Source organism: Lactuca sativa, chromosome 2 (assembly GCF_002870075.4).
Source record: "Lactuca sativa cultivar Salinas chromosome 2, Lsat_Salinas_v11, whole genome shotgun sequence".
Taxonomy (NCBI): Eukaryota; Viridiplantae; Streptophyta; class Magnoliopsida; order Asterales; family Asteraceae; genus Lactuca; species Lactuca sativa.
The window spans coordinates 22,692,953-22,765,041 of record NC_056624.2 but is presented as its reverse complement, the minus strand read 5'-3'; the positions used below and the strand labels follow the sequence as shown (position 1 = coordinate 22,765,041).

At 39.7% G+C, this 72,089-nt stretch overlaps 1 pseudogene; it reads right to left on the bottom strand.

Moving 5' to 3' along the window:
- Nucleotides 1-33,302: 33,302 nt before the first annotated feature.
- On the bottom strand, nucleotides 33,303-63,617 carry LOC111917719 (NADPH--cytochrome P450 reductase 1-like; annotated as a pseudogene).
- Between the last annotated feature and the right edge of the window lie 8,472 nt (nucleotides 63,618-72,089).

The window sequence follows — 72,089 nt, the reverse complement described above, 5'->3', positions numbered from 1 at the left end:
CAACCATACACTCACATGCACTCCTCTATTTATATGAACGTCCAGCCATACACATGCGTACAGCCATACACACAAACCACAAATACATACAAAATTACATAAAAATATATTTTCCTAGAAAAGCAAAGTATAAACCATATTTTTGACCCAATAGATTGATAACCCGCATGCACAAGGATTTACCACACTATAAACTGTTTTACCGAGTAGGATACTATAAATGGTTTTCTAAAATGTTTTCGCTTGTTCAAGCTCTTACTTATACTGTTTTATCAAAGTTCATTTTTAAACTGGTTTATGAAAGGTTTCCAAAGAAATTCTAAAGATTTACAAACTTATTTTACCGAAAAATACCAGGTTGTGATTTTCCTAAGTATAAAGGTTTTTCCAAGGTTTTCATCAAAGTTCTCTTTCTTGTCGTATACTTTAACTTTTACCTGTTAGACACCGCTGCTGCACTTTTACCTAGTTTAAACTCCTACTCAATAACGCTTCCACTTCATGATACACTTATACTTCACGATTCGATTATCCCACACTCTACGTTTATACTTCACGAGTCGGTTATTCCACTGTACGCTTATACTTCACAAGTCTGTTATTCCACTGTACGCTTATACTTCACAAGTCGGTTATTCTACTGTACGCTTATACTTCACAAGTCGGTTATTCCACTATACGCTTATACTTCACAAGTCGGTTATTCCACTGTACGCTTATACTTCACAAGTCGGTTATTCCACTGTACGCTTATACTTCACAAGTCGGTTATTCCATACTGTACACTTATACTTCACGATATGATTCCACTTGATACACACTCAAGCGTAGTTAGATGTATGTCTGTGCTTGTATAGATGCATATAAATAATGATTGAAGGACTTAGGAAGGCTTGTCCGCCCTATTTCCTTTTCTTCGTTAAGATGTCGTCTGGTGGGATCGGATGTCCATCCGAAGGTCGTTTGATTCATTAGTTATATATTATGTACACAAGCATAGACATATAGGTTTACTTTAGTCAGTCTAGTTATGAGTCTCTACCTCTAGTTCAACACTGTATTGGAAACACACTACCGACTATTTGGGATGCATCTTCAGGACACGGCCTTCTCCGTCATCTAGTTGGTAACCAGAGTCTCCTGTAGGGAGAGCAGACATTGTGTGTATAGATCTATACGGGTTGACACCCCCGCACCCTGACTGCTAGCTACAGTCCACAACCTACCAAGCCAAGGGGTGACAAATGTCATATTCTCTAGACGCTTGTAGGGCGTCAGGTACTCTAGTGTCGGTTAGTATGGCTACGAGTATCCCAACTTACCATATAATTCATGGCCTTAAGGTAATGGTTTTTCACCAGCAATTTACACTGTATGCTGGAACCCACTCTCGGAGTCACACTGTTTTAGACCTTGCTCGACGTATCATTCAGTTGATACTGTCTGGGGTCTGTGTTCACTGTATTCACTGTTTTAGACCTTGCTAGACGTATCATTCAGTTGATACTGTCTGGGCTCTGTGTTCACTGTTTTAGACGTTACTAGCTGTACCTTTCATTTGGTACCGTCTGGGGTCTGTGTCGCTTTCTGTTAGACTGAGCCATGCATGTCGTTCATTCGATACTCTCCTGGAGTCTATGATTCCTTTTGCCTTAGTCAGCTGTCCTCACTGCTGAGGCATATGTTATTTTCCCTGATATTCTCCGACTTTCTTAAAAAGCAAATCCCTTCTTTTGAAAATGAAAGTGTTTAAGGGAAAACTACTTTTTACCACATAACTCTGACCAGTCTTGGTAGAAGACTGCTTTTTAATTAGAAAATATAGGATTTTCTGGAAAGGACTCTATTTCACTGTATACTTGAAAACTACCACTTATATAAAGTTATTTGATTAAAATGTCACTAAATGCTTATGAACTCGCCAGCATTTGTAAAAATGCTGATACTCGCTTTTCAAATAACTTGTATTCTCAGGTCAGCATTAGACAGGTACATCCTCGGAGCTGTTGATGAAGATAGCTAAGTACCATGCTGTACTTATTATATTTACTTGTATTACTTTTATGTATGGTAATGTAAACCATGTAAAAGTATTACTATTAATGCAATGTTTTGTTGTACTTTGATTACTATAATTCATGTGTTGTGATACTTGACATGACGTCATCCACCCCAGAACGTTTCCGCCATTCCGGTTTTGGGGTGTGACACATATTCATCATCCTCAACCATTTCCATTTGTTGTTGTTTCAGGGTAGAAACTTCCACACGCAACCTATCAACCTTAAAAAATAATAATAATCTACTTTAGTTTATTATAACAATGTATTTTAGTTTATAATTATAAAAATACACTTAACTTTTAATCCATAATTGCAATGTACTTTTGTTTAATATCAATTTAATATATAAAAACAACATACAACTTAACTTTAATCCATAACTTTAAAACCATAATAACAAGGAGATTATGCTAACCTTAAATTCTAGTGAACATAATCGAACTACATCCAATAAGCTTCTTCCACAAATTTCACAAATGTTTGAAACTGCTTTTCGTGATTTAGGTTGTGGATGTTTGTATAGAAATAGAACTCTTGCATTGTTTATAACATATATTTGAAAACAATTGATGTTCAACACTTGTCTGATCTCTTAAACCTTGAAAAGAGCTAAGCCTCGTTCTATTGTAGCAATTAATTGATTAGCCCCTGCTCAAACATAATCACATTATCAAAATAAACCAAAACAAAAACAAAAAATCAACAATCACATAATCAAGAAGCAATAATCACATAAACCATTTTCCAGCCAAGCCTCGTTCCATTCTACAACCAACAATCAAGAAGCAAGTTACAAGAACCGAAAATCAATCTTATGTTGAATTATATTATCATATTGAATCCAAAATCTGAGACGCTTAGACCTAGTCTAAGCTTGCACTCTTCTAGTGAATGCAGACTCAACACAATAAGAAGAGAACAAAAAGAGAAGTTTTTTTTGCTGAACTTGAAGTCCCCTGAATTGTGTTTTGCATTGCTTTAAATAAACCTCAAAGAAACTAATTACACATGAAACGGAAATCCATAAACAAACAAAACAAACAAAGCACTTAGTGAGGACGATAAATGAGTCCTAATACAAAACGAAAACCTAAGTGAAATTCAACAAAAAAAAAACACTTACTTGAAATAGTGATTACAATGGCTATGGCAAGTAGATGACGGCGACAGAGAGGATATGATGGTGACGCAGAGGAGATGACAGCGACGTAACTCCGGCTACGGCAGAAAGAAGAAACTCCAGCAAGAAGACGACAACGAGTGAAAGAGAAGATCGAAGGCGAGGGTGTGAGATTGCTGCTTATCAGTCCCTCTCTCCATCGTGAACCATAATTTTGCGTTATGTTGCTCTCCCTTTGCGTTTTATAACACTATTACCTAGTAGTCCGCCGATTCACGAATGTAAACCTTTGTCATCCCCTACATCACCGTTCAGCCACCGCCTCCGCCACCGGCAATATCCCCGCCAACAACGATCTCTTAACCTCCCCCCCCACCACCACCACATATGTATTCCAACAACATATGAAATCGAATACCTGTTCTTGTTCCATATGAAAATGAGATCGACACTCACCCTCTACCAAGCCACCAAAGATCATCAAGGCCCACATGTTTCTTTATTTTCGTAAATTATATGTTGCCTTCGGTTAATTTTTAGAGAAGAGGGAAATCAAATGAAGGAAAGTAGCGGGATATTAAAAAGATTCAGTGTTGGAGCCCGCTAAATGGAGGCAAAGGCGGAAAAAAAATGAAACCCTAAACTGGAGAAGGCCAAAAAAATGAAAAAAAGGGGTGGGGCAGGACTCGAACTCGGGGCGACACAGCATATAACCAATGACACAACCACTCGGCTGGGAATGCCACATCCTTACCATATTTGTCTACAATTGTTTTTGACCACATCCACTTCCGTTGTTATTATTATTATTATTATTAATTTTTTTTTCAACATCGTCGTCACCGCCGCCGGCTAAACCTCAAACCACCACCAACACCACCACGATGTATTTCATCACTAAATTGTTGAGAACGGCAAAGGGTCTGGACGCTATATGGGTCATCATGGATCGATTGACCAAGAGCGCCCATTTTTCGGCCATTTGGGAGAGTTCATCGGCTGAGAAGTTGGCTGAGGTATATATGTGCGAGATCGTTGCTCGCCATGGGATGTCGGTCTCTATTGTATCAGACAGTGATGTTCGTTTCACCTCCTGCTTCTGGCAGCAGTTCCACCACCTCCCGCTTCTGGCAGCAGTTCCACGAGGAACTGGGCATGCGATTGCATTTTAGTACAGCTTACCACCCACAGATAGACGGCCAGAGCGAGCGGACCATACATACCCTCTAGGATATGTTATGCTCCTGCGTTATTGTCTTTAGGGGAGTTGGGACTCCTACCTAACGCTTGCAGAGTTCTCCTACAACAACAACTTTCATTCCATCATTGGCGCTCTGCCTTATGAGCTGTTGTATGGACGGAGATGCCGCACCCAGTCTGTTGGGGTGAGGTTGGTCATAGAGTGACGGATCGGACGGAGGTAGTTCTACAAACTAACGAGATGATAGAGCAGATCAGGCAGCAGTTACAGACTACTCAGAGTCGGCAGAAGAGTTACGCTGACAGGCGCCAATTTGAGCTGAAGTTTCAGGTGGGTGATATGGTACTCCTGAAGGTCTCACCCTGGAAGGGTGTGATTCGCTTCAGGAAGAGGGGAAAATTGGGTCCCCGATACATTGGACCATTCAGGGTTATCGTCAGGGTTGGCAAGGTGACTTATAGACTGGATCTCCCATTGGAGCTGAGTAAGATTCATAACACTTTCTGTCACACCCCCAAACCTGAACGGCGGAAACGTTCGGGGGCGGATGACTTCATGTGGTAACGTAACAAATGAATACATAGTAAAGAAAACAATACAACCATCATATATATAATTGAAAGTTTACATTTGTCAAAAGTTACATGTTCAAAACCAATTACAACATGATGTCAAAATATGAGATTAGACTGGCACCGCAGCATCCCTTCATCAAAAGCATAATGATACCTGAAATTACTGATTCCCTGGGACATACAAGTAATTTTGAAAGAGTAGATCCGCATTTAAGCTGGTGAGTTTCATAAGTATTTAAGTGACAATGTTTGTATGAAATAAAATGTTTTGTCTTTGTTTGTTTGTGTTTAGAAAATCCTATATTTTCTACTAGTATAAAAGTAGCCTTCACTCAAGACCAATGTTTGTTTCTAAAATGTATGTAAGTGTAAAATAACCAATGTGTTTGAAAACCTCGTAAATCAATGCATTTTTAATACCCCATGTGAGTTTTATAACCATACTATTGACTCGGAATGCCTATACACAACGTTCTTCAGGCGTTGGAATGTTATGACGTTTGTCACCCCAAACGGTGGACTGTAGCTAACAGTCAGGGCGCTGGTTGTCAAGCCCGTATAGATCTATACACAAACACCATGCTCCCCCTCCAAGGGATTCTGGTATATAATACAGGACTTGAAATGTGTACTCGAATGTACATGAAGTTCGTGTCTCACAAAAACCATGGTATAAAAACAGTTCTACTTGTTAAAATGTTACGGTTGTTCTTGTATACGAAAGTGACTTCTTGAAATTCATGTTTCTAGTACATAAGAGTTAGAAATTTGTTCGTAAAACTATACCTATTATAGTTTTCTAAAAGTGTGTCTCGTTTGTTTAGAAATACCTAGAAAAGGAATCATTTGTTATGAAAGCATAGATTTTTTGTGTAGAGTCTAAGATAGACAAGTATACATATAATCTAAGAAAAGTTTAATTTATACATGCATTACAACAATTTATATTTCAAAAGATAGAATGCTATTGTAACATATGTTATATATATGAAAGTTCTCTATAAAGTGTATAAATCACATGTGATTTGGATATATAAAAGCATATAAAATAATTCTTTATGTAACACACGATAATACTCGTGTGTTTACTTGTATTCCCCCCCCCCCCCCCTTGAGAGCATATAAAAGCATTTAGAATATTTAAAAAGGTTGATTAAGGGGTATGAACTCACTTGAAAGATTGAAGATAGCGAGATGAAAAACCGGGTAGAGTTTCATCTCGGGAAACGGATTTTTCTCGGGATTCTCAGGAATCTCGGGAGTAAAATCGACCCTCGGGACTTGAGCAAAAAGACCAGAGCTTCGGGTTTGAACGGGCACGGAAAACGAGGCAAGATCGTGAGAGAAAGGAGAGAAATGAGCAAGTTTTTCGGAAGCCTTCGCATGCTATTTATAGGGGGTCTGAGAAGCCTCGGTACGCGGGGCGTACGCTAGTACGCAGCGCGTACTCGTACGTCATTCATGACCGAGTCCTCGACTGCCTCGGCTTCGGATGGGACGGATCGGATGGGGCGGGTCGGATGGGACGGCGGGTCGGATAGCTTCGCATAGGGGCGACGTGGACGGACCGAGACCAAGGCCCTCGGGTACGTAGGGTGTACAGGGTTACGCGGCGCGTACCTCGGATGAGGACGCTGACTCCTCTTCGGATATTCCCGATTTTTGAATTAAATAAATATATAATTTATTTAATAAACTTCAAAAAATCATATCTTCTTCATACGAGCTCCGTTTTCGATGGTCTTTATATCCACGCGTAGGTGAGACTACGCTCTACAACTTTCGTTTAGATTCCGTTGGCAAATTCCGAAATTATTTTTATTATTTATTTATTAAAATGACGTGATTAAGGAATTTCTTTAAAAATTCATAACTTCTTTATCTGACGTCGGTTTTTGCCAGACTTTTTACCGCTGAAATACCATTGTCAAGACCTTCGATTCTCGTTTAGGTCATTCCGGCCAAAAGTCGCTCGATCTTCGATTCGAGTTTTTAGTTGTCTGTTGCTAAGCCGAACTTGGAAAAATCATAACTTCAATATACGAAGTCGGATTTGGGCGTTCTTTTTACGTACGATCATGGTTTAAAGACATTTAAACATAGAAGGAATTTAAATAGAACTTTTTGGACATTTTATTATCAAAGTTAATTTTATTAACTCAAAAGTGGTTACAATACTTGACTTTTTAGGTGATTACAAAGAATTGAAATATCGAGTTGTCACATCATCCCCCCGTTGGAGGGAATTTCGTCCCGAAATTTAAAGTAGTAAAGATACTAGTGAACATGAAAGAGATGAGGGTACTTTTGTTTCATCTGGTCTTCGCGTTCCCATGTGAATTCAGGTCCCCGCTTGGCGTTCCAGCGAACCTTCACGATGGGTATGCGACTTTGTTTTGTTTGTTTGACCTCTCGGTCCATGATTTCTATTGGTTCTTCCACAAAGTTGAGGCTCTCGTTGATCTCGATCTCGTCGAGTGGAATAACAAGAATCTCATCGGACAGACACTTTTTCAAGTTTGAGACGTGGAAGGTTGGATGTATGTTACTAAGTTCACGCGGTAGGTTAAGCTTGTAAGCCAAAGGGCCGATTCTGGCAAGAATCTCGAAAGGCCCTATGTATCTTGGATTTAGTTTCCCACGCTTTCCAAAGCGTATTAAACCTTTCCACGGTGAGACCTTTAATAAGACGTGGTCTCCTACCTGGAATTCCAAAGGTTTCCTCCTTTGGTCAGCGTAGATTTTCTGTCGGTCTCTAGAGGCTTTCAATCGTTCACGAATCTGAACGATCTTCTCAGTCGTTTCTCGTATGATTTCCGGACCGGTGAGAGTGCTTTCAGTAACTCTTACTCTAGTTAATTGGGTATCGCCAACTTCAGTCCAGCACAGAGGGGATCTGCGCTTTCGACCATAGAGGGCTTCAAACGGAGCAACCTTTATGCTTGTATGATAACTATTGTTGTATGAAAATTCGACAAGGGGTAAATGGATATCCCATGCCCTTCCAAAGTCAATCACACAGGCTCTCAGCATATCTTCTAAAGTTTGTATAGTTCTCTCACTTTGCCCGTCTGTTTGTGGGTGGTAGGCTGTACTCATGTCTAGCCTAGTCCCCAGGGAACTTTGTAGTGACTGCCAGAATCTTGAAGTGAATCTACTATCTCTATCGGAGATAATGGATATCGGAACACCATGCAGTCGCACTACTTCCCTCAAGTAAGTTCTTGTAAGCTTTTCCATTTTGTCAGTCTCGTTGATGGGTAGGAGGTGTGCGGATTTGGTCAATCTGTCGACGATGACGCATATGGTATCGAGTCCACCCGTCGTCTTGGGTAACTTGGTTATGAAGTCCATAGTAATCCGCTCCCATTTCCATTCTGGTATCTCTGGTTGTTGTAGTAATCCTGACGGTTTCTGATACTCGACCTTAACCTTAGCGCAAGTAAGGCATTTACTTACGAAGGTAGCAATTTCTGCTTTCATGTTAGGCCACCAGTATAGTCTCTTAAGATCCAGATACATTTTATCTGAACCCGGGTGAACGGAATATCTTGAGTTGTGAGCTTCGGTCATGACTACGTTTCTGAAACCACCATGTTTCGGGGTCCAGATTCGGTCCATGAAATAGTAGGCTCTGCCACCCTTGACTTCTAGATTCTTTTCCATTCCTCGCAGGGATTCACCCGCCACATTTTCAGGTTGCAAAGCTTCCATTTGTGCCTCTTTAATTTGTGTGGATAAGTGGGAATGGATAGTCATAGTCAGAGATTTGACCCTTCGACCAGTGTATTCCTTTCGACTGAGGGCGTCAGCTAGCACGTTGGCCTTGCCAGGATGATAACGAATTTCACATTCGTAGTCATTCAGTAACTCAACCCATCGTCGTTGTCGCATGTTGAGTTCCTTCTGATCGAAAATGTGTTGAAGGCTCTTGTGATCGGTGAAAATAGTACTCTTTGTTCCGTATAAGTAGTGTCTCCAGATCTTCAGAGCAAATACCACTGCTACTAACTTAAGATCGTGTGTCGTATAGTTCACTTCGTGTGTCTTAAGCTGTCGGGAGGCATAAGCAATAACCTTCCCTCTCTGCATAAGAACACAACCAAGTCCTTGATTTGACGCATCGCAATACACTACGAAGTCTTCTATCCCTTCGGGGAGGGATAGTATCGGTGCGGTGCACAAGGCCCGTTTTAGTGTCTGGAATGCCTTCTCTTGTTTCGCTTCCCAGTCAAAGGCCACACCTTTCTGGGTTAATGTAGTAAGAGGTTTCACAATGCTAGAGAAGTTCTTTATGAATCTGCGATAGTAGCCAGCGAGACCTAGAAATTGATGAATTTCTGTAGGTGTCTTTGGTGCCGACCAGTTCTCAATGGCCTTAATTTTGGAGGGGTCCACGTGTATACCTTTCTCGCTAACAACGTGGCCTAAAAATTCCACTCTTCGAATCCAAAATTTGCATTTAGAGAACTTCGCATAGAGTTTCTCCGTTCGCAGTGTTTCTAGGACTTTTCGTAGGTGCTGACTATGCTCTTCCTCACTTCGGGAGTAGATAAGTATATCATCGATAAAGACGATGACGAACTGATCCAAGTAAGGACGGCATACCCTATTTATTAGGTCCATAAATACTGCTGGTGCATTGGTTAATCCGAATGGCATCACTACAAATTCGTAGTGTCCATAACGAGTTCGGAAAGCTATCTTTGGAATATCCCCCTCTAGAACTCGTAATTGGTGGTATCCGGATCGTAGGTCTATCTTTGAGAAGTAGTTTGCTCCTTGAAGTTGATCGAATAAGTCGTCAATACTGGGTAAAGGATAACAGTTCTTGACAGTAAGTTTGTTCAGCTCTCTGTAGTCGATGCACATACGAAAGGATCCGTCTTTCTTCTTTACAAACAAGACCGGTGCTCCCCAAGGTGAGAAACTTGGTCTTATGAATCCTTTTTGAAGGAGTTCATTAAGTTGACTGGAAAGTTCCTGCATCTCTGCTGGTGCGAGACGATAAGGCGACTTCGCTACTGGGGTAGCCCCTGGAACTAAGTCGATTCTGAACTCGACTTGGCGTTGCGGTGGTAATCCTGGTAGTTCTTCTGGAAAGATATTGGGAAAGTCACGTACTACCGAGATGTTCTTGATGTCCTTCAGTTCTTGACTTGTATCAACGATGTGCGCTAGGAATGCTTGACAATACTTCCGCAAGCACTTTCGAGCTTGGATGCACGAAATGATGCGAAGGTTTGTACTTGATTTGTCGCCGTAGATAACTAATGTTTCGTTGTTAGGGAGATTAAGACGGACTACTTTCTCAAAGCACATGATGTCGGCGCGAAGAAGACTCAACCAATCCATGCCGACTATGACGTCGAAACTTTTAATTTGGACCGACATGAGATTGATTGGAAAAGGATGGCCGTCTAAAGTTAACGTACAGCCCATGTATATGCAGTTAGTGTTTTTGGTTTTTCCATTGGCCATCTCTACAGTGAATGAATTTTCTAACTTGCTAGGTTTAGGTTTAAGTAAATGAATAAAGTTTTCACTAACGAAGCTTCTCTCCGCTCCACTATCGAATAATATGCATGCATATGAATTATCGAGAAGGAACGTACCAGCAACTATAGTTGGGTCAGCTACTGCTTCGTCGTGGCCTATAGCCAAAACTCGTCCCACACCGCCAGTGCCTGCTGCCTTAGGATAGTTCCTCTTGTAGTGGCCCATCTCGCTACAACCCTAGCAAGTCTGCCCTACACCCGCACTAGGAACTTGAGTGATCGGCTTTGCGGGGTCTTTGCAGAAACGGGTTGTGTGTCCCTTTCTGTTGCAGTTGGTGCACTGCATTTCCCGACAAGGCCCATGGTGGTGGTAAGTGCATTTGGTGCACTTTGGACGGTTACCTACATAAGGCTTTGTTGGGTAGGTATTTGTAGGAGCTGTAGTAGGTACAATGGCAGCATTCACTAAAACCAGTTGTTTCTTTGCGGGCTCTTGGGAAGACCCGCCCTTCCCTTTATTCCACACTCTCTTCCTGCTATAGTTGTTGTTGTTGTTGTTGTTGTTGTAGTTGTTGTTGTTGTTGTTGTTTCCTTTCTGTGGTTTTGGTGCAGAAGTGGTTGAGTTCTGATGACCTCCGTAGTCAATCAGAGATTGTGCCAGTTCCTTAGCACTTTCAAAGGTGTCAGGTTTGGAAGCTAACACACTTGATCGTATTTAAGGCGTCAGTCCCCAGATGTACCTTTCTATTTTCTTGCTCTCGGGAGCAATCATATCTGGACAAAGGATTGCCAGCTCGCAGAATCTGTTGGTATAAGTAGCGATGTCGGTACCAACCATTCCGAGAGTCCATAGTTCGTGTTCGAGCTTTTGAATCTCTCCCCGTGGGCAGTATTCTCTCATCATCATGGCTTTCAGGCTCTCCCAGCTTATGGAGTTTGCCACTATTAGGGTAAGTACTTTAACGTGACCAATCCACCAAGTTAAAGCTTTATCAATAAGGGTGAAAGTTGCAAATTTGACTTTGCTGTGCTCGGGACAGGAGCAGATTTCAAAGACTGCCTCCATCCTTTCAATCCACTGCCTCAGGGCCATCACACCACCAGTTCCATAAAACATCCGGGGCTTGGCATTAGTGAAGTCCTTATAGGTGCATTCTCGAGGTGGTCCATGACTCTCGCCATGGTTGGATGGGTGTGTGCCAGATCCCGAGCCATTAGTACTCGAGTTATTGATCTGTGACATGGCAGCTGCCACCGCTACGGTGACTGCTGCTTGGAACATAACAACATCAAATTGAGGTGGTGCAGGTGGTGGTGGTACAAGTGTTTCCGCACCGTTCTTTCGCCTTGGGTTCCTACGCGGAGGCATCCTTCAACTATAGGTTGAAAAGGTAAAGATAAGAATTGCATAGAATAGAAAATGTATGTGTCTCATGAACTAAATCGCTATAGTTCAACAACAGATGATAGTATAAGTCTTAAAATAGAAGAATGAAAGTTATATGTAAGACTGAAAATATGAAACAAGTATTTGGTTTCTCAAAGACCTTTCAAGGTTTGAACGAAATACTTAACGTAGTAATAATAGTGTCACTTATATTAATATAAAAGTTGTTACAACGATCATGAAAATTTGACCCCTATAAGGGTCTTCGATTACAAAGTTCGATAAATTTAAAGACTTTTAGCCGATGTCCTAAGCTATAACAAAATTTGAGTTTTTGACAAGCACTACTTGCGACGCAGGTTGCGCTTGGAGCTTGAATCTGCATCTGATTGCTTCGACTCCATTAGACGCCTATCAAAAGCGGCTTGTTGTTCCCTCAGTTCAGCGAGGGCTGCAATCATTTGCGCTTGAAATGCTTCGGTTTGGAGTTGAGCATTGTCTTGTATCTTGTCCAGCCTACGGATGTCAGAAGTGTGAACCTTCACTTCCACGTTGACATCCCGGAGTCGGCTAGCTTGAACTCCGGACTGATAGGACTGATTGGCTAAGTTACCCACCATTACCGGGAGTGCTTGATCAGCCGAACCTCCACCGCGGACATCATAGAAGTCCCGACACATGCCGTAGGGAGGGCGTATGCCTTGTTTGTGGCTCCAATGATGGAGGTGACTTCCCCAGACGGGAGTCGGTCCTTGAAAGTTCCTTATGAAGACGGGAGGTTGAATGGGTGGTGGATCGATCACTTCTGGCTCTGAGTAGGTACCGGAGTCATCACCCACTTCTATGGGTTCCTCGTCCTCTTCGGGATCATCTTCGATCCATCCTCCGCTGCCTTGGTTGGGAAAGTAGGGGTCGTAAGGGTGGTGAAATACAGCCATTTGACTGTACGAGAAATAGGGTTATAAGAATGGGATAAAGTTGAAACATGCAAAACATGTAAGTTAAACTAGTTTAGATAGCAAATACTCCTATAGTATTTAAATTCTTGTGTTTGATTCTAGTAATGGTTTGGTAAGTTTTGATTTGTTGCTTACTATGATCATTCGTCGATATACGTTGGTCCAATCTCGGGCAAATATAGTTGATCACGCTATATTTGTCCAAAATCAGATTACATATATCGAGTCTCAATCGTAGTGTCAACTTGTCTAAATACTTGTTGTATAGTTAGATATTATGAAAATAATTTGTTGTATGCATGTAATTGTACTTAAATGACTAGCAATTTAAGTTAAACGCAACGCTGCTTAAGCGTAAACAGAAAAATTGTTTTGTCAGAGAGTATTAGTCCCTTAAGCATTTATAGTTTGTATATCTTATGTGGTTCGATATACTTAGTTCACTATAAACATTGCTTTGATACCAATCTGTCACACCCCCAAACCTAAACGGCGGAAACGTTCGGGGGCGGATGACTTCATGTGGTAACGTAACAAATGAATACATAGTAAAGAAAGCAATACAACCATCATATATATAATTGAAAGTTTACATTTGTCAAAAGTTACATGTTCAAAACCAATTACATTATGCTGTCAAAATATGAGATTAAACTGGCGCCGCAGCATCCCTTCATCAAAAGCATAATGATACCTGAAATTACTGATTCCCGAGGACATACAAGTAATTTTGAAAGAGTAGATCAACATTTAAGCTGGTGAGTTTGATAAGTATTTAAGTGACAATGTTTGTATGAAATGAAATGTTTTGTCTTTGTTTGTTTGTGTTTATAAAATCCTATATTTTCTACTAGTATAAAAGTAGCCTTCACTCAAGACCAATGTTTGTTTCTAAAATGTATGTAAGTGTAAAATAACCAATGTGTTTGAAAACCTCGTAAATCAATGCATTTTTAATACCCCATGTGAGTTTTATAACCATATTATTGACTCGGAATGCGTATACACAACGTTCTTCAGGCATTGGAATGTTATGACGTTTGTCACCCCAAATGGTGGACTGTAGCTAACAGTCAGGGCGCGGGTTGTCAAGCCCGTATAGATCTATACACAAACACCATGCTCCCCCTCCAAGGGATTCTGGTATATAATACAGGACTTGAAATGTGTACTCGAACGTACATGAAGTTCGTGTCTCACAAAAACCGTGGTATAAAAACAGATCTACTTGTTAAAATGTTACGGTTGTTCTTGTATACGAAAGTGACTTCTTGAAATTCATGTTTCTAGTACATAAGAGTTAGAAATTTGTTCGTAAAACTATACCTATTATAGTTTTCTAAAAGTGTGTCTCGTTTGTTTAGAAATACCAAGAAAAGGAATCATTTGTTATGAAAGCATAGATTTTTGGTGTAGAGTCTAAGATAGACAAGTATACATATAATCTAAGAAAAGTTTAGTTTATACATGTATTACAACAATTTATATTTCAAAAGATAGAATGCTATTGTAACATATGTTATATATATGAAAGTTCTCTATAAAGTTTATAAATCACATGTCATTTGGATATATAAAAGCATATAAAATAATTCTTTATGTAACACACGATAATACTCGTGTGTTTACTTGTATTCCCCCCCTTGAGAGCATATAAAAGCATTTAGAATATTTAAAAAGGTTGATTAAGGGGTATGAACTCACTTGAAAGTTTGAAGATAGCGAGATGGAAAACCAGGCAGAGTTTCGTCTTGGGAAACAGATTTTTCTCGGGATTCTCGGGAATCTCGGGAGTAAAATCGACCCTCGGGACTTGAGCTAAAAGACCAAAGCTTCGGGTTTGAACGGGCACGGAAAACGAGGCAAGATCGTGAGAGAAAGGAGAGAAATGAGCAAGTTTTTCGGAAGCCTTCACATGCTATTTATAGGGGGTCTGAGAAGCCTCGGTACGCGGGGCGTACGCTAGTACGCAACGCGTACTTGTACGTCATGCATGACCGAGTCCTCGATTGCCTCGGCTTCGGATGGGACGGATCGGATGGGGCGGGTCGGATGAGACGGCGGGTCGGATAGCTTTGCATAGGGGCGATGTGGACAGACCGAGACCAAGGCCCTCGGGTACGTAGGGCGTACAGGGTTACGCGGCGCGTACCTCGGATGAGGACGCTGACTCCTCTTCGGATATTAGGGATTTTTGAATTAAATAAATATATAATTTATTTAATAAACTTCAAAAAATCATATCTTCTTCATACGAACTCCGTTTTCGATGGTCTTTATGTCCACACGTAGGTGAGACTACGCTCTACAACTTTCGTTTAGATTCCGTTGGCAATTCCGAAATTATTTTTATTAATTATTTATTAAAATGACGTGATTAAGGAATTTCTTTAAAAATTCATAACTTCTTTGTCTGACGTCGGTTTTTGCCAGACTTTTTATCGCTGAAATACCATTATCAAGACCTTCGATTCTCGTTTAGGTCATTCCGGCCAAAAGTCGCTCGATCTCCGATTCGAGTGTTTAGTTGTTTGTTGCTAAGCCGAACTTGGAAAAATCATAACTTCAATATACGAAGTCGGATTTGGGCGTTCTTTTTACGTACGATCATGGTTTAAAGACATTTAAACATAGAAGGAATTTAAATAGAACTTTTTGGACATTTTATTATCAAAGTTAATTTTATTAACTCAAAAGTGGTTACAATACTTGACTTTTTAGGTCATTACAAAGAATTGAAATATCGGGTTGTCACATCATCCCCCCGTTGGAGGGAATTTCGTCCCGAAATTTAAAGTAGTAAAGATACTAGTGAACATGAAAGAGATGAGGGTAGTTTTGTTTCATTTGGTCTTCGCATTCCCATGTGAATTCAGGTCCCCGCTTGGCGTTCCAGCGAACCTTCATGATGGGTATGCGACTTTGTTTTGTTTGTTTGACCTCTCGGTCCATGATTTCTACTGGTTCTTCCACAAAGTTGAGGCTCTCGTTGATCTCGATCTCATCGAGTGGAATAACAAGAGTCTCATCGGACAGACACTTTTTCAAGTTTGACACGTGGAAGGTTGGATGTATGTTACTAAGTTCACGCGGTAGGTTAAGCTTGTAAGCCAAAGGGCCGATTCTGGCAAGAATCTCGAAAGGCCCTATGTATCTTGGATTTAGTTTCCGACGCTTTCCAAAGCGTATTAAACCCTTCCACGGTGAGACCTTTAATAAGACGTGGTCTCTTACCTGGAATTCCAAAGGTTTCCTCCTTTGGTCAGCGTAGCTTTTCTGTCGGTCTCTAGAGGCTTTCAATTGTTCACGAATCTGAACGATCTTCTCAGTCGTTTCTTGTATGATTTCCGGACCGGTGAGAGTGCTTTCAGGAACTCTTCCTCTAGTTAATTGGGTATCGCCAACTTCAGTCCAGCACAGAGGGGATCTGCACTTTCGACCATTGAGGGCTTCAAACGGAGCAACCTTTATGCTTGTATGATAACTATTGTTGTATGAAAATTCGACAAGTGGTAAATGGATATCCCATGCCCTTCCAAAGTCAATCACACAGGCTCTCAGCATATCTTCTAAAGTTTGTATCGTTCTCTCACTTTGCCCGTCTGTTTGTGGGTGGTAGGTTGTACTCATGTCTAGCCTAGTCCCCAGGGAACTTTGTAGTGTCTGCCAGAATCTTGAAGTGAATCTACTATCTCTATCAGAGATAATGGATATCGGAACACCATGCAGTCGCACTACTTCCCTCAAGTAAGTTCTTGTAAGCTTTTCCATTTTCTCAGTCTCCTTGATGGGTAGGAAGTGTGCGGATTTGGTCAATTTGTTGACGATGACCCATATGGTATCGAGTCCACCCGTCGTCTTGGGTAACTTGGTTATGAAGTCCATAGTAATCCACTCCCATTTCCATTCTGGTATCTCTGGTTGTTGTAGTAATCCTGACGGTTTCTGATACTTGACCTTAACCTTAGCGCAAGTAAGGCATTTACTTACGAAGGTAGCAATTTCTGCTTTCATGTTAGGCCACCAGTATAGTCTCTTAAGATCCAGATACATTTTATCTGAACCCGGGTGAACGGAATATCTTGAGCTGTGAGCTTCGGTCATGACTACGTTTCTGAAACCACCATGTTTCGGGGTCCAGATTCGGTCCATGAGATAGTAGGCTCCGCCACCCTTGACTTCTAGATTCTTTTCCATTCCTCGCAGGGATTCACCCGCCACATTTTCAGGTTGCAAAGCTTCCATTTGTGCCTCCTTAATTTGTGTGGATAAGTGGGAATGGATAGTCATAGTCAGAGATTTGACCCTTCGACCAGTGTATTCCTTTCGACTGAGGGCGTCAGGTAGCACGTTTGCCTTGCCAGGATGATAACGAATTTCGCATTCGTAGTCATTTAGTAACTCAACCCATCATCGTTGTCGCATGTTGAGTTCCTTCTGATCGAAAATGTGTTGAAGGCTCTTGTGATCGGTGAAAATAGTACTCTTTGTTCCGTATAAGTAGTGTCTCCAGATCTTCAGAGCAAATACCACTGCTACTAACTCAAGATCGTGTGTCGTATAGTTCACTTCGTGTGTCTTAAGCTGTCGGGAGGCATAAGCAATAACCTTCCCTATCTGCATAAGAACACAACCAAGTCCTTGATTTGACGCATCGCAATACACTACAAAGTCTTCTATCCCTTCGGGGAGGGATAGCATCGGTGCGGTGCACAGGGCCCATTTTAGTGTCTGGAATGCCTTCTCTTGTTTCGCTTCCCAGTCAAAGGCCACGCCTTTCTGGGTTAATGTAGTAAGAGGTTTCACAATGCTAGAGAAGTTCTTTATGAATCTGCGATAGTAGCCAGGGAGACCTAGAAATTGACGAATTTCTGTAGGTGTCTTTGGTGCCGACCAGTTCTCAAGGGCCTTAATTTTGGAGGGGTCCACGTGTATACCTTTCTCGCTAACAACGAGGCCTAAAAATTCGACTCTTCGAATCCAAAATTCGCATTTAGAGAATTTCGCATAGAGTTTCTTCATTCGCAGTGTTTCTAGGACTTTTCGTAGGTGCTGACTATGCTCTTCCTCACTTCGGGAGTAGATAAGTATATCATCGATAAAGACGATGACGAACTGATCCAAGTAAGGACGGCATACCCTATTCATTAGGTCCATAAATACTGCTGGTGCATTGGTTAATCCGAATGGCATCACTACAAATTCGTAGTGTCCATAACGAGTTCGGAAAGCTGTCTTTGGAATATCCCCCTCTAGAACTCGTAATTGGTGGTATCCGAATCGTAGGTGTATCTTTGAGAAGTAGTTTGCTCCTTGAAGTTGATCGAATAGGTCGTCAATACGAGGTAGAGGATAACGGTTCTTGACAGTAAGTTTGTTCAGCTCTCTGTAGTCGATGCACATACGAAAGGATCCGTCTTTCTTCTTTACAAACAAGACCGGTGCTCCCCAAGGTGAGAAACTTGGTCTTATGAATCCTTTTTGAAGGAGTTCATTAAGTTGACTGGAAAGTTCCTGTATCTCTGCTGGTGCAAGACGATAAGGCGACTTCGCTACTGGGGTAGCCCCTGGAACTAAGTCGATTCTGAACTCGACTTGGCGTTGCGGTGGTAATCCTGGTAGTTCTTCTAGAAAGATATCGGGAAAGTCACGTACTACCGAGATGTTCTTGATGTCCTTCAGTTCTTGACTTGTATCAACGATGTGCGCTAGGAATGCTCGACAATCCTTCCGCATGCACTTTCGAGCTTGGATGCACGAAATGATGCGAAGGTTTGTACTTGATTTGTCGCCGTAGATAAATAATGTTTCGTTGTTAGGGAGATTAAGACGGACTGCTTTCTCAAAGCACATGATTTCGGCGCGAAGAAGACTCAACCAATCCATGCCGACTATGACGTCAAAACTTTTAATTTGGACCGGCATGAGATTGATTGGAAAAGGATGGCCGTCTAAAGTTAACGTATAGCCCATGTATATGCAGTTAGTGTTTTCAGTTTTTCCATTGGCCATCTCTACAGTGAATGATTTTTCTAACTTGCTAGGTTTAGGTTTAAGTAAATGAATAAAGTTTTCACTCACGAAGCTTCTCTCCGCTCCACTATCGAATAATATGCATGCATATGAATTATCGAGAAGGAACGTACCAGCAACTATAGTTGGGCCAGCTACTGCTTCGTCGTGGCCTATAGCCAAAACTCGTCCCACACCGCCGGTGCCTGCTGCCTTAGGACAGTTCCTCTTGTAGTGGCCCACCTCGCCACAACCCTAGCAAGTCTGCCCTACACCCGTACTGGGAACTTGAGTGATCGGCTTTGCGGGGTCTTTGCAGAAACGGGTTGTGTGTCCCTTTCTGTTGCAGTTGGTGCACTGCATTTACCGACAAGGTCCATGGTGGTGGTAAGTGCATTTAGTGCACTTTGGACGATTACCTACATAAGGCTTTGTTGGGTAGGTATTTGTAGGAGCTGTAGTAGGTACAATGGCAACATTCACTGAAACCAGTTATTTCTTTGCGGGCTCTTGGGAAGACCCGCCCTTCCCTTTATTCCACACTCTCTTCCTGCTATTGTTGTTGTTGTTGTTGTTGTAGTTGTTGTTGTTGTTGTTTCCTTTCTGTGGTTCTGGTGCAGAAGTGGTTGAGTTCTGATGACCTCCGTAGTCAATCAGAGATTGTGCCAGTTCCTTAGCACTTTCAAAGGTGTCAGGTTTGGAAGCTAACACGCTTGATCGTATTTGGGGTGTCAGTCCCCAGATGTACCTTTCTATTTTCTTGCTCTCGGGAGCAATCATATCTGGACAAAGGATTGCCAGCTCGCAGAATCTGTTGGTATAAGTAGCGATGTCGGTACCAACCATTCCGAGAGTCCATAGTTCATGTTCGAGCTTTTGAATCTCTCCCCGTGGGCAGTATTCTCTCATCATCATGGCTTTCAGGCTCTCCTAGCTTATGGAGTTTGCCACTATTAGGGTAAGTACTTTAACGTGACCATTCCACCAAGTTAAAGCTGTATCAATAAGGGTGAAAGTTGCAAATTTGACTTTGCTGTGCTCGGGACAGGAGCATATTTCAAAGACTGCCTCCATCCATTCAATCCACTGCCTCAGGGCCATCACACCACCCGTTCCATAAAACATCCGGGGCTTGGCATTAGTGAAGTCCTTATAGGTGCATTCTAGAGGTGGTCAATGACTCTCGCCATGGTTGGATGGGTGTGTGCCAGATCCCGAGCCATTAGTACTCGAGTTATTGATCTGTGACATGGCAGCTGTCACCGCTGCGGTGACTGCTGCTTGGAACATAACATCATCAAATTGAGGTGGTGGAGGTGGTGGTGGTACAGGTGTTTCCCCACCGTTCATTCGCCTTGGGTTCCTACGCGGAGGCATCCTTCAACTATAGGTTGAAAAGGTAAAGATAAGAATTCCATAGAATAGAAAATGTATGTGTCTCATGAACTAAATCGCTATAGTTCAACAACAGATGATAGTATAAGTCTTAAAATAGAAGAATGAAAGTTATTTGTAAGACTGAAAATATGAAACAAGTATTTGGTTTCTCAAAGACCTTTCAAGGTTTGAACGAAATACTTAAAGTAGTAATAATAGTGTCACTTATATTAATATAAAAGTTGTTACAACGATCATGAAAATTTCACCCCTATAAAGGTCTCTGATTACAAAGTTCGAGAAATTTAAAGACTTTTAGCCGATGTCCTAAGCTATAACAAAATTTGAGTCTTTGACAAGCACTACTTGCGACGCAGGTTGCGCTTGGAGCTTGACTCAACATCTGATTGCTTCGACTCCATTAGACGCCTATCAAAAACGGCTTGTTGTTCCCTCAGTTCAGCGAGGGCTGCAATCATTTTCGCTTGAAATGCTTCGGTTTGGAGTTGAGCATTGTCTTGTATCTTGTCCAGCCTACGGATGTCAGAAGTGTGAACCTTCACTTCCACGTTGACATCCCGGAGTCGGCTAGCTTGAACTCCGGACTGATAGGACTGATTGGCTAACTTACCCACCATTACAGGGAGTGCTCGATCAGCCAAACCTCCACCGCGGACATCATAGAAGTCCCGACACATGCCGTAGGGAGGGCGTATGCCTTGTTGTTGGCTCCAATGATGGAGGTGACTTCCCCAGATGGGAGTCGGTCCTTGAAAGTTCCTTACGAAGACGGGAGGTTGAATGGGTGGTGGATCGATCACTTCTGGCTCTGATTCGGTACCGGAGTCATCACCCACTTCTATGGGTTCCTCGTCCTCTTCGGGATCATCTTCGATCCATCCTCCGCTGCCTTGGTTGGGAAAGTAGGGGTCGTAAGGGTGGTGAAATCCAGCCATTTGACTGTACGAGAAATAGGGTTATAAGAATGGGATAAAGTTGAAACATGCAAAACATGTAAGTTAAACTAGTTTAGATAGAAAATACTCCTATAGTATTTAAATTCTTGTGTTTGATTCTAGTAATGGTTTGGTAAGTTTTGATTTGTTGCTTACTATGATCATTCGTCGATATACGTTGGTCCAATCTCGGGCAAATATAGTTGATCACGCTATATTTGTCCAAAATCAGATTACATATATCGAGTCTCAATCGTAGTGTCAACTTGTCTAAATACTTGTTGTATAGTTAGATATTATGAAAATAATTTGTTGTATGCATGTAATTGTACTAAAATGACTATCAATTTAAGTTAAACGCAACGCTGCTTAAGCGTAAACAGAAAAATTGTTTTGTCAGAGAGTATTAGTCCCTTAAGCATTTATAGTTTGTATATCTTATGTGGTTCGATATACTTAGTTCACTATAAACATTGCTCTGATACCATTCTGCCACACCCCCAAACCTGAACGGCGGAAACGTTCGGAGGCGGATGACTTCATGTGGTAACGTAACAAATGAATACATAGTAAAGAAAGAAATACAACCATCATATATGTAATTGAAAGTTTACATTTGTCAAAAGTTACATGCTCAAAACCAATTACAATATGATGTCAAAATATGAGATTAAACTGGCGCCGCAGCGTCCCTTCATCAAAAGCATAATGATACCTGAAATTACTGATTCCCTGGGACATACAAGTAATATTGAAAGAGTAGATCAGCATTTAAGCTGGTGAGTTTCATAAGTATTTAAGTGACAATGTTTGTATGAAATGAAATGTTTTGTCTTTGTTTGTTTGTGTTTAGAAAATCCTATATTTTCTACTAATATAAAAGTAGCCTTCACTCAAGACCAATGTTTGTTTCTAAAATGTATGTAAGTGTAAAATAACCAATGTGTTTGAAAACCTCGTAAATCAATGCATTTTTAATACCCCATGTGAGTTTTATAATCATACTATTGACTCGGAATGCCTATACACAACGTTCTTCAGGCGTTGGAATGTTACGACGTTTGTCACCCCAAACGGTGGACTGTAGCTAACAGTCAGGGCGCGGGTTGTCAAGCCCGTATAGATCTATACACAAACACCATGCTCCCCCTCCAAGGGATTCTGGTATATAATACAGGACTTGAAATGTGTACTCGAATGTACATGAAGTTCGTGTCTCACAAAAACCATGGTATAAAAACAGTTCTACTTGTTAAAATGTTACGGTTGTTCTTGTATACGAAAGTGACTTCTTGAAATTCATGTTTCTAGTACATAAGAGTTAGAAATTTGTTCGTAAAACTATACCTATTATAGTTTTCTAAAAGTGTGTCTCGTTTGTTTAGAAATACCTAGAAAAGGAATCATTTGTTATGAAAGCATAGATTTTTGGTGTAGAGTCTAAGATAGACAAGTATACATATAATCTAAGAAAAGTTTAGTTTATACATGCATTACAACAATTTATATTTCAAAAGATAGAATGCTATTGTAACATATGTTATATATATGAAAGTTCTCTATAAAGTGTATAAATCACATGTGATTTGGATATATAAAAGCATATAAAATAATTCTTTATGTAACACACGATAATACTCGTGTGTTTACTTGTATTCCCCCCCCCCCCCCCCCTTGAGAGCATATAAAAGCATTTAGAATATTTAAAAAGGTTGATTAAGGGGTATGAACTCACTTGAAAGTTTGAAGATAGCGAGATGAAAAACCGGGTAGAGTTTCATCTCGGGAAACGGATTTTTCTCGGGATTCTCGGGAATCTCGGGAGTAAAATCGACCCTCGGGACTTGAGCAAAAAGACCAGAGCTTCGGGTTTGAACGAGCACGGAAAACGAGGCAAGATCATGAGAGAAAGGAGAGAAATGAGCAAGTTTTTCGGAAGCCTTCGCATGCTATTTATAGGGGTCTGAGAAGCCTCGGTATGCAGGGCGTATGCTAGTACGCAGCGCATACTCGTACGTCATGCATGACCGAGTCCTCGACTGCCTCGACTTTGGATGGGACGGATCAGATGGAGCGGATCGGATGGGACGGCGGGTCGGATAGCTTCGCATAGGGGCGACGTGGACGGACCGAGACCAAGGCCCTCGGGTACGCAGGGCGTACAGGGTTACACGGCGCGTACCTCGGATGAGGACGCTGCCTCCTTTTCGGATATTCCGGATTTTTGAATTAAATAAATATATAATTTATTTAATAAACTTCAAAAAATCATATGTTCTTCATACGAACTCCGTTTTCGATGGTCTTTATATCCACGCGTAGGTGAGACTACGCTCTACAACTTTCGTTTAGATTCCGTTGGAAAATTCCGAAATTATTTTTATTATTTATTTATTAAAATGACGTGATTAAGGAATTTCTTTAAAAATTCATAACTTCTTTATCTGACGTCGGTTTTTGCCAGACTTTTTACCATTGTCGAGACCTTCGATTCTCGTTTAGGTCATTCCGGCCAAAAGTCACTCGATCTCCGATTCGAGTTTTTAGTTGTCTGTTGCTAAGCCGAACTTGGAAAAATCATAACTTCAATATACGAAGTCGGATTTGGGCGTTCTTTTTACGTACAATCACGGTTTAAAGACATTTAAACATAGAAGGAATTTAAATAGAACTTTTTGGACATTTTATTATCAAAGTTAATTTTATTAACTCAAAATTGGTTACAATACTTGACTTTTTAGGTCATTACAAAGAATTGAAATATCGGGTTGTCACACTTTCAGTGTTTCACAGTTATGGAAGTGCATACTGGATGAACAGGCGGTCGTGTCATTAGAAGATATCCAGGTCAATGTGCGCCTAAATTACGTGGAGAGACCAGTGGCTATTCTATAAAGGAAGGTGAAGGTTCTACGGAACAAGGAAGTACCTTTGGTAAAGGTACAATGGGAGCATCAGAAGGGATCCCTGTGGACTTGGGAGCCAGAGGCTGAGATGCAGGAGCATTATCCGGAGTTGTTCACTGCAGCGGACTTCGAAGACGAAGTCTAGTTCAAGTGGGGGAGAATTTTAACACCCCGACTCCCAGCTATGAATTTTATAGCTTTTTATTCATTTTTAAAGGTCTACTCGACGATTTGGATGCCCCCAACTCATCGTGTACGAGCGGATCTGGCCGCTTGAATTAAGTGACCTACTCGACGAGTCGGTGGACCCAACTCGATGAGTAAGAGCCGAAAATATGAAACCCTAATTTCTAGGGTTTTGCACCCTATTTAGCTATAACACAACATGCAAGAGTATAGGGCACCAAACTTCGTTTTTTACGCTTCTTTTTCTTGACACCTCCATTATACATGATCATTTATATTTTCACCAACTAATAGCTATTAATATCGTTCATAAAGTTGTGTGCACCTACAGGATCCATTACAAGTTAGTGAAAAGTATAAGCATTACAATGTTAAACTGTGAAATGAGTACCTGATACGGAAGGTGCACATGACTTAATGAACGATATTAATATGATGATGATGATGATGATGATGATGATGCTGATGGTGATGGTGATGGTGATGGTGATGCTGATGGTGATGGTCATGGTGATGGTCATGGTCATGGTCATGATAATGATGGTGATGGTGATGGTGATGGTGATGGTGATGGTGATGGTGATGATGATAATGATGGTGATGGTGATGGTGATTGTGGTGGTGATGCTAATGGTGATGGTGATGGTGACGGTGACGGTGATAATGATGATGATGATGATGATGATGATGATGATGATGAAGATGATGATGATGATGATGATGATATTAATAGCTACAAGCTGGTGAAAAGTATAGGCATTACAATGTTAAACTGTGAAACGAGTATTTGATGTTGAAGGTGCACACGACTTTATGAACGATATTAATAGCTATAAGTTGGTGAAAATATAGATAATCATGTATAATAGAGGTGTGAAAAAAAAAGTGGAAAAAAACGAAGTTGGGTGCCCGAAAAATCGAAAATAAGAAAAATATGAAGCTAATTAGCTACGGAATTCTAACGGAAATCATATTCCGTAGCTAATCCGTAGCTAATTGCCTACAGATTAGCTACGAAATAGGATTTCCGTTAGAATTCTGTAGCTAATCCGTAGCTAATTAGCTACAAAATTTTCTTATTTTCGAATTTTCGGGCACCAAGCCTCGTTTTTTTCTCTTCATTTTTTTCACACCTCTACTATAAATGATTATCTATATTTTCACCAACTTATAACTATTAATATCTTTCATAAAGTCGTGTGCACATACGAGATCCATTACTCGTTTAATGGTTTAACACTATAATGCTAATGAATGCATTCACATACAAATACTCACAAACACGTATACATACACATATACACGTACGCATATACCACAACTCATTCATGTATATAAATATACTTATACAAACATAAACCCACCACAATTTGGTGAAAAGTATAAGCATTACAATGTTAAACTGTGAAACGAGTACTTGATCCCGAAGGTGCACACGACTTTATGAATGATATTAATAGCTATAGGTTGGTGAAAATAAGGATAATCATGTATAATAGAGGTGTGAAAAAAACGAACCGACAAAAACAACGTTTGGTGCCCGAACAATTGAAAATAAGAAAAATTGGTAACTAATGTGTAGCTAATTAGCTACGAATTTTTCTTATTTTCGATTTTTCGGGCACCAAACTTTGTTTTTTTCGCTTCATTTTTTTCACACTTCTATTGTACATGATTATCTATATTTTCACCAACTTATAGCGATTAATATCGTTCATAAAGTTGTGTGCACCTTTGGGATCTCTTACTCATTTAATGGTTTAGTATTGTAATACTTATTAATATTTGCGATTTTGGATATGCATACATGTAGAAACATACACATAAATAAACATAAACATACACATAGACATAGACATTCAAATACGCACACATACACATATGTACTTACATACACATTCAAATACACACACATGCATACACATACACATACATATACACATACACATAAACACACACATAAATAAACATAAACATAAACATACACATAGACATAGACATTCAAATACGCACACATACACATATGTACTTACATACACATTCAAATACACACACATGCATACACATACACATACATATACACATACACATAAACACACACATACATATTCAAATACACACATACACATACATATACATACACACGTACACATACAAACATACATTTACATACACACCCACATTCACGTACATACACATACATACATACATACATACATAAATACATACATACACATACAAATATACATATTTCCCTTTATTATAATCATTCTTCATTATTTATAAATTAAACATAGATTATTTCACCTCATTGATGTGTTAAACATAGTTTGTTTCATTTAATCGTTTGCTTGTATGTTAAACACATCTGTTGCAATTATTGTATATTATTATGATGCTTATAAATATTATTATTATTAGTATTATTAGGATGAGTTTTAATTGTTCGTGTCTTAAATATGTAACAAAAATGATCCAAAAAAATTAATTTAAGAGTTGAATAATGAAAAATAATAATAATAGAGTAATAATAATTATAATGGAAATTATAAATCCGTCGATATTTCATAGCTATTCTTTATCTATTTTTATCTGTTGCTAGCCCATAGCTATTATGTAGCAAATTAGCTACGGAATAGCTACGGATCAGTATACGTAGCTATATTAGGGCGTCCCATTCTGTAGCTAATTTGTAGCTAATTTGTAGCTAATTAGTTACGGAAATTTTCCGTAGCTATTTTCTGTAGGAAAACCCACTATTTTCTAGTAGTGGGTGGGATCTCGCTTAGGGAGGTGAATTAAAGGTGCGGACAAGATTTTAGGATTTTCGGATCATTGGAAAGGAAGATTTCAGGATTGCGGCCATTTAGTGATTTACACAGCCACCTAAACTATGGCCATGAGTTTACAAGGGTCTTGTAATCGAGCATACTTCAACCAACTTCAACCAACTTTGAAGACCCAACCAACTTGACCAGTCTATTTATTGAATTTACACGGGTCGTGTATAATGGGTTTTAGCCATAAGAACATTCCTATGTGCACATACAAACCCTAATGCTTGGATCTAGGTTTCTCTAATTGAACATGCATTGAATCCAAGACTTCTAATGATAATTCTAGTATAATAACATAAGAAAACAGATCTTGAAGATTACCTTAAGTTTCTTGCTTGAATCTTCTTGTCCTTGGAGCTTAGAGTCACAATTGTCACTCCTCTAATGGCTTACAAATACCAACTAGCAAGAGGATGATTAGAGAGAGAGGGGAGGGAGCTAGAAATCGGCCATGGTTCTTCCAAAGGCAAGAGTGCCGATTTCATTAACCCCTTGGGTCTATTTATACTTGTAAGGCTCCTAGGGTTTCACCTCTTAAACCCTAATTGGATAACTTAGGCCCTAAGCAATCCAATACCCTAATGATAAGCCTTGGACGATTTTAAGGTCTATCCAAAGCCCTCAAAACTGTCCCCCCCTTATCCTGAAGGGATTATAGCCCAAAGTACAACTATCATACAATTGACAGTTTATGCCCTTCTATTTAATTAATCTCTTTAAGTCACCAAATTAATTCTAATTAATTTATGACTTATATTAATCAAATAATAATATTATTATTCCATATATTATTCTCATAATATATTAATAATATTTCTTCTCTCATTATAAATCATCCTGTCAAGTTGCTATGGTGAAGGCAACCCAAAAGGACCATGCACAACCGGGTCAAATACTTGCCTAATATAGTTGCAGCCTTAGACACTATTCCAATAGTGTAAACGTCAGTGAAAATTTACACGGTCTGAGTAAACATGGACGTGGGTTTAAAAGCAGTTTCTCATCTTTGCTAAAAGGGGGCAACTGATTTCCTTTTCTTGTCTGTCGAATTTGGGAGCATTTTCGGCGATTTTATGGAAACTTTTAGAGTGGATTAACACTTGCAAACATTTAATTTCGTTTTGTAAGCACTTTAATTTCATTTTCTAGGTTTGTGATCTTGTTTTAGTCATGTGTGGCTAGAACCTTAATTTCTCCAACTTTATTTCTTGACTTCTTAGTTGTTATTTCAATCATGTGACTTGATGTTTTCTTTCTATTTCTATCTAGTGAATTTTATTTTGTTTCAATAGAATGTTTGATTATAATTGTGATTCATATTAGCCATCTGAATTAGGTCTAGGTCATTCAAGTTATATAATTTCAAAATCCATAATTTTTTTGTAAATGAGACTAGGTAAGAAGCACTAAACATATTTCTATTGAATGAATTTTGTTTAAATTTTATTCACACATTCTTACGCTCTCGAGCTTATGAGGAGTATTTAGTGTGGCAGGGAACATTTACATAAATCTCATTGCAACCTTTGGATTTCTATCTAAGAGCTTGTTTAGACTTAAATTAGAAAGTAAGGTTATTTCCAAAGAGCTTGTTTTGAATTTAGCAATGTGGTGATTGGGAAGTGTTAGAGCTTGTTAGCACTTCCAAGCACCAACTTTGATAAAATTGAACAAATATCATCTCATTCATGGAATCACGTTGCTCAATTGTCTTGCAATGAGTTGGAGCCCTCACACATCCAGAATTTGTTCCATTTAATCGATTATTTACTTATTGCTTTATTCTCTTGTTTAAATCATTGCACACAAACCCCCTCTTTCTGTGAATATTATTGTATGTTGCGCAAAAAGGTATAAGCATTTGTTACATGTCTCTGTCTATCAATCATGCTTACATTGTATTACATTTTTAATGCAAAGTAGCAGTGTTTTTGGAGTCATTTGTACCCCTTTATTTGTTGGGCTTGACACGCCTAACAAATTGACATTGTTGCCAGGGACACTATGTTACTAATTGTTTATGCCTAGATCTTTTCGTATAGGTACACCATTGTCAATTGACACAGAGATAGAGAAGATTGCAAAGAGGCTAAGGAAGCAAGCCAAGCTTCGTAAGAGGAAACCAGCTTCCAAGACTTCTTCATCATCTACCCCTCCAGTCACTAACATTTGAGAAGATATACCCCTCTCAAGTGTATCCGCATCCGAAATAGAAATTCCCTCACTCTCACCTCAACCATCCTCACCTAGAAGTACCACTCCACTCTCTTCACCTACAAATAGCATCCCAAACTTCAGACCCTTAGAAACCTCAATTTCTACTCACACAATGGGAGGCAACCATAGAAGTAATCAAGGTCCTCTAAATTCATCACCCGAGCAAACCCTCCGCTAATGGGGGAGGCAAGAGGTTACTCAACAACCTCTTTGCATCACCTATCTAGTGGCTACTAACCTTGAACTAAAATCCAGACCCATTCATCTACTTCAAACCTTTAGAGGCCTTGAAAATGAAGATCCTCACAAATTCCTCACAGTTTTCCATGTTGTGTGTGTCGGCATAAAGCCACACAATATCACAGACATTCAAATCAAGCTTAGGGTATTCCCCTTCGAGGTGCAATATGCAACAAAAACTGGCTCTATGACCTCCCGTTGGGGACGGTCACTACTTTGGTAGATCTTGCATTCCTTTTCTTGGACATATATATCCCAGAAATGAAAGCGTCAGCCCTGCAGAGGCAAATCAGGGGAATCAAGCATCATAAGAGAGAAACCTTCCACACATATTGGGAGAGATTCAAAAATATATGCGCCTGTTGTCCAAAACATGGAGTCACTGAATATCAACTCCTTTAATACTTTATTGAAGGCATGACTCCAATGGAAAGAAGGTTTCTTAATGCATTAAGTTTCGGACCTTTACCTAACAAGACTCCAACTGAAATTCTGCAACTTAATCTAGAACATGACGAAAGACTCTAAGCATTCAAGTCATGATGAACAATTGTACTCGGATGCACCCAAGGTGTAAAGGACGTCCAAACTCCTCAAATTGAAGCTCAATTGTCCAAGTTTAAAAAACTGCTAATGATGCTAGCTAGATACATGAGTGTGCAACCCACACCCTGCCCTTGCAGTATTTGCACTCAAGTGGGGCACCCAACCGACATGCGCCCTTAACTTCAAGAGGAGGATTATGAAGAAGCAAGGGCCTTAGGCGTGTATTCTGGGTCAAACCAAAGAGGATACAGATAGCCATGGGGTGACCAAAGATGGAACCACAATCAAAGTTGGGGAGGAAATCAACATCGAATTTATCAACAAAGACCATTATTTACTCAACATCAACAAAGGCCTCCTTTCAACCTCAAAAATTCAATCCAAGGAAGCCACAACAACCACCTCAAGAAACGAGTTAATCAAGCATGTCTTTAGAGGATATTGTCAAAAGCCTTGGCACTAGCACTCAAAGCTTCTAACAAGAAACCAAGGCTAGCATAAAAAGCTTGGAACAACAAATGGCACAATTTGCTCAATCTTTGAGCAAGATGGAATCACGAGGCAAGCTACCATCTAAAACCCAGAAGAACCAAAAACACAATACATGTGCCATTACCTTAAAAGGTGGAAAAAGCTATGATGGACCGAGAAGGCCACATGAAGAAGAGGAAGAAAAGGAGATTTAAGTGGAGGAAGCTGTCAAAGAGGATGAAAAGAATGATACCTTAAAGCCAAAGAAGTCAATCGACACCGAAGTAAAAGTGACGCCAGTTCCATTCCCTTCAAGGCTAATAAGCACAATAATAGAACGAGAAAATGACAAGATCATGGTAATGTTCCAAAAGGTTGAAATAAAATCCCTCTTTTAGATGCCATCACATAAATTCCTAGATATGTTACGTTCCTTAAGGAACTTTGCACATCTAAAAAAAAGCTCAAAGGAAATCAAACGGTGAAAGTAAGAGAAAACGTGTCCGTCGTATTAAAAACAGCAACCTAAGAAATGCAATAACCTGGGTGTATTCTCGGTTCCTTGTAAAACGGGTAACCTTTTTGTGCCACATTCCATGTTAGATCTTGGGGCATCAATTAATTTCTTACCTTATTTGAGGTACAAAACAATGCGAATTAGACCTTTAACAAAAATCGGAGTCATAATTGAACTTGTCGTTCGGTCTTTAGTTCACCGAAAAGGTGTATTGGAGGATGTGTTAGTGCAAGTCAATGAACTTGTATTGCCCGCTTATTTTTATGTCTTGGATATGGGTGATGACAAGACCCTACAATTGAGTTCCATACTTTTGGGGAGACCCTTCAAGAGTACCGCAAAAACAAATATAGATGTAAAAAACGGGAACTTGTCTATGGAGTTCGATGGTGAAGTGATTAACTTTAATATCTTTGAAGTTATGCATTATCCTAGTGATATTCCTTAAACTGCATAGATGTTATTGATTCATGTACTAATGATTGTTTTGGGTTGTCAAGCCAAGATGTGTTAACCACCATCTTGAGCAAGCATTTTAATGAGACAGGGATCAAGAGCCTAGTTGAGAAGTATACTTTGGAGGATGAGTTGATTAAAGAAATCAACTCTTAGGAAAAAGTGCAGCCTGTGAGAGTTGAACCACCCCGCATGAAGCCTAAAAATTACGATCTGAAACTCCTTCCTTCCATTATACAACCACCGATTCTTGAATTGAAGATTCTTCCTGTCCATCTCAAGTACGTTTATATTGGAGAGGAAGAGACATTACCAGTGACGATTTCAATTAAGTTATCAAAAGAAGAAGACAAAGAGTTTGTTGGATTTTTGAAAAAGTATGAGGAGGCCATTGATTGGACCATTGTAGATATAAAGGGGGTGAGTCCATAATTATGCATGCATAAAATATTTATGGAAGAGGACTTTAAGCCAACCTGCAAATCTCAAAGGAGACTAAATCCACCCATGATGGAGCTCATGAAAGAAGAGATCATGAAGCTCTTGAATGCAGGTGTAATCTGTCCCATTTCTGATAGTAAGTGGATAAGTCCCGTGCAAGTTGCCCCGAAAAAGGTTGGAGTCACAATTGTCAAAAACTCTGAGGGGGATTTGGTACCCACCCATGTGTAAAACAGGTGGAGAGTTTGTATAGATTATAGGAAATTGAATGCTTCCACCCGCAAAGACCATTTCCCCTTACCATTCAACAATCAAATTCTTGAAAGATTGGTCGGGAAGTCCTACTGTTGTTGCCTTGATAGTTTTCTAGTTTTCATCAAATTCTGGCTGCCACGAAAGACCAAGAGAAAACCACATTTACAAGTCCCTTTGGCACCTTTGCGTATAGACGCATGCCCTTTGGTTTGCGCAATGCACCCACAACTTTTCAAAGATGCATGGTGAGTATATTTTGAAAATATGTTGAAATATCACACTACTAGAAAAACAGCCTTTTACGACACCCATTGTGCGTCATAAAATGCTCAGACGACGCGCAAATGCGTGTCAAGAAAGGCCCTGTCATAAAGAGAGACGACGCGCACTTACGACACACATTTATGACGCGCATTTACGACGCTCGGTTATGACACACAATGCGTAGCAAGGAAGGCCCTGTCATAAAGGAAGATGACACGCATTTGCATGTTGTAACCTTACGACGTGCGTGTTTATGACAGACAATGCGTATCAAGGAAGCCGCTGTCAAGAAAGGCCATGTCATAAATGAAGATGACACACATTTTTGTAGCCCCTAGGACTCCGCAGAAAAGTTAGAAAAAATAAATATTTCAAAAATACCCCTAGGACTGTTTTCGTCTTAGAATCTGAATTAAACCACATGTGATGCTTCGATTTCATTGTTTCATGCAACTTCAACATGAATTGTTCTGATGTTGTATGTGTAAAGTTTCACACTTTACAGGAGATTCTTGGGGAAGGAAAGAAGGTTAAGCTTGAACAGAAGGTAATTTCATATCATATGCTTTTGTGTTTTAAGGGTTAAACGAATCATTTCAAGATTTGAAAATTATTAAAAAAAATTTATAATGGTAGAAAATAAATTGATAACCTTCTAAAATCTTGGAAGCTAAATTATATCCAATTAAAACAATGAAAATGTGATTTTGTTTTTGTTTTCAATGTTGTAGTAGTAGGAAGAGATGAAAGTTTGATATAATAAACAAATCACTAAAAGTAGGTAGTTATTTCTTAAAATGTAATTCAACTTTGGCATATTATAGCTTACCTTCTCTCTTGGTGGCAACTGCAATGAGTTCTTTCACGGCTATATCAACAACTTTGGATACACAATCAGAACACTACATGGATTTTTTTTATAAAATGGATTAAATAATCACTTAAATAAAATAATTGAAAGTTTATTGATGGATTCCAAATAAGGCTGTGTGATTATAGATAGAGTTGAATGCTGGAAACGATTGAATCTCAGGGTACTCATTCAAAACTCTAAGATCTGCTCACGATAAAAATCCAAAAAAATAAATTAAAAATTAAAATTAGTATGTGAATTATGATAACTAATTTTAAATTTAATAAAAATAATATGAAGAAGCAACTCACAGAGATGAGAGTACATCCCTTTTCCAGGACCACCAACTGAAAAGGATCCACCTCCTACTATTGTCTTTCGGTCTTTTCAAGCAGATATCCTTCTCTTTATGAGCAATACACAAAACAATACACATCTTGCTGATAATATATGCATGTTCATTGTTATCGATTCCAAAGTCCAAACGGATTATAGATTCCAAATACCAAGGAACTCATCAAAAAGCTTAAAGGGTCAAGAGCTGCAAGTTGGAAGATTAACATTTCGGGAGCTATATCAGTATGTGACAAAGTATATAAAAACTTAAGACATTTTTTTTAATCTTTAAAAAAAAAGTTTTTGAACATATACATACTACTTTGCGATTTCTGCATCCAAAAAACAAAACGGATGATCCAAGTTGGGATCTAGATTCCTTTAGGGCTAATCTTTCTTGAAGGAAACCCCTAAAAGGAGCCAATCCGGTTCCTGGACCAATCATAATAATTGGGATTTTAGGATCAGATGGAAGTCTGAAATTTGATGTACTAACAAAAATAGGTGCCCAACTAGAATCTTCACTTTCTGTCATTGGCACTGCATTCTGAAAAATAAAACCATAAACTTCAAATCTCATGTTTACGCTTTTGGTTGCTATTTATAGGAAGAAAAGAAAAAGTAATTGATAATTGATAATTGATAATTGATAATTGATAATTGATACCTTCATCCATGTGAAACAACCTCCTTTGTGGACACGTCCTGATATGATGGTGTTTTCTCATACACTAATGCACAAGTAACATGAATCCTTTCTGGTGCCATTTTGTAAGATTAATAACATATAAATATTATTACATTCTTGAGTTATTATTTTAATAAATAAAATCAAGATTATGGAAATAAACTTACTTAGGGGAGGAAGAAATTGAGTAGTATCTGGGTTGTAAGCGAGGGGCAACAGATGCAAAGAAAACACCAAGTGGAGGTTTAGCTGAAGGGAAAGCCTCCATGACTTCAAGAAGGCTTCTTTGGCTTGACACTATCCACTGAGCATATTCATCCTAAACAATATTTATCCAACAAATAAATAAATAAATAAATAAATGACACCACTTTTCATATTAAGAAAAAGAAAGCCCACACCTTTCTAGCACAAGATGCAAGGAATTTTAGACTCTCAGCTTCATCAGGATCAGTAGCATGAGTAGCTAGGGCAAGTAAAGCAGACTGAAATAAAAAGCATCAAGAATTTTTTAAGTTTAAATTCAGATAATAATTATTGAAATAATAAATAATACATTGCTAGACCTTAGTGGTGGGGCCGACTTTTTCACCACATTTACAACCACCCCCACCCCCAATCTGTCCCAGCTTCTCGAACCTTAACCTGAAACAAAAAAAAAGATGAATATAACCCTATCATTTTCTCAAGTATTTGACACTACCCCAAGTACAATCTCAATTTTATGAATAAGTTGATGAACAAACACTTCGCTGAACTCAAACTCTTCTTCATGATCATGGGAGCCATGATGACCTCCCTCCACCAATGACTCATCTGTCCCTTCAAGTGCCACGTAGGAATCACCTTGGTGTGTTTAGAACAATAAATAATGTATATAATATGGTCTTTAAATATTTATCAAAAAATATAAACATGGCTAAAAAAATAAATAGAACATGACTTACCCTATTATGATGTGCCTTTAAAATGAAAGGCTTGGGTAGCAGCATCCATGGGACAACAATTGGAAACAAATCCAATATGAAACCAGGCATAACAAAACCCAGTTTGCGAAAATTGGTCCAAGTTGGTCCAATCTAATTAGATTTCATTAATCAAGATTTATACTAATTATTTCATTCTTGCCTTCCTAATTTAGTCAAAGGCTGCATATGGGTCTTGTTGTATAGGTAATAATATCCTCTTAATTTGTACAAAATTTTCAATTTTTTAATCCTTTTTTAAATTTGTATTTACTTTTTGTTTCCAATTAATTGACAGTACTACAAGAAATGGCATATCACTTCACAAACTTATTCAGAAAAGCACTGATCTTTCAGGCCCTTGTTTGCTGGTAAGCTTAAGGGCATTATCGTCTTTTTCCACATATGTAGCTTTCAAGGGCTATTTTCCAGGATCAATTTGTTTAGTTATTCGGGATGTCAAAAACGTGTAGATGAATGATGTCACACCCCCGAACCAGACGGCGGAAACGTCCGAGGGCTGTTGTGACTTAATTGAATACCATAACATTGAATATACATGAAACATAACATCATTCGTCACCATGCATTAATATAGTACAACCGATCAAGTTTACATTGAGTACATTGTTTAAACATTACATTCCCAAAAATAAATTGTTCGATTCATAAATAAATAAACTGCAAGCCATCACTGAGTACATTTTCCTTCGATTCACTTGTTACCTGAGAATACAAGTATTTTGAAAAACGTCAACATATGAAATGTTGGTGAGTTCATAAGCGGTATTTGAAAAGCAACGTTTTGTATTATTTTGAAGACCACCAGAAAATCTGATATTTTCTGAAAAGAGTTTTTGAAAACGTTTGTGAAGATCCATAAGTATGCTTGTTTGTTTCTATAGTTGTAGTAAAAATGTTCATTATGCTAGTTTATTTTTTCAAAACTGTATGTATTGTATAACCCTAGGAAAACCCGATGTCTTTCTAGTACTTTGAATTCCATGTAGTTGTAGAATCATCGCGAAGTGTGAAGTCATTGATTCCAGACGACGTCGGATTATTGCGCATAGTGAATTGTTATAAACACGCGTTACGCAAACGGCCAGTTTACAACTTATACTAACGATCCCGTAGGCGTCGTCCGTACTATTCACGTAATCCAACCGCCCTGACTTCTTGTAGTCCCACATCCGAAGAGTAAGAGGGCACGAAGACCTCGGTAACTCCGTTAACCAGTTGGGGATAAAAAAAGAGTACGAAGGGTCCTTGACCCGATTCGCATTTGAATAACCGACTTTACTAGCCGTACCATAGGACCCTTGGGGACCAATAGTATAAAGGCCATTGAAAGTCCTTTTACGTTGTGTTGGGTAATGTAAGACTCAACAACTCGTAAGGTTGAAGTCTTCGGGCCTAAAGATCAGGTCATCGGGCTAGCTAGGCCCAACAGACAAGATTTTACACTTTTGGGCCCAAAAGATGGTGCGTCGACGTCTGTGCACTCTCACGTGTGTATTGAATTCCCAAATGTTACTTGTGTGAATCGAGTTATCGCCGTGTTAGTAGTTTCGGGTTGTTATTGATTCAAGACCGAATCAATTCGTTTAACAACGAATTTTTGGGTATTGTTGTGTATTGTATTTCGTCAGTAGTCGCGGTGCCAATACTTGATCAAGTTGAGTGTATTAAATTAGCCTTGAAAATTTTCTGTTTTCAGCCCCTCTTTATTTGTAAATTTACTTTTTCAACCCTCTAATTAAATAACTTTCCGGTTTGGTCCTTAAACCATTTTTCTTGACATTTTAACACCAAAACTTATTGAAATTGATATTTTCAGCATATTTTTCATTGAAAACAGTTTAAGTCTCTGAAAATACAGTTTTCTCGGTTATAATCCCTCTTTTTCACAGTTTTTACAATTTTGGCCCAAATTGGAAAATTTCTGCAACTATGGTCCTTTTTAAATTTGAAAAGCATTTTAAACCTTAGAAAAGGACTTGGAACACTAGTAGTCCACTGTTTTACAGAAAAACATAGTTTTGGTCCTCCAAAACAGAAAATTTCGCATATTGGGCCCTATTGGGCCGAAAATGTCATTTTTAGCCCATTAAGCTTGAAATTTATGTTTTTAATCCTCCAAAAGGGTATATTCTCAGAAAATACATTATGGGAACTGTTTTGACTCATCTCATCCATCAGAATTCGAAATATTTCATTTTGGGCCCTTTAACTTTATATTTTCAACATTTTAAGTCCAAAAATTGAGTTTTTAGCCCAAAGAGAATGTTGTTAAGCCATTTAGCTATTTTTCTTAGAACACTTTGTATGTAGAAATATATTTGGTGCTAGTATCATTTAACATAAAGTATATCTCGATTTTTAGGGGCTTATGGCTAGATCCAACATCATAAACACACAAAAACACACACATATAAGCATAGAAATCATACAAGGCATACAAAACACATATAGATCTACACTTTCACTTGTATTCCCCCCCCCCACAAAACTTATAAAACAGAAAAATAGGGGGTATGAAGCTCACCTTAGGGTGTGGTTTCGGTTTTTGAAGAAAAGATGGAAGAAAGCTTGGTGATTTTTGGCCTTAGCACCCTTTTCTTGAAGATCTCAAGTTTGATGGGGTTCTAGGATGCAAGATCACGATTTTTGCATGGATTAGGAAGAGATTTTGATAAAACAAAGAATCTAAGTCATAGATCCAAGCATAACCTTACCTTAGATGAAGAGTTTGTGGAAATATCCTCTTGAAATCCTCCTAATCTTCGAGATCTTTGAGTGGAGAGGAGGGGTGAGTTCTTGAGTATTCTAGAGAGAATTTGTGAGGTGTGTGTGTGTGTGTTTGAAATGGCCGAGAGCAAGAGAGAGAGAGAGAGAGAGAGAGGGAGAAATAGACCCTTGAGGTGATATGCATGGAGATATGGAATAAGTTGCTTGGAGATCCAAAAGACAATAATGAGGTGTCAATTGCAAGTCAACTCTCTTCATCTCTCCTTGGGTTTGGGCCTTGGGCCGAGAATTTTGAAGGGAAAAGGAAAATTTGGGCTTTTTTCCCCTAAGCCCGATATTAGAGTTAGTTTGGGTGAGTTTTAACCTAAAAGAATGTAGTATGATTTTTACATTTTTGTTGGACTAGTTTAGGTTATTCATGGATCAAGGCTTTTAATTCATTTCATTCTAGGCCCAAAATAGCCCAAAATGTGGAAATAAATGATTATGGGTCCAATTAGAGCCCAATTAGGGTTCTAAGCCCTTGATAGTCAAATTGGAAGCTTATTGGTCCATTTGGGTCCAATAAGGAAGTCCTAGTCCAAAATGGACCTAAAAAAGAACTTCTAGTATTTCCAATTGTTTGATGACTATTTGTAGTATTTGTATGATGTATTTGAATGAAGTTTTTGATGTCATAATAACAGGTATCACCCATGCTCTTAAGTTTTTGATTTAACATTTACTTGAATATAGTGATTACAAGACACAAAATTTCTAGTTGTGACATCATCCCCCCGTTAGAGGGAATTTCGTCCCGAAATTCTGTTTGAAAGCTAGATTTGAGTATGCTAGAATAGGTGAGGGTACTTTTGTTTCATTTGATCTTCGCGTTCCCACGTGAATTCTGGTCCACGCTTTGTGCTCCACCGTACCTTCACGATCGGGATGCGACTTTGCTTAGTACGCTTCACCTCCCTGTCCATGATTTCAATTGGTTCTTCAACGAACAGGAGATTCTCATTGATTTCGATTTCGTCAAGTGGGATGACGAGGGTTTCATCTGATAGGCACTTCTTCACATTAGACACATGAAACACGGGGTGTACACCGTTTAGCTCTGCGGGTAGTTGCAGTCTGTATGCTACCAGACCTATTCGGGCGACGATTTCGAAAGGTCCAATGTATCGTGGGTTCAATTTTCCCCGTTTTCCGAAACGTATAACCCCTTTCCAGGGTGAGACTTTCAACAGTACTCGATCACCGACCTGAAATTTTAAGGGCTTTCGTCGTTTATTAGCGTAGCTCTTTTGTCGGTCACGCGATGCTTGCAATCGAGCTCTAATTTGAACGATCTTTTCCGTGGTTTCGCGAATGATCTCCGGTCCCGTTAGTGCTTTGTCTGACGTATGTGTTTTTGCTAGCTGGGTGTCACCTACTTCAGCCCAACATAACGGTGATCTACATTTACGCCCGTACAATGCTTCGAAAGGAGCCACCTTGATGCTCGAATGATAACTATTGTTATATGAGAACTCGATCAAAGGTAGGTGGGTATCCCAAGACTTCCCAAAGTCTATCAAACATGCACGAAGCATGTCTTCAAGCGTTTGAATGGTTCGTTCACTTTGACTGTCCGTTTGTGGGTGATACGCGGTGCTCATGTCGAGATGAGTTCCCAGTGCCTTATGGACAGATTGCCAAAAGCACGAAGTGAATCTACTGTCCCTATCCGAGATAATAGACACTGGTACTCCGTGGAGCCTCACGATCTCTCGAATGTACAAACGTGTCAGTCTTTCCATTTTGTAGGATTCCTTTATAGGCAGGAAATGGGCAGACTTCGTCAGTCGGTCGACTATTACCCATATGGTGTCCATTCCGTCCGACGTCTTGGGTAGCTTGGTCACGAAATCCATAGAAATCCCCTCCTATTTCCATTCAGGGATTACCGGTTGCTGTAACAATCCTGAGGGTTTCTGGTACTCCACCTTTACCTTGGCGCACGTAAGGCACTTACTAACGTAGGTCACAATTTCCGCCTTCATGTTGGGCCACCAATAGTGTTGTTTAATGTCCAAATACATCTTGTCTGAACCGGGATGAATCGAGTATCGTGTCTTGTGGACTTCCTTCATAACAACCTCCCTAAATCCTCCGATTTTTGGGACCCAAATTCGGTTCATGAAGTAGTATACTCCATTCTCCCTTGCCTCAAGATTCTTCTCCATCCCGCATAATTCCTCGCTAGCTCTATTTTCCGTCCTCATGGCCTCCGACTGGACTGTTGCAATTTGAGTGGCCAGATGAGATTGAACGGTTATCGAGAGAGTTTTCGCACGACGATTAGAGTACTCCTTCCGACTTAATGCATCAGCTACCACGTTGGCCTTGCCTGGGTGGTACTTGATCTCGCACTCGTAGTCGTTTAGCAATTCAACCCATCTTCGTTGTCTCATGTTTAGCTCCTTCTGGTTCAAGATGTGCTGGAGACTCTTGTGGTCCGTGAAGATGGTGCACTTCGTACCGTACAGGTAGTGCCTCCAAATTTTCAGAGCGAAGACCACGGCTCCAAATTCTGGGTCATGGGTCGTATAATTTACTTCATACGTCTTTAGTTTGCGGGATGCGTATGCTATCACCCTTCCACGTTGCATGAGAACGCAACCTAAGCCCTGATTCGACGCGTCACAGTAGACTACAAAATCTTCCGTTCCTTCAGGTAGAGATAGTACAGGAGCGCTACAGAGAGCTTGCTTCAAGGTCCGAAACGCAATCTCTTGTTTGTCTGTCCATTTGAATAGTACGCCCTATTGCGTAAGCGAGGTAACTGGCTTGGCGATCTTAGAGAAGTTTTGAATGAATCTCCTATAGTAGCCCGCTAGGCCTATGAACTGACGAATTTCTGTGGGCGTCGTCGGGGTTGCCCATCCTTCAACAGCCTTGACCTTAGAAGGATCCACATGAATTCCATCTTAGCTAACTACATGACCTAGGAAGTTCACACTCCGGAGCCAGAACTCACACTTGGAGAGTTTGGCGTAAAGCTTTTCCGATCGCAGAGTTTCCAGGACTTGTCGGAGATGTTGGCCATGCTCCTCTTTGCTTCGAGAATAGACGAGAATGTCATCGATAAAAACAATGACGAAGTTGTCGAGGAATGGTCGATAGATTCGATTCATTAGGTCCATAAATGCGGCAGGTGCATTTGTTAGACCGAAAGGCATTACGACGAATTCATAATGTCCGTAGCGGGTTCGGAAAGCGGTTTTTGGAATATCCTCTTCCCGGACTTTGAGTTGGTGGTATCCAGACCGTAGGTCTATTTTTTAAAAATAACTAGCTCCTTGGAGCTGGTCGAATAGATCATCGATTCGTGGAAGTGGGTAGCGGTTTTTAACAGTGAGTTTATTTAACTCTCTGTAATCGATGCACATTCTAAAAGATCCGTCCTTCTTTTTGACAAAGAGCACTGGAGCTCCCCATGGCGAGTAACTAGGTCGGATAAATCCCTTGTCCAGAAGCTCACTGAGTTGGCTGGACAATTCCTGCATTTCAGCAGGGGCCAGCCGATAGGGTGATTTAGCGAGAGGAGTTGCTCCTGGAACGAGGTCGATTCGAAACTCAACCTGTCTCTCTGGGGGTACTCCCGGAAGATCTTCAGGAAACACGTCTGGAAATTCACACGCTACCGGGATATCTTGAATGTTAGTCTCTTCCATGGTTTTATCCACTATGTGAGCCAGAAATGCCGAATCCTTCTTTCGTAGGTGCTTTTGTGCCTTGATGCACGAGATGAGGCGAAGATTCATGCTAGGTTTGTCTCCATAAATTACTAGGGTTTCGTGATTTGGGAGACGAAGACGAACGGCCTTCTCGTGGCACATAATCTCGGCATGGTGGGGGCTTAACCAATCCATGCCGATGATCACATCGAAACTCCTAATTGATACTGGCATTAGGTCTATGCGATAGACGTGTTGGTTAAGGGTTAGGGTACATCCGATATAGATCTCCCCAGTGGATTCGGTTTTCCCATTGGCCATTTCCACCGTATAGGTTTCATTTAGCTTTTGGGGTTGTTGTTTTAGTAAATGTTTAAACTTCTCGCTTACGAAACTCCGCTCCGCTCCGGTGTCAAATAAGATGCATGCATAAGTGTGGTTTAGGAGAAACGTACCGGTCACAACTGCGGGGTCCTGAACCGCCTCTCCTTGGCCCATGGTCAGCATCCTTCCTGTTCCTCTGTTCCCGGGATTGTTGTTGTTAGGGCAGTCTCGGCGGAAATGCCCAGTCCTCCCACACCCAAAGCAGGTGTGGCTAGGCCCTGCATTATTGCCGCCGGCATTGGTGTTGTTGTTGTTGCGATGGTTGTTGTTGTTTCCCTGATTTTGGTTATGGGGAGGGTAAGTCCTGCAGTACCTCGCAGTGTGTCCCCTTCGATTGCAACTGGTGCACTGAAACTCCTTGCACTCTCCATAGTGATGGAAACCACACTTTTTACACTTGGGAAGATTACCGGAATAAGATTTTGAAGCATTTGAAGCAGTTGAGGCTGGAGCATGTGGTGTGGCTGGAACCGGTGCAATGACAACAATGACCGCCACTATCTGCTGCTTTTTAGAGGTTTCGGGACCATGACGTCCCTTCCTCTTGTTGTTCTTCCCTTTCTTGTCATCACCTTCCTTCTTCTTCTCAGCCTCCACTGGCTTCTCGCCCTTCTTGTTGTTATGGTCATACAGCCTCTTTGCCAATCTTTTTGCACTGTCAAATGTCTCAGGGTTTGCAGCTATCACATTCCCTTGAATTGGTGATGTTAGTCCCCAGATGAATCGCTCAATCTTCTTTCCTTCTGAGGTGATCATACCCGGGCACAGCAGAGATAGTTCACTAAATCTCGATATGTAGGCATCGATATTCGCATTCTGCACAGTAAAGTTCCATAGCTCTTGCTCCATCTTCTGTATTTCGCCTCGTGGGCAGTACTCAGCCATTAACATTTCTTTCATTTCTGCCCATGGCATAGAGTTGGCTACAGGGAGCGTCATGGCTTCCACGTGTCCGTTCCACCAAGTGAGTGCTTGGTCCACAAAAGTGCAGGCCGCGAACTTCACCTTCATCTGCTCGGGGCAATCGCATATCTCGAATACCGACTCCACCTTTTCGATCCATCGCTTCAGAGTGATCACTCCTCCAGTGCCGTTGAAAGTTCGTGGTTTGGCGTTTGTGATGTCCTTGTAGGTACATGTTTTGGTAGGTCCTTGATTCATCCTGTTGTTCGAACTTCCTGCCCCTTTCCCGTTGCCTCATCCATTATTCCCCTGATGGAGTTGTGCCCTATCTGCAGTGACCGCAGCAGACACGGCTGCCTGGAATGCAGTGGAGTCAACCTCGGGTGGAGTTGGTCCTGGGTTTCCGCGAATAGGTCAGAGAGGCATCTTTCTGTCACAAAACGGAAAGATGTTGAGTGTATGTGGTTTTTGTGAGGTTGTGATCCTACTAACTAGGTGCATGGTACGAACTTAGACATTACTACCATCGGACATACAATCATAACTTCTCAACACATAGCAATTTGTAATATCATAGCAAAGCACATAAAAGTTCATTAATATTATCCGCATTTGATACAAGAAAATTTTGCTCGTAAGAGCATACATGAGTGACACTAATTCGACAGCATAACGGCTCTATGAGTAGTGTAGTCACTTAAACATAGAGTCGGAGTACATAGCATAGTTCCTATCGATCTACTAAAGTAAGTCTATCCCTAACCGCGATGTGCTGCATCCGGAGGTGGTGCCGAGGATGTGGATGCTCCCTGAAGACGAGCCACCAAGCGTTCTGCGTCCTGAAGTCGAGACTCCCACCTTAGCTGCCTCATGTGAAACTCCCGAAGGACGTCACGCGTCTCCTGTTCCGCACGCTCGACCCTAGTCCACAGCTGGCGTACCTGATCAACATTGCCCTGAGCAAGGTCGCCGGTGTCCCGTAATCGTCTCACCATGACTGGTAGGGCTCGGTCGGCCGGTCCTCCGTCCCTCAGGTCAAAGAACTCACGTGACATGCCGAACGGGGGTCGCTGTCCCTGATGTCTGCTCCATCTCCATAGATCAATGCCCCAAGGAGGGGTAGGACCAGTGGGGCCCACACGGTAAGCAGGCACCCTAATCGGGTAAGGGGGGTTGATGACCTCGGACTCTGCGTCCGAATCACCCCCTTCGCTGTCATCGAGTTCCTCTTCGAAATTCTCTTCGTCTTCTTCGGGTTCGGCATGCTCGCCCTCGACTTCTGCCTCCGGTTCCCCGTCAGATTCCTCTTCGGGGTCTTCCTCAGGTTCCTCTTCAGGCTCTTCCTCGGGCTCCTCCTCCTCTAGCCATCCGTTGTTTCCCTGATTAGGGAAATAGGGGTCTCCAGGGTGATGAAAACCAGCCATGCTGTCTGCGCGAGTGTGTAAATATGCTAACATTATTCCTAGGATGCTATGACTATTGTACGGACTAAGCAAGCGTTCTCTTTTTAGTGATAAAGGGTATTGTTTTAGGTTCCCTAGCTATCTCGATCTCATCAGGACGTGTGTTAGTTTTACTTTGGAGAGAATGTAGTTGATCAGGCTACATCCACTCCTTGGTATCACTAAGAACAGTCCCAAATTAACCGAGATACTAGCATTATTGTGTTTGGTTCGGCGTTATGTTCCTATTCCTAATGCAAGCAAGGGTGTTTTATTTACTTGTTTTGTTCAGAGTTATGTTAGTCCTTCTTTTTGGTTTATAGTTGCATATCAATGTGTGGCTAGACATGCTAGTTCACTATAAACAAAGCTCTGATACCAACCTGTCACACCCCCGAACCAGACGGCGGAAATGTCCTAGGGCTGTTGTGACTTAATTGAATACGATAACATTGAATATACATGAAACATAACATCATTCGTCACCATGCATTAATATAGTACAACCGATCAAGTTTACATTGATTACATTGTTTAAACATTACATTCCCAAAAATAAATTGTTTGATTCATAAATAAATAAACTGCAAGCCATCACTGAGTACATTTTCCTTTGATTCACTTGTTACCTGAGAATACAAGTATTTTGAAAAACGTCAACATATGAAATGTTGGTGAGTTCATAAGCGTTATTTGAAAAGCAACGTTTTGTATTATTTTGAAGACCACCAGAAAATCCGATATTTTCTGAAAAGAGTTTTTGAAAACGTTTGTGAAGATCCATAAGTATGCTTGTTTGTTTCTATAGTTGTAGTAAAAATGTTCATTATGCTAGTGTACTTTTTCGAAAACTGTATGTATTGTATAACCCTAGGAAAACCTGATGTCTTCCTAATACTTTGAATTCCATGTAGTTGTAGAATCATCGCGAAGTGTGAAGTCATTGATTCCAGACGACGTCGGATTATTGCGCATAGTGAATTGTTATAAACACGCGTTACGCAAACGGCCAGTTTACAACTTATACTAACGATCCCGTAGGCGTCGTCCGTACTATTCACGTAATCCAACCGCCCTGACTTCTTGTAGTCCCACATCCGAAGAGTAAGAGGGCACGAAGACCTCGGTAACTCCGTTAACCGGTTGGGGATAAAAAAAGAGTACGAAGGGTCCTTGACCCGATTCGCATTTGAATAACCGACTTTACTAGTCGTACCATAGGACCCTTGGGGACCAATAGTATAAAGGCCATTGAAAGTCCTTTTACGTTGTGTTGGGTCATGTAAGAGTCAACAACTCGTAAGGTTGAAGTCTTCGGGCCTAAAGATCAGGTCATCGGGCTAGCTAGGCCCAACAGACAAGATTTTACACTTTTGGGCCCAAAGATGGTGCGTCGAAGTCTGTGCACTCTCACGTGTGTATTGAATTCCCAAATGTTACTTGTGTGAATCGAGTTATCGCCGTGTTAGTAGTTTCGGGTTGTTATTGATTCGAGACCGAATCAATTCGTTTAACAACGAATTTTTGGGTATTGTTGTGTATTGTATTTCGTCGGTAGTCGCGGTGCCAATATTTGATCAAGTTGAGTGTATTGAATTAGCCTTGAAAATTTTCTGTTTTCAGCCCCTCTTTATTTGTAAAATTTACTTTTTCAACCCTCTAATTAAATAACTTTCCGGTTTGGTCCTTAAACCATTTTTCTTGACATTTTAACACCAAAACTTATTGAAATTGATATTTTTCAGCATATTTTTCATTGAAAATAGTTTGAGTCCCTGAAAATACAGTTTTCTCGGTTATAACCCCTCTTTTTTGCAGTTTTTACAATTTTGGCCCAAATTGAAAATTTTTTGCAACTTTGGTCCTTTTTAAATTTGAAAAGCATTTTAAACCTTAGAAAAGGACTTGGAACACTAGTAGTCCACTGTTTTACAGAAAAGCACAGTTTTGGTCCTCCAAAATAGAAAATTTCGCATATTGGGCCCTATTGGGCCGAAAATGTCATTTTTAGCCCATTAAGCTTGAAATTTATGTTTTTAATCCTCCAAAAGGGTATATTTTCAGAAAATACATTATGGGAACTGTTTTGACTCATCTCATCCATCAGAATTCGAAATATTTCATTTTGGGCCCTTTAACTTTATATTTTCAACATTTTAAGTCCAAAAATTGAGTTTTTAGCCCAAAGAGAATGTTGTTAAGCCATTTAGCTATTTTTCTTAGAACACTTTGTATGTATAAATATATTTGGTGCTAGTATCATTTAACATAAAGTATATCTCGATTTTTAGGGGCTTATGGCTAGATCCAACATCATAAACACATAAAAACACACATATAAGCATAGAAATCATACAAGGCATACAAAACACATATAGATCTACACTTTCACTTGTATTCCCCCCCCCCCACAAAACTTATAAAACAGAAAAATAGGGGGTATGAAGCTCACCTTAGGGTGTGGTTTCGGTTTTTGAAGAAAAGATGGAAGAAAGCTTGGTGATTTTTGGCCTTAGCACCCTTTTCTTGAAGATCTCGAGTTTGATGGGGTTCTAGGATGCAAGATCACGATTTTTGCATGGATTAGGAAGAGATTTTGATAACACAAAGAATCTAAGTCATAGATCCAAGCATAACCTTACCTTAGATGAAGAGTTTGTGGAAATATCCTCTTGAAAGCCTCCTAATCTTCGAGATCTTTGAGTGGAGAGGAGGGGTGAGTTCTTGAGTATTCTAGAGAGAATTTGTGAGGTGTGTGTGTGTGTTTGAAATGGCCGAGAGCAAGAGAGAGAGAGAGAGGGAGAAATAGACCCTTGAGGTGATATGCATGGAGATATGGAATAAGTTGCATGGAGATCCAAAAGACAATAATGAGGTGTCAATTGCAAGTCACCTCTCTTCATCTCTCCTTGGGTTTGGGCCTTGGGCCGAGAATTTTGAAGGGAAAAGGAAAATTTGGGCTTTTTGCCCCTAAGCCCAATATTAGAGTTAGTTTGGGTGAGTTTACCCTAAAAGAATGTAGTATGATTTTTGATGGGTTTTGAGCATTCTAACACTTCCTAAGTGTACATGCAACCCTAATAAACCTTGGATCTATGTTTGTCTAAGATACATGCAAATAATTATTTTTCCAAGGCTTATATCCTAACTAGCATGGCATGGGGAACTTGAATCAAATAAAGCTAGTAGAAACACTTACCTTGTTGTTGTAGTTGATTCCTTGGAGTTTTAGAGCCTAGCACCAATAATGTGGATGCCTCAAATGAAAGTCACAAATCACCATAAACTTGGAACTTTGAGAGAATAGTCACACTTCTCTTGAAATCGGCCCTCACCTCAACATGTGTCAACTAGTGTTCACTAGCTTGATTTTAAGAGCCAAAGCCTCCTTTATATAGTGTGGTGGATTAGGGTTACATCCATGTAAACCCTAATACCCATGTCTCTACATTTCCATGAGATCCATGGGTTAAAGCTCCATGGAGTATCCATGGACTTCTCCATCCAAGCCTAGCCCATTCCAAATAAGCATAAGCCCACACTATATAAATATAGAAGCCCATATTTAATTAGTAATATCTTTGATCACTAAATTAATCCTAGATTAATTATAGATCACTACTAATTAAATAATATGATCTTATATTAATATATTAGAACTTATAATATATTAATAAATCATAACTTGTACTATTCTCAAATATTATCCATAAATTGTTCGGGTGAAGTGCAACCCAAATGGACCATGCCGGGTCGGGTCAAGTATATACCAAATATAGTTATGGGCTTAGACACTATATCGAACAGTCTCCCACTTGGATAAGTCTAGTAACTATATTTGCATGTATAACTTCAGGAATCGATCCGCAATCGTAGCTCTTTAAACTCTGTTGAACTAGAACGCGCCATTTAGATAAGTGATCATATAATCCTCTGTTGTAGATATCAGCCGGACAAACACATGGAACATTGTCTTGCTTATTGTCCAGCATTTGTTTCCCGATTTCCGATTTGTTTGACATAGAACTCAACTGAACACATCAATTTAGTTCTGACCGGGCCCGGTACATAGGTCAAAACAAAATCATCGAGGGGCCCAGATATCAGCTTCTAATCCAAGAAGGAACAGATAAACTTCGAAGCATATGTTTGTTCTACCACTCATTGAATTACACACAAAGGCACGTTTTATAACATCGAGTTACCAATGCGTTTACGTACAATCAATGCATAACCAACTCGTAAGTAACAAATCATATCTCTAGGTTTGAAGACTTATATGATATTACCGTCTCACGATCACTCGAGATAAAATTCCATGAAGTGATTCCAGTGAGCGTGGGTTGAGTCCAATGCTCAGAACTTATGAGCACTCATGATTGTTGTAGCCATGTCCAACACCTTAGACCTCTGCAACCAATCATGACAGTCTTGATTCATACCTACTTCCGACATATGACCGACTGTGGAGGTTTGAATAATATGATATACCAAACATAATTATTCTGGAAGTCAAAACATGCAAAAGAAATATAGTAAAAGATCGACAAGAGATAGCAACACTTTACTCATAAATAAAACACCTTTTATTCATCATCAAATGTCAATTACACTTTACAAATTTCTGGGTTATCTAACTACTAAAACTTATATCATCCTTCAGCCCTATGCTCCGAGCATGCTGGAGATGCTTAAGCCTACTCAGTCCCTTCGTGAGGGGATCTGCCGGGTTCTCATCCGATGATACCCTCTTCGCCATGAGGAGTCCTTCTTCAATTCGATGTCTGATAAAATGGTATTTTCTGTCGATGTGTCTGGATCTCCCGTGATCCCTTGATTCCTTGGCTAAGGCAACCGCACTATTGCTGTCACAGAAAATCTCCATTGGCTCTTTTATAGCTGGAACAACTCCAAGGTCTCCGATGAAGTTCTTTAGCCATATCGCCTCCTTTGATGCCTCGCTTGCTGCTATATACTCTGATTCACAAGTGGAATCAGCCACTGTCTCCTGCTTGGAACTCTTCCAAGAAATTGCTCCTCCGTTTAGGGTAAAGACCCAGCCTGACTGAGAGCGGAAATTATCCCTATCAGTCTGGAAACTAGCATCACTATACCCTACAACTCTCAAGTCATCACTCCCACCGAAGGTAAGGACCCAGTCCTTAGTCCTTCGCAGGTACTTGAGGATATTCTTTACCGCAGTCCAGTGTTCCTTTCCAGGGTTCGCCTGATACCTGCTAACCATGCTCAAAGCAAAGGCTACATCAGGTCGAGTACACGTCATAGCATACATGATCGATCCTACAACTAAAGCATAAGGAAATCGACTCATTTCTGCTATCTCAGCCTCAGTACTAGGGCTTTGTGTCTTACTCAACCTAGTGTTACACTGAATGGGTAACTCACCTTTCTTGGAGTTATGCATGTTGAATCTTTTCAACACTTTGTCCAAGTAGGTACTTTGACTAAGTCCAATTAGTCTTTTACTCCTGTTTCTCAAAATCTTTATCCCTAGGATATAGGCAGCTTCACCAAGGTCCTTCATAGCGAAACACTTCCCAAGCCAGGACTTTACTTCCTACAGGGTTGGGATGCCATTTCCTCTGAGTAGTATGTCATCCACATACAGTACCAAAAAACTGACTATGCTCCCACTAGCCTTGATATAGACGCAAGATTCATCTTCACTCCTCGAAAAGCCAAATTCCTTGACTTTCTCATCAAAGCAAAGATTCCACCTGCGAGGTGCCTGTTTCAATCCATAAATGGATTTCTCGAGTTTACACACTCTATTAGGGTACTCGTTGCTGACAAAACCCTCTGGCTGACTCATGTAAACGTCTTCAGCCAACTTTCCATTAAGGAAAGCGGTTTTGACATCCATTTGCCATATGTCATAGTCATGAAATGCAGCTATGGCTAACAGAACCCGAATAGACTTAATCTTGGCTACTGGAGAAAAGGTCTCATCATAGTCCACTCCAGGAATTTGAGAGAAGCCCTTTGCAACCAGTCTCGCCTTATAAGTGTGTACTTTACCATCCATGTCGGTCTTCTTCTTGAAGACCCACTTGCACCCTACAGTCTTACGACCAGGTACATTCTCAACCAAGTTCCAAACTTGATTGTCATACATGGATTGTATCTCGCTATCCATGGCCTCTTTCCATTTAGCAGCCTCAGGGCCTGCCATGGCTTCCATGTAGCTGTTAGGTTCATCCAGACCTACTAGTGTCTCATCACTAATAAGTGTCTCACCTTCCGCAGTAATATGGAAACCATAGTAATGCTCAGGTGCATTCCTAACTCTCGTGGAACGCCTCAGAGGTACAGGCTCATCAACTGGCTCAACAGGAGTTTCCTCCTCAAGTTGAGGGCTAGTGTTTGAAGTTCCTTCACCGCTTGATTCTTGAATTTCTTCAAGATCAATTTTCCTCCCACTGTCTCCTTGGCTTATAAATTCTCTCTCTCGAAAGACTCCTCTTCTTGCTACAAAGACCACATTGTCACTAGGTCTGTAGAAGAGGTAACCAAAGGATTGTTGTGGGTAGCCGATGAAAATACACCTCTCGCTTCGAGGTTCCAGCTTATCTTGAGTCTCGCGTCTCACGAAAGCCTCACAACCCCAAATCTTGATGTTGTCTAGCTTAGGTACTTTGCCAGTCCACATCTCGTGAGGAGTTTTGGCAACTTTCTTTGTAGGGACAAGATTAAGAATATGGGTGGCAGTCTCTAAGGCATACCCCCAGAATGAGATCGGTAGCATAGCTCGACTCATCATGGAACGAACCATATCCAACAAGGTTCGATTACGCCTCTCAGCCACACCATTCAACTGTGGTGTCCTGGGAGGTGTCAATTGTGAGACAATCCCACATTCCCTAAGATAGTCGAGGAACTCTGAACTAAGATACTCACCTCCTCGATCGGATCGAAGTATCTTAATGTTCCTGCCCAATTGATTCTCGACTTCCTGTTTAAATTCCTTAAACCTCTCGAAAGTCTCTGACTTATGCTTGATTAAGTAGACATATCCATATCTACTGTAATCATCAGTAAAAGTCAAATAATAACGATTAGCATCGCTTGTGGCATGTTTGAATGGTCCATACACATCCATGTGTATAAGGTCCAACAAACCTTCACCCCTCTCACACGAGCCTGTGAAGGGTGACTTTGTCATTTTTCCAAGTAAGCATGATTCGCAACTATCATCTGACTTTAGGTCAAACGACTCCAAGACTCCATCCTTTTGGAGTTGGCCTATGCGTTTCTTGCTTATATGTCCAAGACGACAATGCCATAATGATGCTTTATCCAAGTTATTATTATTAGTAGAATCAATACACAAAACATTATTTCCCAAGTTATCTACAACAGATACAGCTTCATACACACCATCACAAGGTAATGCTTTAAAATAAAAAACATTATTATAGAAAACATCTATAGAACCAACTTCATTATTAAATGAAAAGGTAAACCCTTGTTTGTACAAAGCATGAAAGGAAATAATATTTCTTGCCATTCCTGGCGAATAACAACACTTATTCAAATCTAAATTAAACCCACTACTTAGCGATAAAGTATAAACTCCAATCTTGGTAACAGGTAAAGCTTTCCTATTCCCCATGATCAAGTTTATTCTTCCTTACTCCACATTCTCACTTCTTCTTAGTCCATGCAAGTCACAACAAATATGAATACCACAACCGGTATCAAGGACCCAAGACTTAGAATGGGGTGAGTTATTAGAAATGATAGTGTAAGTACCTGCATGGTTAGGTTTGACTTTCCCATCCTTCACATCCTGCTGGTACTTTGGGCAGTTCCGCTTCCAATGAGACTTTTCATGGCAATAGAAGCATTCAGCCTCTTTTGGGTCAGAAGAAGGAGTGACGAAACCTTTCTTGGTTCCACTTGAAGAAGAGCCATCAAGGGTCCGAGCCTTGGTACCCTTCGAGGATCTCTTTCTCTTCCTCCATCGATTTTTCCCAATTGCCAAAACCGGAGTTGAGTTTGGAGTAGGAGTGATAGCAACCGACTTCCCCTTAAGACCTGATTCTGCGGTCTTGAGAAGTCCCTGAAGTTTGCTGAGTGTGACCTCTTCCTTATTCATGTGATATGTCATGCGGAATTGATCATAGCACGATGGTAAGGAGTGCAAAATGATATCTATTGCAAGATCCTCAGGGAAGTTCACATTAAGCTTCAGCAAACGATCCACATACCTTTGCATTTTCTGCATGTGGCTCGTGACGGATTCCCCGTCCTTCATCATGGTTGTTATCATGGAGCAGATGATTTCATACCTCTCTTGTCTTGCACTTTGATGGTATCTTTCCATCAAATCTTGGTGCATTTCATAAGGGTAGAAATCCTCATAAGACTTTTGGAGTTCCGCTGTCATCATGGCCATCATGATGCAAGCCACTTTCGTAGCATCCCTTTCATGTGCCCGAAATTCAGCGATCTCCTGAGGAGTTGCAGTGGTCTCATCAATCTCCTTAAGCTCCTTGTCAAGGACATATTCTTTGTCCTCGTAGCGGGTAATCATCCTGATGTTTCTGATCCACTCATTGAAGTTGGATCCATCAAAGGTGACTTTCCAACACAAGTTCATAAGGGTAAAGGAGCCATTAGGATTAGAGCCAGAAGCAGCATTGTTTGAAGACATCTAAAAAGAAGAGAACAAGATTAGTTTAGATATAAGAGAGTCCTTAATAAAACACCCAAATGTAATATTAAGGCTAGGATCCAATCACAATATAATATAACTTAGAAGAGGTATGCCGTAATCTAAGCTATACCATATTTGAAAGGTAGGTGAATGACGATTCACCAATTTCCACCACGAAAACCGAAACATTTAAGTATTAGGTTTTTGATTGGTTCTTAGAAATTCCTAGATTCTTTGAGATTCAATGAACTTTTCAAAGGCATGTTTCAATCTCGAGTGTGTCCTCCAGGTTTTGTGACTGGGATGCCGAGGATCACAAAACGAGGTGTGAAGTAACCATGCAAATCACTTGGTACCCTTTAAAGTTTATCACTCAATCGATGTGCCGGTAAACCACACACGCTCCATCGATTCTATAATAAACCTTTAAGTCACCCTTTACCTACCTTGTTAAGTCCAAGTTAGTGTGCCGGTTAACCACACACGCTCCACCAACGACTTAAACAAAGTGTAAAGTGTAATTTCATGGATTAGCACCTTATTCACACTTTTCCTAAAGTAACTAAGATTGGGAATTTAATAAAACATTTAGTTACTTTATAATATTCATCATACTTTGAATGAGAATTTATAAGTCCTTGTCTTACCCGTTCGGCTAACGACCCTCCACCAGTCAAGCAAGCGGTGGGTGAGAGTGGACACCCATTAAGTCACCATTTTATAGGCAACAACCTTATACCCACCTTATAGACCGGCTTCGTGAATGAGGCGTACTAGCGGTAAGACGACTTTGTTCTTATACATATATATATAATTATTAAATCATAATAATATAAGTATAAGGGTTGAATTTTAACTTTTAAAATTCTAAGGGTTGGAACTAAAGTTTAACTTAACTTTACTTGTTCCAAAACTTGAGGGCAAGTTTTGTAAACTTTCAAACCTTTTCATTTCTTGTAACTTATGAGTTTAATAGAGTAATAAAATGAGGACTTTTCATTTTTTCTAACTCTTGTGTTCTTTTAATGGTTTTTAATCCAAGAGACTTTTGGTTTTCCATAACTTGAGGACAAGTTATGGACTCCATTAAAACACATTATGATCAAGAATTAAACTACCACATAGGTTACAAATAATTCCTATGATCATCTAAACTTCATAAGAACAAGAACATGAATATGAACACTTTCAAGAATCAAAATCACATTAAACTTTGTAATTTTGATAACTAGTTGTTGTAAATGAATTAGCAAAAACATTACACCAGCTAAAACAAGTTTTCAAGTACCAAAACAGTTTAGGGTAATGTTTCCAATCCATTTCCAGCAACTAAAGTCGAAAATCTGCACTCTGTCGACCCTACTCGCCGAGTGCATGAACCTACTCGCCGAGTAGGTTGAAGATACAAGTGAACTCGACAAGTCCCCCCATGGACTCGCCGAGTCCATTCGTCAGACAGCAAGTTTTTCGACTTTTTCCAACTTTTAATCACAAGTATCAAACAAACAGACCTAGGCTCTGATACCACTGATGGGTTTTGAGCATTCTAACACTTCCTAAGTGTACATGCAACCCTAATAAACCTTGGATCTATGTTTGTCTAAGATACATGCAAATAATTATTTTTCCAAGGCTTATATCCTAACTAGCATGGCATGGGGAACTTGAATCAAATAAAGCTAGTAGAAACACTTACCTTGTAGTTGTAGTTGATTCCTTGGAGTTTTAGAGCCTAGCACCAATAATGTGGATGCCTCAAATGAAAGTCACAAATCACCACAAACTTGGAACTTTGAGAGAATAGTCACACTTCTCTTGAAATCGGCCCTCACCTCAACATGTGTCAACTAGTGTTCACTAGCTTGATTTTAAGAGCCAAAGCCTCCTTTATATTGTGTGGTGGATTAGGGTTACATCCATGTAAACCCTAATACCCATGTCTCTTCATTTCCATGAGATCCATGGGTTAAAGCTCCATGGAGTATCCATGGACTTCTCCATCCAAGCCTAGCCCATTCCAAATAAGCATAAGCCCACACTATATAAATATAGAAGCCCATATTAAATTAGTAATATCTTTGATCACTAAATTAATCCTAGATTAATTATAGATCACTACTAATTAAATAATATGATCTTATATTAATATATTAGAACTTATAATATATTAATAAATCATAACTTGTACTATTCTCAAATATTATCCATAAATTGTTCGGGTGAAGTGCAACCCAAATGGACCATGCCGGGTCGGGTCAAGTATATACCAAATATAGTTATGGGCTTAGACACTATATCGAACAGTCTCCCACTTGGATAAGTCTAGTAACTATATTTGCATGTATAACTTCAGGAACCGATCCGCAATCGTAGCTCTTTAAACTCTGTTGAACTAGAACGCGCCATTTAGATAAGTGATCATATAATCCTCTGTTCTAGATATCAGCCGGACAAACACATGGAACATTGTCTTGCTTATTGTCCAGCATTTGTTTCCCGATTTCCGATTTGTTTGACATAGAACTCAACTGAACACATCAATTTAGTTCTGACCGGGCCCGGTACATAGGTCAAAACAAAATCATCGAGGGGCCCAGATATCAGCTTCTAATCCAAGAAGGAACAGATAAACTTCGAAGCATATGTTTGTTCTACCACTCATTGAATTACACACAAAGGCACGTTTTATAACATCGAGTTACCAATGCGTCTACGTACAATCAATGCATAACCAACTCGTAAGTAACAAATCATATCTCTAGGTTTGAAGACTTATATGATATTACCGTCTCACGATCACTCGAGATAAAATTCCATGAAGTTATTCCAGTGAGCGTGGGTTGAGTCCAATGCTCAGAACTTATGAGCACTCATGATTGTTGTAGCCATGTCCAACACCTTAGACCTCTGCAACCAATCATGACAGTCTTGATTCATACCTACTTCCGACATATGACCGACTGTGGAGGTTTGAATAATATGATATACCAAACATAATTATTCTGGAAGTCAAAACATGCAAAAGAAATATAGTAAAAGATCGACAAGAGATAGCAACACTTTACTCATAAATAAAACACCTTTTATTCATCATCAAATGTCAATTACACTTTACAAATTTCTGGGTTATCTAACTACTAAAACTTATATCATCCTTCAGCCCTATGCTCCGAGCATGCTGGAGATGCTTAAGCCTACTCAGTCCCTTCGTGAGGGGATCTGCCGGGTTCTCATCCGATGATACCCTCTTCGCCATGAGGAGTCCTTCTTCAATTCGATGTCTGATAAAATGGTATTTTCTGTCGATGTGTCTGGATCTCCCGTGATCCCTTGGTTCCTTGGCTAAGGCAACCGCACTATTGCTGTCACAGAAAATCTCCATTGGCTCTTTTATAGCTGGAACAACTCCAAGGTCTCCGATGAAGTTCTTTAGCCATATCGCCTCCTTTGCTGCCTCGCTTGCTGCTATATACTCTGATTCACAAGTGGAATCAGCCACTGTCTCCTGCTTGGAACTCTTCCAAGAAATTGCTCCTCCGTTAAGGGTAAAGACCCAGCCTGACTGAGAGCGGAAATTATCCCTATCAGTCTGGAAACTAGCATCACTATACCCTACAACTCTCAAGTCATCACTCCCACTGAAGGTAAGGACCCAGTCCTTAGTCCTTCGCAGGTACTTGAGGATATTCTTTACCGCAGTCCAGTGTTCCTTTCCAGGGTTCGCCTGATACCTGCTAACCATGCTCAAAGCAAAGGCTACATCAGGTCGAGTACACGTCATAGCATACATGATCGATCCTACAGCTGAAGCATAAGGAAATCGACTCATTTCTGCTATCTCAGCCTCAGTACTAGGGCTTTGTGTCTTACTCAACCTAGTGTTACACTGAATGGGTAACTCACCTTTCTTGGAGTTATGCATGTTGAATCTTTTCAACACTTTGTCCAAGTAGGTACTTTGACTAAGTCCAATTAGTCTTTTACTCCTGTTTCTCAAAATCTTTATCCCTAGGATATAGGCAGCTTCACCAAGGTCCTTCATAGCGAAACACTTCCCAAGCCAGGACTTTACTTCCTGCAGGGTTGGGATGTCATTTCCTATGAGTAGTATGTCATCCACATACAGTACCAAAAAACTGACTATGCTCCCACTAGCCTTGATATAGACGCAAGATTCATCTTCACTCCTCGAAAAGCCAAATTCCTTGACTTTCTCATCAAAGCAAAGATTCCACCTGCGAGGTGCCTGTTTCAATCCATAAATGGATTTCTCGAGTTTACACACTCTATTAGGGTACTCGTTGCTGACAAAACCCTTTGGCTGACTCATGTAAACATCTTCAGCCAACTTTCCATTAAGGAAAGCGGTTTTGACATCCATTTGCCATATTTCATAGTCATGAAATGCAGCTATGGCTAACAGAACCCGAATAGACTTAATCTTGGCTACTGGAGAAAAGGTCTCATCATAGTCCACTCCAGGAATTTGAGAGAAGCCCTTTGCAACCAGTCTCGCCTTATAAGTGTGTACTTTACCATCCATGTCAGTCTTCTTCTTGAAGACCCACTTGCACCCTACAGTCTTACGACCAGGTACATTCTCAACCAAGTTCCAAACTTGATTGTTATACATGGATTGTATCTCGCTATCCATGGCCTCTTTCCATTTAGCAGCCTCAGGGCCTGCCATGGCTTCCATGTAGCTGTTAGGTTCATCCAGACCTACTAGTGTCTCATCACTAATAAGTGTCTCACCTTCCGCAGTAATATGGAAACCATAGTAATGCTCAGGTGCATTCCTAACTCTCATGGAACACCTCAGAGGTACAGGCTCATCAACTGGCTCAATAGGAGTTTCCTCCTCAAGTTGAGGGCTAGTGTTTGAAGTTCCTTCACCGCTTGATTCTTGAATTTCTTCAAGATCAATTTTCCTCCCACTGTCTCCTTGGCTTATAAATTCTCTCTCTCAAAAGACTCCTCTTCTTGCTACAAAGACCACATTGTCACTAGGTCTGTAGAAGAGGTAACCAAAGGATTGTTGTGGGTAGCCGATGAAAATACACCTCTCGCTTCGAGGTTCCAGCTTATCTTGAGTCTCGCGTCTCACGAAAGCCTCACAACCCCAAATCTTGATGTGGTCTAGCTTAGGTACTTTGCCAGTCCACATCTCGTGAGGAGTTTTGGCAACTTTCTTTGTAGGGACAAGATTAAGAATATCGGTGGCAATCTCTAAGGCATACCCCCAGAATGAGATTGGTAGCGTAGCTCGACTCATCATGGAACGAACCATATCCAACAAGGTTCAATTACGCCTCTCAGCCACACCATTCAACTGTGGTGTCCTGGGAGGTGTCAATTGTGAGAAAATCCCACATTCCCTAAGATAGTCGAGGAACTCTGAACTAAGATACTCACCTCCTCGATCGGATCGAAGCATCTTAATGTTCTTGCCCAATTGATTCTCGACTTCCTGTTTAAATTCCTTAAACCTCTCGAAAGTCTCTGACTTATGCTTGATTAAGTAGACATATCCATATCTACTGTAATCATCAGTAAAAGTCAAATAATAACGATTAGCATCCCTTGTGGCATGTTTGAATGGTCCACACACATCCGTGTGTATAAGGTCCAACAAACCTTCACCCCTCTCACACGAGCCTGTGAAGGGTGACTTTGTCATTTTTCCAAGTAAGCATGATTCGCAACTATCATCTGACTTTAGGTCAAACGACTCCAAGACTCCATCCTTTTGGAGTTGGCCTATGCGTTTCTTGCTTATATGTCCAAGACGACAATGCCATAATGACGCTTTATCCAAGTTATTATTATTAGTAGAATCAATACACAAAACATTATTTCCCAAGTTATCTACAACAAATACAGCTTCATACACACCATCACAAGGTAATGCTTTAAAATAAAAAACATTATTATAGAAAACATCTATAGAACCAACTTCATTATTAAATGAAAAGGTAAACCCTTGTTTGTACAAAGCATGAAAGGAAATAATATTTCTTGCCATTCCTGGTGAATAACAACACTTATTCAAATCTAAATTAAACCCACTACTTAGCGATAAAGTATAAACTCCAATCTTGGTAACAGGTAAAGCTTTCCTATTCCCCATGATCAAGTTTATTCTTCCTTACTCCACATTCTCACTTCTTCTTAGTCCATGCAAGTCACAACAAATATGAATACCACAACCGGTATCAAGGACCCAAGACTTAGAATGGGGTGAGTTATTCGAAATGATAGTGTAAGTACCTGCATGGTTGGGTTTGACTTTCCCATCCTTCACATCCTGCTGGTACTTTGGGCAGTTCCGCTTCCAATGAGACTTTTCATGGCAATAGAAGCATTCAGGCTCTTTTGGGTCAGAAGAAGGAGTGACGAAACCTTTCTTGGTTCCACTTGAAGAAGAGCCATCATGGGTCCGAGCCTTGGTACCCTTCGAGGATCTCTTTCTCTTCCTCCATCGATTTTTCCCAATTGCCAAAACCGGAGTTGAGTTTGGAGTAGGAGTGATAGCAACCGACTTCCCCTTAAGACCTGATTCTGCGGTCTTGAGAAGTCCCTGAAGTTTGCTGAGTGTGACCTCTTCCTTATTCATGTGATATGTCATGCGGAATTGATCATAGCACGATGGTAAGGAGTGCAAAATGATATCTATTGCAAGGTCCTCAGGGAAGTTCACATTAAGCTTCAGCAAACGATCCACATACCTTTGCATTTTCTGCATGTGGCTCGTGACGGATTCCCCGTCCTTCATCATGGTTGTTATCATGGAGCAGATGATTTCATACCTCTCTTGTCTTGCACTTTGATGGTATCTTTCCATCAAATCTTGGTGCATTTCATAAGGGTAGAAATCCTCATAAGACTTTTGGAGTTCCGCTGTCATCGTGGCCATCATGATGCAAGCCACTTTCGTAGCATCCCTTTCATGTGCCCGAAATTCAGCGTTCTCCTGAGGAGTTGCAGTGGTCTCATCAATCTCCTTAAGCTCCTTGTCAAGGACATATTCTTTGTCCTCGTAGCGGGTAATCATCCTGATGTTTCTGATCTACTCATTGAAGTTGGATCCATCAAAGGTGACTTTCCCACACAAGTTCATAAGGGTAAAGGAGCCATTAGGATTAGAGCCAGAAGCAGCATTGTTTGAAGACATCTAAAAAGAAGAGAACAAGATTAGTTTAGATATAAGAGAGTCCTTAATAAAACACCCAAATGTAATATTAAGGCTAGGATCCAATCACAATATAATATAACTTAGAAGAGGTATGCCGTAATCTAAGCTATACCATATTTGAAAGGTAGGTGAATGACGATTCACCAATTTCCACCACGAAAACCGAAACATTTAAGTATTAGGTTGTTGATTGGTTCTTAGAAATTCCTAGATTCTTTGAGATTCAATGAACTTTTCAAAGGCATGTTTCAATCTCGAGTGTGCCCTCCAGGTTTTGTGACTGGGATGCCGAGGATCACAAAACGAGGTGTGAAGTAACCATGCAAATCACTTGGTACCCTTTAAAGTTTATCACTCAATCGATGTGCCGGTAAACCACACACGCTCCATCGATACTATAATAAACCTTTAAGTCACCCTTTACCTACCTTGTTAAGTCCAAGTTAGTGTGCCGGTTAACCACACACGCTCCACCAACGACTTAAACAAAGTGTAAAGTGTAATTTCATGGATTAGCACCTTATTCACATTTTTCCTAAAGTAACTAAGATTGGGAATTTAATAAAACATTTAGTTACTTTATAATATTCATCATACTTTGAATGAGAATTTATAAGTCCTTGTCTTACCCGTTCGGCTAACGACCCTCCACCAGTCAAGCAAGCGGTGGGTGAGAGTGGACACCCATTAAGTCTCCATTTTATAGGCAACAACCTTATACCCACCTTATAGACCGGCTTCGTGAATGAGGCGTACTAGCGGTAAGACGAATTTGTTCTTATACATATATATATAATTATTAAATCATAATAATATAAGTATAAGGGTTGAATTTTAACTTTTAAAATTCTAAGGGTTGGAACTAAAGTTTAACTTAACTTTACTTGTTCCAAAACTTGAGGGCAAGTTTTGTAAACTTTCAAAACTTTTCATTTCTTGTAACTTATGAGTTTAATAGAGTAATAAAATGAGGACTTTTCATTTTTTCTAACTCTTGTGTTCTTTTAATGGTTTTTAATCCAAGAGACTTTTGGTTTTCCATAACTTGAGGACAAGTTATGGACTCCATTAAAACACATTATGATCAAGAATTAAACTACCACATAGGTTACAAATAATTCCTATGATCATCTAAACTTCATAAGAACAAGAACATGAATATGAACACTTTCAAGAATCAAAATCACATTAAACTTTGTAATTTTGATAACTAGTTGTTGTAAATGAATTAGCAAAAACATTACACCAGCTAAAACAAGTTTTCAAGTACCAAAACAGTTTAGGGTAATGTTTCCAATCCATTTCCAGCAACTAAAGTCGAAAATCTGCACTCTGTCGACCCTACTCGCCGAGTGCATGAACCTACTCGCCGAGTAGGTTGAAGATACAAGTGAACTCGACGAGTCCCCCCATGGACTCGCCGAGTCCATTCGTCAGACAGCAAGTTTTTCGACTTTTTCCAACTTTTAATCACAAGTATCAAACAAACAGACCTAGGCTCTGATACCACTGATGGGTTTTGAGCATTCTAACACTTCCTAAGTGTACATGCAACCCTAATAAACCTTGGATCTATGTTTGTCTAAGATACATGCAAATAATTATTTTTCCAAGGCTTATATCCTAACTAGCATGACATGGGGAACTTGAATCAAATAAAGCTAGTAGAAACACTTACCTTGTAGTTGTAGTTGATTCCTTGGAGTTTTAGAGCTTAGCACCAATAATGTGGATGCCTCAAATGAAAGTCACAAATCACCACAAACTTGGAACTTTGAGAGAATAGTCACACTTCTCTTGAAATCGGCCCTCACCTTAACATGTGTCAACTAGTGTTCACTAGCTTGATTTCAAGAGCCAAAGCCTCCTTTATATAGTGTGGTGGATTAGGGTTACATCCATGTAAACCCTAATACCCATGTCTCTTCATTTCCATGAGATCCATGGGTTAAAGCTCCATGGAGTATCCATGGACTTCTCCATCCAAGCCTAGCCCATTCCGAATAAGCATAAGCCCACACTATATAAATATAGAAGCCCATATTTAATTAGTAATATCTTTGATCACTAAATTAATCCTAGATTAATTATAGATCACTACTAATTAAATAATATGATCTTATATTAATATATTAGAACTTATAATATATTAATAAATCATAACTTGCACTATTCTCAAATATTATCCATAAATTGTTCGGGTGAAGTGCAACCCAAATGGACCATGCCGGGTCGGGTCAAGTATATACCAAATATAGTTATGGGCTTAGACACTATATCCAACAATTTTTACATTTTTGTTGGACTAGTTTAGGTTATTCATGGATCAAGGCTTTTAATTCATTTCATTCTAGGCCCAAAATAGCCCAAAATGTTGAAATAAATGATTATGGGTCAAATTAGAGCCCAATTAGGGTTCTAAGCCCTTGATAGTCAAATTGGAAGCTTATTGGTCCATTTGGGTCCAATAAGGAAGTCCTAGTCCAAAATGGACCTAAACAAGAACTTCTATTATTTCCAATTGTTTGATGACTATTTGTAGTATTTGTATGATGTATTTGATTGAAGTTTTTGATGTCATAATAATAGGTATCACCCATGCTCTTAAGTTTTTGATTCAACATTTACTTGAATATAGTGATTACAAGACACAAAATTTCTAGTTGTGACAAATGACAGACAATTGAATATTAGTAGCCTAGCCTTTGTATCATCAAAACAAGCAGGTACTATCAGCACATTATACTTTCTGATATCTAACCAATTATAAATAGCATTAAAGAGAAAACAATGAAAGACAGGGGATGGAAGCAAAATAGAAAGTGCTATTTGTACCTGGTAAAGCTTTTAAGACATAAAGAAACCCATGAAAAGGAATTTACTGGCTTCTGACTACCTCGTTAATCAAAATAGAAAAGGTTGTAGGTGTTGATCATAAGTATTTCAGCTAACCATCAAGGGCAACAACGCCTTCTGTTTCTTTTCTTCTTTCTTATCAATTTCACAATCCCAATTGTAGTCCTTCTTCCCTGTAAAATGAAGCAAACAAAACAGAATCCTTATAATTTTTGATGTCTTATTTTCCCAGTAAACTCAAACATCCAAACATCCCAGTATTCATTGATACTGGTCGACACAAACAAAAAAGAAAAAAGAAGAAGAATACGACCTGTGAGGTTCAAGAAAACCCCATCCGTTTACCTTCAATCACCGAAGACCACCACAGCTTCATTCTTCTTCTTCCTTCGATCTATCCAAACCCTAGAGGTCCTCCCATTCGTTCTCAATGACCACTGTAGATGGAGTAGAATCCGACGAGACCAAGAGAGGCTCCCACTGTTTTCATCGATCAGGCCTCCACCCAAACCTTTCCTCCCTCCGTTTATTTCATCGAAATCAGACATGAACCCGACTCATTTACCCTGATTTTTACCGATGATGGAGTCTAAGAAGCCAAGGAAGGCTCACCGGGAACCGATAATTTCCTCCTCCTCCTCACGAATGGATCGATCATCTTGATCTACCAGTCGCTACTTGCCCTACTCCATCGGACTAGTTGAGTCCCCTCCCTACGTGTAATCTGCTGGCGACAAGGAAGAACAACCAAGGAGACCGCCGGAGCGTCCCCCCCCGCTACGGCAGATAAGAGAAGCGTCGCTGCTTCTCCATTCTCCTTTCGTCAAATCGATCCCACAGCAGAGGTGTTTCCCCTTTCTCGATTGATTTCCATCATCGAGCCACCATGGCTGCTTGCGCTCCCATCTTCCTTGCTCATTAAATGAATCATGACCACCAGACCAAAACTCCCGCTACCTTCATCATTCTGATTCCCCTTTTCGATTTATGTGTGGAGATTAAGAATCAAACGAGAATCAAGATTTTAATTCTTAATATTGAGAATTGAGAGTATAATACTGAATTAGGGCTTTTTATGACAATTTCAACATCAAGTAGGAGATATGGTGGTTCCAGTGCGTATAAGTAAATGAGCCTTGATCGATGTCAACGAACGGGGAAGAATCGGTGGTGGCGGTCGGAGTGCAAGGGAAAGAAGCAAGCAACACTCGATGTAGGGAGGCGGAGGAAGACCGGAGAAGATTTTTGTGGTCAAAGAACACACCCATAGCTAAAGAGGGGATACAAGGAAGGAAGGCGGGTTTTCTTATTATTTTTTATTTCCTTTTCCCACTGCTAGTTGCGAGCACATTTGTAAAAGTATAAAGCGACATTTCTAGATGACACGCCTTTAACATAAGCACCCTCCGTGTTTTTTTTTGTGAGACACTAATTCTAGGGCACGCAAGAATCCGCATCCATAATTCTTTAAATTTCTAAAGATCTGACATTATTTTTAGGGCACGCCCTTTTGCGTATCATTAATCAGTGCGTGTTGTAAAAAGCGTGTCATTAAAGGTTTGTTTTCTAGTACTGTCATTGAGGTTTTCATGGATGATTTCACTGTTTATGGAGATTCTTTTGACAAATGTTTGGAAAATCTCATCAAAAACATACGAAGGTGCATTGACACAAATCTTGTCCTTAATTATGAAAATGTGATTTTATGGTTGATAAGGGCTTGATACTTGGACATGTGGTGTCTTAAAAAGGCTTAGAAACAGACAATGCCAAGATTGATGTGATTAAAAGTTTTCCGTATCCAACAAATTTTTGGAAAGTACGTTCTTTTCATGGCCACGCAGGCTTCTATCGACATTTTATCAAGAATTTCTCTAAAATCACAGTTTCGATGTGCCAACTCCTCCAAAAAGACGTCAAGTTTTAGTTCACTCAACCATGCAAGGAGGATTTTGATCATTTGAAAGTCCTACTCACCTCCGCTCCCATAATCCAACCATCAAATTGGGATCTCCTGTTTAAGATCATGCGCGATGCAAGCAACACGGTGTCGGGGCGGTATTGGACCAAAAAGTGGATCGGGCACATCATGTGATATACTATGCATCCAAGACTTTGGATGGGGCACAAACCAACTACACCACAACAGAAAAAGAGTTGTTGGCTATTGTATTTACACTAGAGAAGTTCTGACAATACCTTCTCGGGACCAAAGTAATTATCTATTCGGACCTTGCAGCTATAAAGCACTTACTAATCAAGAAAGATTCGAAACTGAGGTCAATACGGTGGATGTTGCTTCTTCAAGAGTTCGATATAGAGGTCAAGGATAAAAGTGGGAAAGAGAATTTGGTTACGAATCATCTAAGTCGTATCGTACCACCCAAAGACAGCATACCAATCCATGACACATTACTGGATGAGCATTTGTTCGTTACTAAGGAAGCTCCATGGTATGCAGACATAGTCAACTACTTGGTCACGAATCAACTTCACCCGGAATCCACGCATTGGCAAAAGAACAAAATCAAGAAGGATGCAAAGAGGTAGATATGGGATGAGCCATACCTTTAGACTTATTATGTGGACCAAATGATCCGAAGGTCTGTTAAGCAAAATGAGGTACAATCCATACTTAACTTTTGTCGTTCTTATGCTTGTGAAGGTCATTTGAAAACCCAGAGGACAGCTAGAAAAGTCTTAGATAACGGATTTTAATGTCCTACAATTTTTCATGATTCTTATGTGTTATATGCACATTGTCATTAGTGCCAAAAATCCGTGTCCATAGATTCTAGGAATAAAATGCCCCTTACCCCCATCTTAGTTTGTGAAATATTCGACGTGTGGGGTATAGATTTCATGGGACCATTTCCACCCTCTTTTCGCTGTTCATATATTTTGTTGGCGGTAGACTATGTGTCCAAATGGGTGGATGCCAAGGCCACCCGTACTAATGATTCCAAAGTTATGGATTTCCTTAAAGCAAAGATTTTCTTTCAGTTTGGCACTCAAAAAGCTCTTATAAGTGATCACGGGACTCATTTTTCCAACCGAATGCTTGAAGTCATCTTGAAAAAATATGAGGTGACTGAAAAATCTGAAGAGCCTATCACCCTTAAACCAACGGGCAAACAGAGGTCTCCAATAGGAAAATCAATGGAATCTGGGAGAAAATAGTCAATCCAAATGCAAGTACTAGAGTATAAGGTTGGATAATGCCTTATGGGCATACCACACTGCTTTCAAGACCCCCATTGGTATGTCCCCATACCGGCTAGTATTTGGGAAACCATGTCGCCTTCCGATCGAGATTGAATACAAAGCATTTTAGGCTGTGAAGAAATTCAACTTGAATGAAATGAAGCGGGAAACAAGAGGAAGTTGAACATTCAAGAATTGGAGGAGATCAGAAATGATACGTATGAGAGTGAAATGATTTACAAAGAGCGGACGAAGTCTTATCGTGACAATATGCTCTCTCGAAAAAGCTTCACAATGGATGAAAACGTGTTGCTTTACCATTTAAGATTCAATTTGATATCAGGGAAACTAAGATCAAGATGGGTTGGTCCGATTGTGGTTACAAATGTCTTTGACCAAGGTGCGGTGGAAATCACAAGCCATCAAACCGGGAAGAATTTTGAAGTCAATTGGCATAGATTAACACTGTATCATGATGGATTCCAAGTAAAGAACAAAGAGATCGAGGTTATTGAGAGCCCCACATACCAAGAATGAAGCATATTCAGGGGCCAAGTCAAGCAAACGACATTAAAAACAGGCAGCTAAGCGGGAGGCAACCCGGGGGTATTTCTGACTTTTCGTTAATTTTCTATTTTGTTAAAAAATTTAGTTTTATGTTTTCAAGTTGTTTTTCATCTCCAAAGAGGTTTAAAAATCATTTTTCAGACAGTTGAGGATTTGCGGTCTGAAATTTGAAAAAAAAATCAAGAATTTTTTTTGGTTTTACAGAAGATTATACGGCCGTGTAAACTTTTGCCTATCATTTACACGGCTAGTGGAATCAAACATCTCATGCTTTTCCATTGCACCATTTACGCGGCCCATGGAAATTATACCTTAGATTTACATGGCCCGTGTAGGCGCAAAAACAGAGCTGTGCGTTTAAATAAAAAAACTCGATTTTTTTTGCCATTCCACTTAAAAAATCATGCGACTTATCTCTTCCCTACTGCCCCTTCGAAAAAACCACTCAAAAAGCTCCATCTTCCTCAATTTTTCTCCATTTTTCAAGCTCCAAGGTATGAAATTCTTCTCCATTCTTCATCTTCCATGTAAAGAAACTCAAATACACCCCTCCCATGGCCGAGTTTGGGATTTTGAGCAAACCTTAGAATTTTTGGGTTTCAAATTTATGGAAGAATTGGGGAAGCATTGGACATCACTCAAACTCCATTTGCAAGCACAAATTTGGTATAACTGTTCCAACCTTTTTCCTTGTGCATATTGTTAAATTCATGTCTTTCGAGTCAAATTGGGTGAGATTGGTGGTTATCGTGTGTGCTCTAGTGCTTGAAATTGTCCCTCTATCATACATAGTGTGAAAAAAAGTTTGTTGCTTTCATTGGAAAATGACATCCCGTGGAAAAAGAGCTCGAGTTAGAACTTGCAATATGGGTGTTCAAGAGGCTCATGATGAGAAAGACCAAGATCCTATAGAAAATCCATACCAATTTGGCCTTATTTTTTAGTCTAATCCACAAGAAATGGTGTATGCAAGTATTATCCATAGAGAAAAAGGGGCCCAAAATTTTGTGGATATCCAAGCTCTAAAAGATCTCCACATCTACAGAGGAGTTCACAAACACTTGAGTAACATAGGTTGGGAAGGTCTATTGAATCTCCATGCATTAAGTTATCAAAAACCCATGTTAGATCTCTTATCTTCTATCACATTGGATCACCAAACTCACTTCCTTTCCTTCGAACTAGTGAACCAGTCCCATCAGATTCATGTAGACACTCTATGTGACATCATTGGTGCATACAATAAAGGAAATATATGTATTGGGAATAGGGTATAATGAATGCCACGTTTGACTGAAACTGCAGCGAATTTTGGAGTAATATCTCTTGTGAAAGCTAATATAATTCTGGTAATGCCAAAGCTTCTAGTATCATTCAGTTAGTTCTTAAAGCCATACATCGAATCATCTCTTCTCTTTTATTTCCTTAAGAGGAGATTAGCAAATCCATAAAAAAGATCTATAAGTACTATGGTGCATGCTTCATAAGCCCGAAGAAGTTCGTCACTTTGGTTGTTGCGTGATTCTCAAGATTCTCAAGAACTCCATGAGCAATGGTGGTCAACTTCACTATGGTGGAATGGTTTCGATAATAGCCAAACACCTTGGTCTTCGCCTTCCTATTGATATAATAATCCCATTAATATAATATCCAAACACCTTAGTCTTCTCCTTCTTCACTTTTGGAGAATATGCATCTTTTCACCGCAAACTAAACGAGGACGTTCATTAGACCGTTGAAGGTCAACAATACTTTCGTATTGATAGTCGAAACAAGATACTCGCCACAGCCATCCGCATCCCATCTAGTAATTGGACTCTCACGTCCAATTTGGGTATTACTGCAACCTGTAGACCCCCTACCACTACATCCCAACCCCTTGTTCCATCCCCAGGCACCTCCAGTTCAGCTTTCCCCATTCCGTTTCCTGAGCACAACATTTATATGGATGAGTTTGCACGACTAAACAACCACTACACGAGCCTTTAAAAAGAGGTAGACGAGATAAACACTTGTGTCGTCAAGCAAACCTCCGAATTTCAAGACTGCCGCAACATACAGGAGGAGCGTTGTGCCCATCAAGAGGGAAGTGAAAGGGGGCTTTTTTATTTTTGGGCTTTTCTTTTCCTACTTGTTACTAAAGAACATGCGTTTCATTAAAAATTATAAAACGACATGTTTAAATGACACACATTTATAATAAGCACCCTCAGTGCTTTTTTTTGCCACTAATTTTAGGGCACGCAAAAATGTGTGTCCTAAATCCTTAAAGTTTCTAGAGTTCTGACATTATTTTTAGGTCACACACTTTTGCGTATCATAAATCACGTGTCATTAAAAGCCTGCTTTCTAGTAGTGTAGGTTGGGTTAGGTAAAAATTATCAACCTGTTTTCAACCCACCAACCCATTTAAATATAATATAAATTTAATTTAATAACTATTTAAATATCATCATTTATTAATCTAAGTAGTAATTTATAAATTACAATGGTGTAATAATATTTATGTTTAAAAAATGCGCGTCCTAAATCCTTAAAGTTTCTAGAGAGCTGACATTATATTTAGGTCACACGCTTTTGCCTATCTTTTTTCTTGGCGCCGACAATTGTAGCTACTCTCCAAAATCACTTCGACATTACATATCTATAATATTATTTGAACATTTTTTTTTCTATTTGTGAATTGAGATTGAGCTTTTTGCATATTTAAAAACTTTATTTAAGCTTGGAACAAGTTTAAGTGGTATAATATTTAGTTAATTTATTGACTTTTTTATTTTATATTTAATTGGTTGGGCTGAGAACTACATAAATAGGTTAACCTAATGACAACCTATTTATTTGAAAGGTTGGGTTAAGTTGGAAATTTAAACACGTTTACATAAACAGGTTCGATTGGATTAAAATTTTCAACCAAATTAATAAATGAGTTGAACCCAAACTCAAACTAGGTCGACCCATTGTCAACTATAATTTTGATATTTAAAGTTATAAATAATAATTAATATATTAAAAAATAAAGTGGTAAAGGGTAAATTAGTCTTTTTATACAAGATAAGGACCAACAACGCAAAAAAAATATATATATAATTTTGGAATGGTCCAATTTAAAAATAAAAAACTTAGGAACCAAATAAGCAAGTTACCCCAAACCATAAAATTCAATTGTGTAATTTCCCTAATTTTTTTTACCAACGAATATACAGTAACTTAGTTGTTGGTTTGGATTCAATTATTTTTGGAAATTTTCACATATATGCTTCCCAAATTATAACATTTACGTATTTATCCAACCCTATATTTTAATTAGAATTATAGGATTTTAATATTAAAAAAATTATATAAAACTCAAAACTATATATAGCTTTACCAAAATACCCTTTACAATTAAATCCAAAATAATTTTAATCAATTAAACACGTAACTAGACCTGGCAATTTGAGACACGGATACACAAATCTGTGAGAGACACAACACGATATGAATACACGACACGAATACATCTTAAAAATTAAGATAAAGATTTTCTCATTGCATAATCTTCTCGAGTTAAATTCGTGGCTGACACGTTTTCATTTCATGAATATACAAATTGCCAGGTCTACGTGTAACTAATAATTCAATTCAAGGCCTCTTTCTCTATACTCAATCGATTCATATACCATCCTTTTCACCGTTTACATCACCTTCTTCTCTCCTACACCCTCTATCGACGACCATCACCTGTAAACCGGTGTTGCCTTCATGCCAAGATACTTTGAAAATCCAATTCGACGACAGCTCTTCATCGTTGTGACCTAGGTACAACCTCCTCTGTTCATGAAAAAATCATTGTAACCCACGATTTCCCCCCTCCTATTCTCACCGATTACTACTAGTTGAAGCCTCGCCCTTTAGCCGAAGATGTGTCTCAACCCCAATTTCGGATTCTGATCTCCCTTTGATTTGGTGTTGTTAAGGTTTTGCATTTGTACCTAATTTCCTACTTTGTTGGTTAGGATCGTCTTTTGTGACAACCTGGAATTTTCATTCGGTCAAACCCTAAAAGTCAATCACTTCATATTATAAGTCAAGTTCACTTTTACTTGTTTTTGGGAAAAATAAGTTAATTTGATTATTTTAATAATTAATCATTAAGCGAACGGGTGAACGGATGGGCCGTCTCGGGTCTCGAAATTTCTAAACCGCAAACACCTCGTGTCTTAGAAGTTCACGGCCAAACTTTTATGTTTGGGTCAGAAAATCACCAAAAACGTAAACTCATGCCTTAAGCATGAGTTTACTCCCCAAAAGCTAGTCACTTTATGTTTACTCCTAAACACCAGAAGTGTAAACTCAAAAACCTCTCAAGTATCATCCTAGAATTAAAGCAAGATCTTCAAACTTGTAAGTGTTCTAGCCATTCCAAGTTGATGTAACACTTAATCTAGTATTTCTGCATCTATTCATCCATTCATTTTTGTATTTTGATTAGATTTCCAAAAACACCAAGAGCACACACTAAGTGTTCTTGGACTTTTAGCATATTTCAAGCTTCCTTATAGTAATTACTTCCATGCTTGAGTCTTATTAACTTAGTATTCCATGTTAGCATCAAGAAAATATGCCAAGAACACAAAGAATAAGGTGTTTACGGTCCAAGAATGTTCTTGGGCTGTAAACACCAAGAAAAACACCAAAGTGTGCCTAAGTCCTTAATCTAAGCCCTAGTTGGATGTTTAAGCCTTCCTTGATATGTTTGAACCTTCCCTTGTTGTGTTTAATCCTTGAAAGACACCAAAGTCCAACACTTGTATGTGTTTACGGTTTGGGGATCTCCCAAAACCGTAAACACCTTAAAGTGTGTTTATTTAGGCCATATTCCTTCCTTAGGCCTAAAAACTAACCTAGACAATTACCTTGATGAGTTAAGGACTTGAAAACATAGCAATACCAATTTCCATATGGGTTTAAGGTAGTAAACCCAAAGAGAAATGACCATGAGGCTGTAAACTCCTCAAAGAAATGCTTCAAAGGACTTGAAAAACCACGAAACAACTTATGGTCAAAAAGTGAGGAGCTTACGACCGTAAACTCA